The sequence below is a fragment of the Bemisia tabaci genome, unplaced genomic scaffold (assembly GCF_918797505.1).
Source record: "Bemisia tabaci unplaced genomic scaffold, PGI_BMITA_v3".
Taxonomy (NCBI): domain Eukaryota; kingdom Metazoa; phylum Arthropoda; class Insecta; order Hemiptera; family Aleyrodidae; genus Bemisia; species Bemisia tabaci.
In genome coordinates this window covers 4058-76146 of record NW_027311773.1, presented here as the reverse complement: position 1 = coordinate 76146, position 72089 = coordinate 4058, and the positions used below count along the sequence as shown (strand labels likewise).

The 72089-nt window shown below is 40.5% G+C and overlaps 1 protein-coding gene across 4 annotated transcripts; it reads right to left on the bottom strand.

Moving 5' to 3' along the window:
* Positions 1 to 19525: 19525 nt before the first annotated feature.
* Positions 19526 to 50780, bottom strand: LOC140225910 (cytosolic carboxypeptidase Nna1-like). Of its 4 annotated transcripts, none has more exons than XM_072305923.1 (3): positions 50328 to 50776; positions 24682 to 24851; positions 19526 to 19874 (listed from the first exon to the last, which is right to left on the bottom strand). In XM_072305923.1, the coding sequence occupies exons 1-3, from the start codon at positions 50376 to 50378 to the stop codon at positions 19634 to 19636; spliced, it is 462 nt and encodes a 153-aa protein (XP_072162024.1). In that variant the 5' UTR covers positions 50379 to 50776; the 3' UTR covers positions 19526 to 19633. The 4 variants fall into 4 exon arrangements, 1 of the variants encoding a protein (XP_072162024.1); XR_011900760.1 differs by lacking the exon at positions 19526 to 19874 and adding an exon at positions 23254 to 23503 and having other exon boundaries at positions 23538 to 24851; positions 50328 to 50780; XR_011900761.1 differs by lacking the exon at positions 19526 to 19874 and adding an exon at positions 23254 to 23503 and having other exon boundaries at positions 23548 to 24851; positions 50328 to 50780.
* Positions 50781 to 72089: the final 21309 nt, after the last annotated feature.

Here is a 72089-nt window from a genome sequence, read left to right as displayed (position 1 = left end):
GACGCGATAGTCAGCTTCGTGCCATTCGTCCGGTGCCAAGAGACGCTTTCCGAATCCGAGCACCTTACGTAAAGTGCCGGGTCTGCGGAAATCGATCCAGTACTTGGATTTGATGCTTACTTTAAGCGTAGCGTTGTTCGCTTTGAGTTTGATAGCTTCCGCTCCGCCACGTTCTCCCTGCAAGTATTCTTGTATACCCTCGATCTCGTAGGCTCCGATCGGGAAGGAAATTGCCGAGTAATTCTCTTCAGGGCTCTCGGAGTAGAAAAGCAGTCTGTTCGTTATGTCGATGTTCGGGATTGAATAATAAGTTACAAAACTAGTCAGACCGATCTCGCAAGGACCGAACAACTCGAGAGGTCTAGGCAGTACAAACTCGAGTACGTTGCTCCTCCCCGTCAACATGAACGTGTGACATCATTTCTGAGTTTCCATATTTGGTTTCGATAATACTATATATTCCTGGTTTGTACGAGCCATTCTAAACATCGTTTCCCGCAGACGCTCGAGTTGAAATTTTGTTCGCTATCATAATTGTATCCTATTATTGTCGACGTTGAGCTACCGCGTGAGCGTAAAATGTATCGCGTAATTTCAACGGGTGGTGGTAGATCACCGAAGCTGTCGTAGTACAATGCGTTACCGCTCTTTGAAATCCGGTATGCTGTCCAATGTGTACCGGGTCCATCGCTTCGGTCCAGATTGATGATACCACACTCGGGACGTTTGGGTTTCTTGGTCGTCAATTCATCGATCATGAACACACCGCGGAAATGCGGGATTCATAATTGTTCTGTCGCAGCGATCCTCAACTCAACATCCGTCATCGCTAGGCCCGGTAGCTCACGGATCAGTTTAAATTCTTTCGGTAAGGTCTCAAGTAAAGTCCGTAACCTTTACGGTACGGTCGCAAGTACAATCCTTCACCGAGGTGTACATTCTTCTTCGAAGATCCGTCGATGACCGTCTTGATCATTTTCGCTACCGGTGTGATTGTTCGCGCGGCCAGACCGATACACGTCAGGAGATTCTTGACTCCGGCACCCGTCCTCGGGATAGCCAAGATTCGCCCCTCCAGTTTCTTCTTCTTCTTCGTTTTCCACGCCCCGGCACCCATCTTTGGGAGAGCCAAGATTCGTTCGATCGACCGCTCCACCGGTTTCGTCTTCTTCTTCGACGCTCTCTTCTTCTTAGGTTTCGGTTTTTTCGCTGCCGCCGTCTTGTTTAGTCCCATTCCGAGTTTGGCTTTGAGTTTCATAGCGTTCGTTACGGCGTATGCTGCCGCTCTTTTACCCAACGATGAGTCGGACGCTTTCACACGTTCCCAAGCTCTGACCGCAAGTATGAGATCGGCTTTGTTCCTCTCGGTGGTGTCTTTGGTCTTACTGTAAGCGATGTCGTGGGACTTGCAAGCTTCGTCGAGCGGATTTTTACCCGGATCTCCGCGTTTCAATCGTTCTGCGAGGCGAGTGCCCGGTCCGCAGTACCTGTAGTCGCCCGGTAAGTGTAGTTCGAACGGTAGTGAATTTATCAACGAGTTTAACAGTCCACGTCCTCGATTGGTTTTGCTGCAAGTTGATAATCTTCTCGGTGACATACTCTGACGAAAATGTCCATACTATTTATACGGAGAAGTAAAAAAATAACTGTCCGATAAAATAGGGTACGAATACGATGCGACTCGTCAAGCAAAGAAAGTCATTGCGAGTCCCGAACCTCGACAAACGGAAGAAGCAAAATGAAAACCGACGACAACGATAACGACGACACAGTGAACTGTTACCGGATAGTATCCGTTGCATTGTCGCCGGACCGTCCAACTGCGGTAAAACAAACGTGATGGTTTGCTTGCTACAACATCCGAACGGATTGAAGTTCCGCAACGTGTACTTGTACTCCAAGACACTGTTCCAACCCAAGAACGAAGAACTGCGACAGATATTCGACGGAATCGATGGTCTCGGATACAACGTCTATTCGGACACGGCCGAGATTGTTCCACCAAACGATGCCGCATCTGAATCGGTCTTTATTTTCGATGATGTCACCTGTGACAAACAAAATGCGATGCGGGATTATTTTAGTATGGGAAGGCATAGCTCGGTCGATAGTTTCTACTTGTGTCAAACTTATTCTCGCATACCGAAACAATTGATTCGCGATAACGCTAACCTGCTCGTAGTTTTCAAACAGGACAATACAAACTTGCGACACATCTACGACGATCACGTCAACACAGATTTCACGTTTGAAGATTTGAGACATATGTATCTGCTCGGTGTGCTGGCAGGACAAGTACGGGTTTTTAGTCATCGATAAAGATAGTAATAAGAACGAGGGAAGGTACCTGAAAGGTTTCGATACCTATATTGTACAAGATGGATAACTTATCGTTGTCGACGATCGCTCAGAAATACGGTATCATCGATAAAATCCGTCAAGATGTCTGTTAAGTTTAATACTTGCTAAAAAACAGCTGTTGATAAAATTTTAGATCTAGAGAGGTTATGCTTTTCTTATGTTTTTTCTTGGTATATTCTTGGTGAATGGTCCTCAATAAATGTGTCGTTTCTTCTTAATTATTTCTATTTTTCTGAGATTCAACATTTGGTGACCTCGACGTGATTCAGAAGAAAGAAGTCAAGTTATGAGTTTTGTTTGAGTTTTTGTTGAAATTGCATTCCTGTATTGGTTGCAATCTGCGCGCTGGGTACCCAACCTTGAAAGACATTGGAATTGCCGTGTCTAAATTTTATTCGACCTGATCAGTCGACGTTTTGGTGGAACTTCAAGCTTCTCATCAAAACAAAGGAATATAATCGGTATTGATATTTAATCTTGCCGAATTAAAGTTCCATTCTCCTCGGTATCGATATTTAATCCTGCCGACTGAGAAATATAACCTCATTGGTATTGATATCTAATCTTGCCAATTGAGTCGTTTAATTTGTCAGTATTGATATATAATCTTACTGATTTCAAATTTGTACTTTTGGTGTCAGTGACAAAGCGGCATCGGTGCATTTGAGTTTGAGGTTGACTCAAGAAGTCAATAGTCAACAAACCGAAATCTAACAACCATCTTTTGAATTTGAATCTTTGCTGTATCAGCTGAGTGATTCAACACTCACCGACAATGGATGACTTACGGAAAAATGCACTTCTCGCAACAAAGAATCAACTGATATTTCAGCTCGATCGCTTTGCAACAGTCGTAAATAGTGATGCCCCCAATGTGCAGATCATTGAGGCTAGGTTTGAAGACTCAAAAGGATTCCTTAGCCAATTTATCCGAGTTGGATTTGAACTCCAACTGCTTAATCCTTCACTTCAAACTACATCAGACTTGGAAGAGTTTGAATCAAAATATTATGATACAATTACAAAGGCAAAAAGTGTCATGAAACGTAATCCTACAGAAGCCACCACCTCAGAGGGTTCAGAGAGTTCCAGTGCTCAAATACTGTCTCCACCAAACATCGGCAATTCTTTGAAACGCGTAGACTTGCCTGAATTCTCTGGAGGCTACATGCAGTGGCAGACTTTTAAGCAAATGTTTACGTCACTGGTACATAACACAAAAATACCAACTATATTAAAATTTACCCATTTAAAAAAATCAGTTACTGGTAAAGCAGCCGCTCTTATAAAACAGATTAATTTTTCTGAAGAAAATTATGAAGTGGCCTTAAAAGCGTTGTCAGATCGTTATGACAACAGGAAATTTTTGCAATATCAGCAAGTTAAAAACCTCTTAAATATGGATGATATTTTCCCTAACGGAAAACCAAGAAAACTAAATTCAAGCCATTTAGAAAGCATGTATAATAGGATCACCCAAACTTTGCATTCTTTGAAAGCATCAAATGTTCTCACTTGTTGTTGGGACCCTATCCTTGCCTACGTGGTAATTTCTAAATTTGATGAAGATACTTTGGCCGACTGGGAAAAAGTAGCGCACCCCATTGACCCTCCGACTCAAACCGAATTACTGGATTTTCTCAAGAGACGTCAAAGAATCATTGAATCTGTTGAAGAAAAAAAATGTCATGAATCAAATGAAAGCCAGAGAAGTTCTACGTTGGCAAATCAGCGGCATACATCATTTAACTCCAGAAAGAGGAATGCTGCTTCCTTTGCATTTTGGGAGCAAGAATCAGCATCTAAAGTAGCGAAAACCACTTCTAAAAATTATAAGAAATGTGACTATTGTAATGAAAACCATAAAATTTGGTCCTGCTTAAAATTCAAAAAACTATCTTTGCCAGACAAAATTACCGTGGTAAAGACAGAAAAATTATGCATTTTATGTCTACGAGATCACTCTGGTGAATGTACGAGCAATTTCAAATGTAGATTGTGTAATGAAAAACACAGTTCTCTGCTTCATGGCTACAAAGAGGCTACAAAAACTAAACCAAACAGTTCATCGCAATCTTCGTCCTCAAATATATGACTAGCAACAGTTCAAGTTTACGTCTTATGCAATAATAAAAAGCTTAAATGTAAAGCATTGCTAGATTCGGCCTCACAGTTAAATTTTTTATCTGCCACTTTTTCTAAATCTCTAAAAATACCCGCTGAAGCTCAAAAATGTGAAATAAAAGGAATTGGAAGTGCTTATTCATATGAAAAAAAGACGGTTGACATTGTTCCCTTGTCTTCGTCAAAACAATTGAAAATTTCATGTCATATTATTGATAGTTTACCAATTACAATTCCTCCTAGTGAAGAATTTGTGAGTGAAAAGATCAATGCCCGTTTAAAAAAATTAAAACTCGCTGATCCAACATTCCATGAGGGTGGCACCGTTGATATGATTCTGGGAGCTTCAATATTTTGGCCTGCTCTCTTACAAAATCAAATTTCGGCAGATTCTTACTTTCCAACATTACAAGAAACCATATTTGGATGGATAGTAGGAGGATGTTGCACTGAAAATCTAGAAGTTAGTCCAATAGTACCAACTTTGACTTTCACCGCATTTGAGAAACAATCTGTAATTGATGCTAATCTACAGAAATTTTGGGAAATAGAAGATGGCGACTTTCAAGAAAGTCGATCTGAAGTGTCCAGTTGCGAAAAAATATTCTGTGAAACTTTGAGAGACGCCGAAGATGGAAAGTTTATAGTGCAACTACCTTTGAAAGAACATCCAATTGTTTTGGGCAATTCCAAAAGTATAGCGTTGAAGAAACTGTTTGACCTTGAAAGAAAATTGGACCAAAATGAAAAGTTTAGAACCTTGTACTCTGACTTCATGCGAGAGTACATTTCCTTAAACCATATGAGTCTAGTGCCCGAAGGAGAAGAGGATACAAACCCAGCGTATTACATCCCTCATTTAGGTGTGCTTCGAGAGGGTAGTTTAACTACTAAGTTAAGGGTAGTGTTTAACGCTTCTTCCAAAACATCGCCAAACAACAAATCATTGAATGATATTCTACATGTGGGCCCCACAATCCAAGACACCCTTTTTGAAATTTTACTGAGATTTCGGGAGTACCCTGTTGCACTGACTGCGGATATCACAAAAATGTATCGCCAAATATGGATCGACGAAGCACAACGTGACTTACAAAGAATTTTGTGGAGAGAAAAACGGTCTGATCCGGTGAAAATTTATCGACTGAATACTGTCACATACGGCACTGGACCCGCTCCCTTCCTAGCAATAAGATCGCTAAATGAAGCTGCCTTACAACAGAAACACAGATATGCAGCTGCTTCAAAAAGTATTCTGAGTTCATTTTATGTAGATGATTATCTAGGAGGAGCAGAAACAATAAAGGAGGCAATCCAACTAAAGAATGATGTAGAGGAAATTTTGCTTCGAAGAGGTTTTCCGCTTAGAAAATGGGCCTCAAATGAGAAAAACGTATTCCAAAACACTAGTAATCGCACAGAGCCATTTTATTTCAATGAAGAGACTGATGTTAAGGTTCTGGGCATCGGATGGATCCCAAAAACGGATCAATTCTTTTTCAAAACGGTCAATTCTCCTACTCCCAAGAACGGCTATTCAAAAAGAACGATATTATCAGAAACGTCAAAACTTTTTGATCCTTTAGGGCTAGTTAGCCCTGTAGTAATTCGTGCAAAGTTTATCATGCAAAAAGTATGGCTACAAAAATTAAAATGGGATGAGAAAGCACCTACTGAGATTCAAAGTGAATGGGAAACGCTGAGATCGGATTTTCAAGAGCTACAAAATCTAAAGATAAGCCGTCATCTTTTGATATTTCGAAATGATGAGACAATAACATTTCACGGATTTTCTGACGCATCTATGAAAGGTTTTGGAGCTTGCGTTTATGTTTCGGTCACGAATAAATCAAAAAGAGTCACAAAACTAGTTTGCGCTAAATCAAGAGTTGCGCCTCTTAGAACGAAACAGACTTTACCACGTCTAGAATTGGCCGCCACACTACTTTTGTCCAAGTTGATGGTAAAAGTAACTTCCGCCTTGCAGATAGAACCCGCATCCACATTTATGTGGTCTGATTCTGCCATTGCTTTACATTGGATTAGCAATGCACCTAACAAGTGGCAAGCTTTCGTTGCTAACAGAGTAGATAAAATTCAGTCACTCACGGAAACTTTGAAAGCAACCTGGCGTCACGTATCCACTAAGAATAATCCGGCCGATCTGATCACCAGAGGAGCGTCAGCTAAACACTTATCAAATTCAAGTCTGTGGTGGCAAGGCCCAGAGTATCTCAATTCAAGAGAAAATATGTGGCCAAAAACGAATGTTGAACTTCCATCTTTGCTAGATGTTCCAGAAATTAGGAAAGAGATTAAAATAATGTTCGGAGCAATAGTTCAAACTTCATCGGACCTGCATTATTTGTTACATAGATTTTCGTCGCTGAACGAAATATTGCGCATTATTGGTTTTATGTTCAGATTTGTGCATAATATCCGCGCACGTCTCGCTAATAAGCCGTCAGAAATAAAAAGTGGAAATATTTCTTCGCGGGAGATGGACGGAGCAACAAAAATTTGCGTAAAGATTATTCAACAAGAATCATTCCCCGAGGAAATTGCACACTTATCAAGGAAAGACGGTATTCTACAAAGTTCCAGTAGTATCAAGACATTGCACCCATTTTTGGATGGTGAGAAGTTGTTACGAGTTGGTGGAAGACTTCAAAATTCGACACTAAGCTATGAGGAAAAACACCCGCTATTACTACCTACAAAACACAGATTCACCGAGTTATTATTCTGGCAGGAACATAGGCGACTTATGCACGCTCCTCCGCAGATGTTGTTATCAATGATTCGGCAGCGGTTTTGGCCCCTCAATGGTCCAATCTCGGCCAAGAAATTAGTATACTCTTGCTTAAAGTGTAGAAGAGCGCAACCAAAACCGTGCGCACAGTTAATGGCCCCTTTGCCAGCATCTAGAGTGACTGTAAATGCACCTTTTCAAATAATCGGTATTGACTTTACCGCACCTTTACTAGTTCGAACCAGTAACCGCAAAAACGCTCATAAAAAGAAAGTTTACGTTGCTCTTTTCATTTGCTTCGTGTCAAAAGCAGTCCATTTAGAAATTATTGAAAGTTTGACAACACAAGAATTCCTTCAGACATTAGAAAGATTTTCTGCCAGAAGAGGCTTACCGACTGCAATTTTTTCTGATAATGCTAAGACATTTGTGGGAGCCAAAAGTGAACTAATCACCCTGTTTAAGGATCCAAAAGTGCAAGAGTACTTATCTCAAAATGGCATTGATTGGAATTTTAATCCTCCCAATTCTCCACATCATGGCGGGTTGTGGGAAAGCGCCATTCGAAGCTTCAAGTCTACCCTGCAAAAAGTGAATCGTTCTCGAGTGTTTCAAGCTCATGAGTTAAACAATCTTGTGGTGAAAATCGAAGGTGCATTGAATTCTCGACCGTTAACTCCGTTGTCGTCTTCTCCCGACGACTATGAAGCATTGACTCCAGGTCATTTTCTAATTGGCAGAGCAATTATGTCATTTCCCACGAAATTTGATTCCCACAAGTTCAAATCATCAAACGTTTTGAAAACATACAAAAGCTTCCAGCAGGACTTGTCTCATTTCTGGCGTCGCTGGTCAAGAGAGTACCTCCAAAGTCTGCAGTATTGTGCCAAATGGCATACGAGCAATCGTCATATTCAAGTTGGAAGCTTGGTTGTTGTCAAAAATAGAAATTCACCTGCACTTTATTGGAATTTGGGAAGAATCATCAAAACATATCCTGGTACTGATGGACACGTTAGGGTTGCAAAAGTGAAGACTCCGACTTCTGTACTTATTCGAGCCGTGACAGAACTTTGTCCATTACCTGTTCTGATCAAATAGATCAGCCGGGGGCAGGATGTTAAGTTTAATACTTGCTAAAAAACAGCTGTTGATAAAATTTTAGATCTAGAGAGGTTATGCTTTTCTTATGTTTTTTCTTGGTATATTCTTGGTGAATGGTCCTCAATAAAAGTGTCGTTTCTTCTTAATTATTTCTATTTTTCTGAGATTCAACATTTGGTGACCAAAAAAAAACGTCAATTCCCACGAAATTTGATTCCCACAAGTTCAAATCATCAAACGTTTTGAAAACATACAAAAGCTTCCAGCAGGACTTGTCTCATTTCTGGCGTCGCTGGTCAAGAGAGTACCTCCAAAGTCTGCAGTATCGTGCCAAATGGCATACGAGCAATCGTCATATTCAAGTTGGAAGCTTGGTTGTTGTCAAAAATAGAAATTCACCTGCACTTTATTGGAATTTGGGAAGAATCATCAAAACATATCCTGGTACTGATGGACACGTTAGGGTTGCAAAAGTGAAGACTCCGACTTCTGTACTTATTCGAGCCGTGACAGAACTTTGTCCATTACCTGTTCTGATCAAATAGATCAGCCGGGGGCAGGATGTTAAGTTTAATACTTGCTAAAAAACAGCTGTTGATAAAATTTTAGATCTAGAGAGGTTATGCTTTTCTTATGTTTTTTCTTGGTATATTCTTGGTGAATGGTCCTCAATAAAAGTGTCGTTTCTTCTTAATTATTTCTATTTTTCTGAGATTCAACAATGTCAAACGGAAGTTAAATACCATTCGCACCGGAGAGGCGAACGCTCAGGTGACGTTGAAGAGAGTTTTCAAACCGTTGACAGATCCGCTCGCAGCGTTGCAGAAAACTGTCTCGTCATCAACATCCTCACTTGTTGCTGCTCCTCAGGAAAAGAAAACCAAGATCGAACCTTCAAAATCGGAAACGAAAGATAAAACAATGTTTGTTGATAGTTTATTTGCTTCGTTCGGATCACTGAAAAATATGAACAATGATGATGATGATGATAACGACTCAAACGAGGAGGAGGATGATTATGATGATGATGATGATGATGATGATGATGATGAATCGTTTCAAGACGCAACGGATAAAGAACAAACAACTGGTCGCACGGAAGACGACGACGTCGATTCTCGAGACACAATCACTGCCCCGAACGTACAATTCTACTTGGACTATCTAGAAAAACATCCGAAACAATCCGCTCCCGCGGAAGCTATGAATTCGACACAGGTTTGTTTGGAGAAAATGGAAGAATACAAAAGTATCGCGCAACGACTCGAGACGAAATTATCACGACTGGAAAATAGGATCAGTCAACTAGAGGTTGTGAATCGAATCAAAGGAAAATAGTGTTGAGATGAGTCACACGGACGGTTTTGGCCGATCGAAATTCCGCCGCGGTCCAAAAGGTGACGGATTCTCACTGGATTCCGCCGGAAATTATATCGGATCGAACAAACGGATTCGTCAAGTGCAAGATCCCGAAAGCGATTACGATGCGGTGAACAAACAATGGTCCGAACGGAAGTGGAAGGAAGCTATGAAATTAGGTCAACACTGTCTGGAGCGTATCCACCAACTTCAACAATCTTACAATCGTCTGGTTAAAATAGTAGCATCGAAACAGCATTTGAATCGAGAGAGCGGACGACGAAGACGACGACGTTGACGGTAATTATAATGTCGGCAGAAAAACGTGGGATCGTCGAGGAGCTACATAAACCTGCACGACGAAACTATCCGCGTCGTAAAGTACGGATTCTCGGATTGTTCGATTTATGGCAAGCCGATCTCGTCGAGACTCGAGATGCAACCGTACGCCTCGGTCAACAAAGGATACAGATATCTCCTCACCGTCATCGACGCGTGCTCGAAAAAGGCGTTGGCCGAACCGCTCAAATCGAAAACGGCCACGGATGTCACTTATGCTCTGCAACGCGTTCTCAAAGCAGCCGGAAAGTCACCGAAACATTTACAAGTCGACATGGGCTCGGAATTCTACAACTCCAAATGTCAAGCATTGATGAAGACAAGACGTGACGACAAGATTAATATGTACAGCTCGTACTCGACAACCAAAGCCTCTATTGTGGAGGAATTCAACCAAACGCTCAAAACGAAGATGTGGAAAGAGTTCAGTGCGCAAGGATCGTACAAGTGGGTAGATCTATTACCGAAACTCATCCGTGAATATAACGGGAGCGTTCATCGCACCATCGGGATGAAACCAATCGATGTCACCGAAACGGATGTACCGATGATCCTGCAAAAGCTTCGTGGGCCGCCGCTGAGTAAAATCGAAAAGAGACGTCTGGCCAGACGAAAACTGAATGTCGGTGATCACGTCCGGATCTCGAGACTCAAAGCCATGTTCGAGGAAGGATACACACCGAATTGGAGCACGGAAATTTTCAAGATTGTCAGCGTCAATTTGACCGTTCCGATCACGTACGATCTGAAGGACGCGCACGATACGATTATCAAAGGAAAATTCTACCACGAAGAACTCCAACCCACCAACTATAAGGATACGTTCCTGGTGGAGAAAATTCTGCGTCGCAAGAAAAACCAGGCCTTTGTCAAATGGTTGGGTCTGGACGCGAGTCACAACAGTTGGATCGATAGTAAGGATTTCGTATAAATAGTATGCAACGCGAACTGTTTTAAAATGTAACTGTAACTTTTTTTTTTTTTTTTTTTTTTTTTTTTTTTTTTTTTTATCCGGGACATTCCCCAGTAGCTGTAACTGTAAATACCCCCAAAAAAATTTTGATTCATCAATCTGAGCATTGCAATACCAAATCCCAGTCGCTCATCGCAAAACACAAGGTTCCCGTACGCATTTCCAAGCGCACACTACTAAAAAATGAAAATTACCGAATCAGACCCTAATCTCCAGTCTCCGATACCAGCCCCATACTGTAAAATACGGTTTTTCGAAGCCGAAAATTCTACAAGTCAGAAATCTCGGAAACGAAAAGTCGTATTAAAATTCGGTCAGTACAGTTTTCCGATCTTCGAAAGTGGAAAAGAATCGCATCGATCCGCAACGGATCGGACGAGGGTGATTTTCCGAAAATTTTTCAAATCCCGGATCAGACCCTAATTTACAGTATCCGATACCAGGCCCATACTGTTAGAAACGGTCTTCCGAAACCGAAAATGTTTACAAGTCCGAAAATCCGAATTTTTTTGTATAATCTGGCAACATTGTATTGAAAAATTAACTAATTTCTCGCCCCATCTGCAACACTGTAAAATGCGATGTTGCAAAATTTCACCTATAAATAAATCATTTAATTAAGTGCACCGTCCGGCAACGCTGCTGCGCCATCTTGAAAAATACACCATTGTAGAAACCGCAGATTCAAGGGGCTACATTACACCATTGCATAACCCCATTATTGAAGGGGCAACATGCAATACTTTTACTTTTACAACGTTGCCATATTGAATAATAATTACCATACAACGCTGTATTTTAATTCGTATTTTTTTGCACCATCATGCAACGCTGTTGGATTTCTTACCTGGTCAAGTCGCAATTTTCATGCTACTTGCTATTGGTCTCCCTGTGCAGACGTGTGATTTTATGGGAGAGCCATGGGTAATGGTTCCTAATTGCAAAATGTAATCCCATTCATTCAAAAGTGGCGGACTTCATTTGGTAAAATAACAGTTTTCTTTCAAAAATGAGATGATATAAACCCAAAAAACCCAAAAACTTGGGTAAAGAAACTCCGGGCAAGTCACCATCCTCTTGCCAAGAACTTCCAAAAGCTCTTCTTCGTTCTCCTCTTCATTGGAAAAAGAAAATATCACACTTCGACAGTTTCCATTTCTGTCATATAGTACCCAAAGCGGACCAAAGAACGGAACTCTTAGTCGTTTACACATTTACCTACTTAACAAAATCTCCAGGAGGTCACAGACAGGCTGGCAGCCCCTCATCGGACAAAAACGCACACCGTACCATTTTTTCCTTGTAGGTATGTGCCTCCAAAGTACATGAAATGACTCCTTGAGGGGCGGGCAAGTTTGATTGAAATTCACGTTGTCTTCTGAAAATGAGCTATAATTTTTGCCTTGAAGAAGAAGAAAATCGAGTTATCATTTTCTTCCATACACGGTAGGTATGCCTATGAGAGGCACCAGGAACGCCCTCCAAAATTATTGATGCAACCCGCACGACTCCGAGATTTTCCCCACGCAATAATCCCCTTCAAAAATGAATGATGCAACAAGCGCGTCCTGTATGACCGCGAAAGCTCCTCAGATGAGTAGTCTTTTGGTCTGGTCAGAAAAATATTCAAACTTTATTTTCCGTCTTCTCTTCTGATTTCCCGCATTGACGGAGGCGAAATTTTTTGGAAAGCATGACGCGCCCGGCCCAATGCTCCCACTGCAGTGAGGATCATGAGGACCCTCAAGGAGTCATTTCATGTACTTTGGAGGCACATACCTACAAGGAAAAAATGGTACGGTGTGCGTTTTGGTCCGATGAGGGGCTGCCAGCCTGTCTGTGACCTCCTGGAGATTTTGTTAAGTAGGTAAATGTGTAAACGACTAAGAGTTCCGTTCTTTGGTCCGCTTGGGGTACTATATGACAGAAATGGAAACTGTCGAAGTGTGATATTTTCTTTTTCCACTGAAGAGGAGAACGAAGAAGAGCTTTTGGAAGTTTTTGGCAAGAGGATGGTGACTTGCCCGGAGTTTCTTTACCCATGTTTTTGGGTTTTTTGGGTTTATCGGTCACAGGAACCTTGAGCACGGTCTATGGTAAAATTTTCAGGGCAAAGGTCGAAGAGGTTTGGAGCGGCCAGGAAGCCGAAGAACAGGCTGGTTTTAGAGCCGGTAGGTCTACCGTCGACCATTTGTTTACCATTACCCAGGTCATCGAGAAGAAAAGGGCGGTCAGCCAGGAGCTGCACTTGGTATTTGTACAGAAAGCTTATGACAGCGTGCCGATGATGAAGCTTTGGGAAGCCTTGGAAAAAAGGGGTTTTAGCAAAGGACTTGTGGGGGCAATTAAATCCTTTTTATAACGGGAGGATAGCAAGAGTTAAAACTCGTGGAGCGTTGTCCGGAGGTTTCTTCGTCACGAAAGGGCTAAAACAAGGCTGTTGTTCGTCACCAACACTATTTAAGGTATACCTAAAGCACGTGTTAAGGGAATGGAAAAAGAAGGTTGCGGGAATGGGCGCTCCACTCCTTGATGGGCAGACCCTTTATACTCTATGCTTTGCCGATGATCAGATCGTAGTAGCTCAAGATGAAGAAGATGCAGTATCGGAAATGGGGCATGGATGTTAGTGTGTCCAAGACACAGAAGCTGGTCGTAAGAGCAGCGCATCAACGGCAAAGCATAGAGCTTGAGCATGGACGGCGCATCGAAGAGTGTGACGAGTATAAGTATCTCGGTGTCTGGTTAGATCAGGATGAGCAATTAAGGACAAGATCATCCAGGGCAGGAGAGCCATCGCGATGCTGAACGGGATGCTCTCGGATCAGAGCATCTCAAAGGCAAACAAGCACCGGATATATGACGCCATCGATAAAAGTATCGTGCTCTATGGTAGTGAAGTGTGGCCTTTGACGAAAGGAACGGAGGAAATGTTGAGGGCAACTGAAATGGATTTTTGGCGGCGATCTGGCGGCATTTCGAGACGGGACCGTGTTCGTAATGAGAGAATTCGCCAGGTGATGAAGGTTGAAAAAGATATCGTGCACGACGTCATGTCCAAGCAGTTATGCTGGTATGGACATGTGCAAAGAATGTCGGAGGAGAGGTTGCCCAAGCAAGTTTTGGATTGGGTACCACCTGAGAAGAGGCGACGGGGACGTCCCGTAAAGGGTTGGCGGCAGGGCGTTGACGAAGAGATGTCGCGGTGTCAGTTGCCATATATATATATATATAAATCGGCGTCGCAAAATAAATTCCATGCAGTAGAGGGTTAAATATCGACGGTGTAAATCGGCAATCACATAACTCGGTTTGCGACGTCGCAGACGACCTGTCATCCTATATTTTTGAAACGGAAAACTATTCAGCGGCTTTAAAACTACCGTGATTTTTCTTCTCCTTGCGAGGAAAATTCTGCAAAATTTTCAGGGAATGATGTCAATATGTTCTCCCGTGAGGAAATAATACAGAGGCAGAGATTTTCAGACACCGTAAACGAGGTACCTATGTGATTGCAGACATACCCTAGTGGAAGTCAGCCTTGTGCAGGTCCGTGCGGCGGAAGGCTAGGTCCGTGCAAGTCCCCGTCACCTCCCGTGAGCCCGTGCAGAGGGAAGCGAAACAAAGGCATAATTTCGGGAATCCCATCCTTCGCAGATGGCTGCACAAGGTGACGGGGACTTGCACGGACCTAGCCTTCCGCCGCACGGACCTGCACAAGGCTGACTTCCACTAGGGTACGCCGTCAATATATACTTTCTAAATACGTACGTGTAATGATGATAGTGTGACCAGTAACGCCGAAGAAACGAGTATTATGTACTTCGGATATTGTATTTATCTTCCAATTGAGAGAGTTACGCAACGCTGGCACTAAAACGCTCATAGGTATCCTTTCCATAAAGCGGAAATGTGGAATGGGAGGATGCAAACGTTGGCCAAAATCTATTAAGCAATTTAGTTAAGTTTTTGACCTTACCAATACGTTTTTCCCCTAAGGGATTTGCAAACCTACTGATCTGGTCGTATAAAGTGATCCAATCTACCCGCCGGGATTCGCCTTCAAGAAAGTTACAATCCGTTTTTATACAATAGAACTAGTCTTAAAGCATGGAAAAGAACTCGTAAAAATTGTGAAACTCGTAATTTTTACGAGTTTGAATTTTGCAACTGCAAAAAGGCGTAAATGGTTAGAGTTGGAGAGTTTTACGTAAAAAGGAGAAGTATCGTTTGGGGCCTTTTCTGGCCCCACCTGGATTTTGCTGAATGTTTCATATTTTCAAAGTACTACTCCTAGATAGATTCTTTGCCAAATAGTTTACCAAACTGAGTCCATGCTAAGACGCAGCAACGCCTCAAACCCAAAATCCTGGCATCGAAAATAGTTATTTTCGTCGACTTTTCCGACTGTTATCACTCTTCTTGCAGATGATTCCTCTATATTTGTTTGCGTACTTTCCGTTTCTGGCCTTTAAAAAGGCCTCAAATAAATTCTAAGGGGCCTTACGGTCTTTTGTTGCCATTTATGGCCAATTTTGAGGGGTTTTTTCAATTTTGCACGCGCAAAACTCAATTTATACTAAACCACGTATTCGTTTTTGAGAAGAACGCAAAAAAATGAATAAGGAATGTTCAGTGAAACTTTTTTCAACATTGCCAAATTTTTTAGAAAAAACGTTCCAAAGGGCCAAAAATGGCCAAAATTTGATAAAGTGCCACGCCTAAGGTTCAAGAAAGTGGAGTACAACTTTTATATTGACGTACGTAACAGCTCTTACCCATATATACCATATCATAGCTGTACCTGGATCATTATAGCTATACCTGGATTCCCACGATGTGAAAATTTACCGGGATGTCGTTTAGCGACCTTTTTCTACTTGAAGGTAGCTCTTTTGAAAGTTTTTCGACCTCAGTCACCCTCCATGGGTGTGTTCTATAAGTATTTCTCTACATAACTTTCATTTCTGGCCATAAAAATGGCTTCCTGTGAATTTAAAAAGGCGTATAACGGTTCATTGTTGCCAATTTTTACCAATTTTTATGGTTTTCCTTTCAAGTTTCCACATGTAAAACTTAATTTAGTGTAAAAAGCGTCGGCTACTCGAAAGAGACAATAGCTCCGGATCCCGGGGAGCGGCCACCGGGACCCGATTACTCACGCTTCATTAACTATTCCACCGTCACGCTAGGATTCGTCCAATTTTAAAAAAAAATTGTTTCGCGTGTACTTAGCAATTTTTCCTTACTCTCCGTTAAAAGACGAATTTAAAGAGGTCTCATTCATAAAAATCGGCCGAATAGAGGAGAAGTTACAGTATTCGAAATCCGAAGAAATCAACGAAACTTCTCCAGACAAAAAATAAAATGAAGGAGAAAAAAGAAATGTATGAATTACAATTAAATATAATTGACCTCAGAATTTGACAAGCAATTCAATTATATAACGGAGAAAAAATTGGGAGAAATTACAAAAAATTCTCCTCTTGCAAGGGGCTTCCTTGTAAGAATTTTGACCTGAAGACAAGGTTTGAATAGCGGCAGTACTCCATACAATACATGGTGTGCCTGAACGAACATTTTTTTTTGTCAAAATCGAAAATTCTTCATATTTTTTTTATCTACAGTGTCTCTTGAGTCGTTTAAGCTAAAAAAATTCCGTCAAGATTCTGGAACGTAAAGGCGCTTTAAAATTATTCTGGGGGCTTTAACCGAAAGTAAATCCCGTTATATTATTAAAAAGAAACTGACTCCATAGTTTAATGCCTTAGTTTCTTGAATACGATTAGTGTAAGCACTCAAACATTTATAACACCAATTTTCGCCATGGGGTGATTTCCTGAAAGCCGATAATATCACGAATTTCTCATGGAGAGCCTTTCAAAAATGGCTTGCTTTTTGGGCAGCCGATTCGGTCATGAAACCGGGATTTAAATGGAAGCTGATAATAACACAAAGCTCTGAGAAAAATTTTGAGATGAGTATAGGAACGGTTTGTAAATAACGAGGAGAGGCGGGCAAAACGACTAAAATTTGATCTACTTTTTGCCATTATTCTGTTGAATGGATGTTGCCGCGGACCGCTAACTTTGTCCACGCATGGTTTCTGTTCAGCATATCGACGTAAGTATTTTAACAGGTAGAATCCAATATTCACGTCAGGGAGTCGACACATTTCGATTTTTCTCGATTTTATACGGAAAATGTACGGTTTTTTGGGATTGAAATTAATATTGTTTCATAAAAAAAAAATGCACCCAAAATGAATATAGCATATTGATTTTTACATATTTGCATTCACGAAATTGGTTGGTAAATTCAACGAGTGGTGCATCGACCTTGTATATCAAGTTTCTACAATTTCTTACGGCAAATCGGTAGATTTTCGGGATGTAGATCGCTTACTCTCAATTCATGAATGAATAAAGCATGGATATGGTTGAACTTCTTTGCACGGAAAGACGTTTAAAATAACAAAATCAAGACATATTTAATGCAATTGCATTTATATCGAGTTCAATAATATACTCAACGGGATTTATACTACCGGTGATTTGGGTATTTCAGCCCCAAAGTACCTTTAAATCGACTTTATCTTTCAGGAGTTCGACAGAATTCTTCCTTTCTTCGCTTAAATTATTTTGTAGCATTTTTCTTCAAGAATCTGATAAGGTTTGCTTGGGGCAGATCAAAAAACTTAAACTTGTTTGAATGACTTTTTACATTCACAATACACGGTCTCGTCAAAGTGCGTCGTTGACCTCGCAGTGTTGGATCGTATGAATTTTCTTGTTGTGCTACTTGCCTATTTTGAAATCTCTGTAAATGAAAACTAAAGGGGTTGATATGTGCGAGTTAATGACGCGCCTTATCAACACATTGTGTTGGAGTTCACTGCTTGTTTTGCGTTCTTCTCAAAAACGAATAAGGGGTTTAGTTTAAATTGAGTTCTGCGCGTTTAAAATTGAAAAAAACCCCTCAAAATGGGCCATAAATGGCAACAATAGACCGTAAGGCCCCTTAAAATTTATTTGAGGCCTTTTTAAAGGCCAGAAACGGAAAGTACGCAAACAAATATAGAGGAATCATCTGCGAGAAAAGTGATAACAGTCGAAATAGTCGACGAAAATAACTATTTTCGATGCCAGGATTTTGGGTTTGAGGCGTTGCTGCGTCTTAGCATGGACTCAGTTTGGTAAATTGTTTGGCAAAGAATCTATCTAGAAGTAGTACTTTGAAAATATGAAATATTCAGCAAAATCCAGGTGGGGCCAGAAAAGGCCCGAAACGATACTCCTCCTTTTTTAAACACAGGCTTTTGAATAAATTAGGGGAGCAAACTAAATTTGTTACGTATCCTTACAGTAAGAAGTACTATAGATACGAGGTCTGTTAGATTAGAAACCGGATTTTGGTAATTAGCCTACAATGCGTACGAATTACGTTTGCTTGAGCTTTCCTGATAGCAGGAAATATATTTAAGAACGCTAAGTTCACAAATTAGAAAAACCCTAAGTAGTTTCGATGGTATGTGGCTTGAAGTGTCGAGGCAACCTCACGGGTGTTTGCGATTTTTATGTTTGATCAACTCTCGAGAGACTCTTTTTTTTTCGGTCTTACACTACATTTTTCAACCCACAAGGATGATTGGAGTTTCGTCTCCATACATATATCGTAGCCGTACACTCAAGTATTGTCACCAAAATTTATCCTATCCAAAAATGTAGGATCATTGTTGGAACGTTTAAGCAGCTGAAGGGAAATTGACGTCTGGTTGGATTTTTGTTCATCGGACAACAATCAAGGGGCAAGTGTACCTGAAACTCGATGCATGTCTACATATTCTATCAAAATTGTATGCACAGATCCTTCAGAAATGTTACACTGTTCGACAAGTTGAAAACGACCATTTTCGAGCACTTTTGCCCGTACTCCTTCCACGTGACAAAATGTCAGTTGCCGTTGATGATCGTTTCCCATGCTCCTCATCTTCGACGAACTCCTGACCAGTTTTGAATCGTTCAACCTACTCAAAACGGTGGGAACAACTCATACAATGATCTCGGTAAACTTTACTTGGCATACCAAAAGTTTCGGTACAAGGTATACCTACTGAGTTTAAAACAAAATTTAATATTGAATCTTTGCTCTATCAGTGATCGCATGATGAAAATCGCAAAACGCACCTGACTTACTTGTATTCAAGATGACACAGAATAAACATTGATCAAAATAAACAAAATCTGTGAACATAGCGTTCTTAAATATATTTCCAGCTATCAGAAAAGCTCAAGAAAACCTAATTTGGACGCATTGTGGACTAGTTATGACCAGAATCCGGTTTATAATCCAACAGACCTCGTACTTCCTTGGTAGTTCCTTTTTGGTGTACCTTCCGACTAAATAGTTTGTTTCGAAATTCTTTTCATCTTTTTCTAAAAAATCATTCGTTGTAAATTACAAGACAAATATTTCCTACTTTTTCAGATACCTATGCATCATAAAAAGATGACACAAATTTTTGGCGGATTGGTACGAGTGATTGGTTTCCCTCTGGAGTATTTTACGTATACTAAATTAAAGTAAGTTTGTCATTTATTGTCGATGTATCTATTTTAATATCAGGCTATACTCTCTCGTTTAGTGGCTGACATTGAGAATAGTGCAAGTTTTCCAGCGAGTGGCACAGTTTGAATGATTACCTTGTCAGCTGCATTTTTATGTAACATCAAGGGAAAGACTTGCTCGTAGAGTCGTTTTTCAGGGTAACGTTTATTTTCACAGCCGTAAATGAACACATTATGTTTTCTTGAATGGGCATGGAGATCACAATACATTACGATTCCACACTCTTCCATCAGTCTAAAAAACCAGCGGAATGAATATAAGTAAATGTTGACGTTAAGCTGTGTAGATAATCTAAATGCAAGTTCAAAACAATTTAACAAACATCTATCTTCTCGCGTCTCTGGTTCTTTTCATTTTACTCATATAAAAGTAGTTATTTGTGAACGGAACTTTACTTTTGTAGGTATGTAAAGAATGACGCCTAAAAAGATATTCTGCGAATTCCTGGTTCCTCGAAAGCGAGAATTATTCGTTACTCTCGACTTCTTCTTTAACAAATATAATATTATACTGAAAACAGCAGTTTGCGGAGAAATTGTTCCCTCTTTACATATAAAATCCATTTGCTGAGAGTAATTTTACGAGAGTTAATACAGGGTGCGGCAAAAGTCCCGGGACGGCTGTTCATTTTTTAAACGGCTACACGTAGAAAAACGAATTTTGGGGGATGTTCTTAGGTCCAAGTAAGCTACTTTTTGGCACTCCCCAAAATTTGTTTGGGGGGCCCCCCTAAGGGAGGGCGGAAGGCAACTTTTTTTTTTTCAAAGTGGCAACCCCCCACTTGTGACCCATCGTTGGAAAGGAGGATAAAAGAAGAAAATTTTTGGCGCTAGTCCCAGGTCGCCATCTTGATTTTTCACAAAATGGTGGCCGAAAATGGCTGAAAAATGGGTATCTCGGCTATTTATCGATGGAATCGCATACAACTTGGTATCCGGGGGTTTTTTTTGGGACGAAGAACGAATCTGCCTTCAGTTTTTCTAAATAACCAATATGGCAGCCTACAAAATGGCGGAAAAATTGTTAGCTCGGCTATTTATCAATGGAATTGCATAAGACTTGGTATCTGGGCGTTCATTGGGACGAGAAAAACAAATTCGGTATTGGTTTTGCAAAATTCTCACACTATTCTGAAATGGCGGCCAAAAATGTCATGAAATTATGGGTACGTTCGTAACCTACCCATTGATTACCGTGGAATTAAGGAGAAAACAGAAGTTTGTTGTAACTGACACATTTTGGTGGAATTTGATACTGGGAGTATTTCCGGACCAAAAACAAGGGAGTACCGGTTTTCTAAAATCTTTAAAACCCTTTTTTTTTTTAAAAAAAAAAAAATCTTTAAGATCCTAATGATAAACTTCTTCATCCGAAATAGTTTGTTTTGCGAGAAAATGTGATGATTCTTACACGAAAAAAAGCCGGGAGATATCAGAATTCGACGAACAGTAGATCCATCAATCCTACAAAGTTGAGGTGCTTTCCCATGGGGAGGGGGGGGGCTGTTCTGTTGACGATGATTTGGCCATTGTACATTATGTTTCCTATTTTCCAAGCAGTGCAAGCCGCTGCTGGAAGGGTTCTGCAGGTGTAATAAGACTTTCCAAAACATCTAACTGATTTTGAAAACAAACTGATAACGTAATGTCAATTAATAGATCGGTGTTTTCGCCTCAGTCCTACACGTTTTCTTCCCTACTGAAGGTTAAGTAAGCGGAATTTCACTCGGCATCCCCTCCCCCCCCCCCCCCCCGATTTCGTGGTGCGGTTTTTTTATTAGAAGTTTTCTCGTCAAAATGTTTGCTATTTGTTATGGCGAAAAAAAAATTAAGTGAAAAGGAGAGCAAGGTGCGAATAAGTCATCGGTTACAACAAACTTCTGTTTTCTCCTTAATTCCACGGTAATCAATGGGTAGGTTACGAACGTACCCATAATTTCATGACATTTTTGGCCGCCATTTTAGAATATTGTGAGAATTTTGCAAAACTAATACCGAATTCGTTTTTCTCGTCCCAATGAACGCCCAGATACCAAGTCTTATGCAATTCCATTGATAAATAGCCGAGCTAACAATTTTTCCGCCATTTTGTAGGCTGCCATATTGGTTATTTAGAAAAACTGAAGGCAGATTCGTTTTTTCGTCCCAAAAAACCCCCGGATACTAAGTTGTATGCGATTCCATCGATAAATAGCCGAGATACCCATTTTTCAGCCATTTTCGGCCACCATTTTGTGAAAAATCAAGATGGCGACCTGGGACTAGCGCCAAAAATTTTCTTCTTTTATCCTCCTTTCCAACGATGGGTCACAAGTGGGGGGTTGCCACTTTGAAAAAAAAAAGTTGCCCCCTGCCCTCCCCTAGGGGGCCCCCAAAAAAATTTTGGGGAGTGCCAAAATATAGCTTACTTTGACCCAAGAACATCCCCCAAAATTCGTTTTTCTACGTGTAGCCGTTTAAAAAATAAACAGCCGCCCCGGGACTTTTGCCGCACCCTGTATAAAGGACACCTTTCTCGTCTTAAGTGAGAAGTTGAACTCAGAGTCGTATATGAGGTACTGGGTCATCCCACGCCTAGGTAGTCCCGGGGGGTATTTTTTTCCCCCCTCCAAATGACCCAACAATATTTATTTTTGGACTCCTTAATACTCCTAGTTTTTGGAAATATATGGGGTTTACATCCGTTTTGTTTTTTTTCTCGCAATTTTCACGTGTTTTGTAACCCCATTGGTAAGCTTCATCCTACTGTAAAAAAAGTGACAGTTTGGTAGCAATATTTTCTGGTGTTCCCGCCAAAACCAAGTTTCAGGTTATGTTTGCAGTTGTCAAGAAGCTGACTCAATGTGCTCTTGCAAAATTTCAATTTGTAAAAGTAATTACTGTATATTATATGTAACTTTTAAAACTTAGTGTACTGACTGTCACACCCGTTACGCAAAACATGGGTTTTTTAATGTAACTATTTTAATTCATGTTATTTTGAGATGCTAATTTTTTCCGTACGTCTTCAAGTCAATTACAGCTTTGGAGTATTTTTTCCAAAATTTTATTTCAACAATTGATAGACAAAACTGCGTAACGGGTGTGACACGTTACGGGTGTGACCAATGAGAAGAGGCTTCAACTATGCAGATGTTGCCTCACTTCTCACCATTTTTTCTATGGTTATCACAAGAAATACGCTCATATGCACAATTAGAGGTATGTATACATATAATAAGAGAGAGATAGCCAACTTTTTTGCCATATTTCAGTATTTAAAGTGAATACACCTATCTCAAAAGGACTTCAAATAGAACTCGTTGAACTCTCTCCGATTGGATTGAAATATTTTCACTTTACTTTAGGCCTAGACCTACCGTACCAGGATTTTTTTTTTGGTTAATTTGGATCATGCGAGGTCCAGACCGCGGGGACGAGAGGGGAATCCTGGGCTACCCGAAGAAAAGCCCTGGGACGGTAGGTCTGGGCCACCCTGTAGAAAAATGTAGTTTTGGCATGTTCTACATTAAAATGTGTCAAATTGCTGATTGATTTACTGCTTAGGATTGCTTACAATAAGAGTATGAAAAGAAAAGTAAGTTTCTTAACTTTTAATTTCTCTCAGAAATGATGGACCTCAGGATTACGTAGCATGGTGTCAACGATCATGGTGTCAACAAACAGTTTTTCTAAGTTTTTGTTGACACCATGATCATCCAAAAATAAAAAATTCTGACCCTCATGAAAAATGATCACGGTGTCAACGATCACGACGTCAACGAAACTTAAAACTTGCCTCAATAACACCTTTTAAATCTCAAGTCTTGTTTTTCTTGTGTTATTCACTCTAACCTAACCTAACCTAACCTAACCTAACCTAACCTAACCAACCTAACCCAACCTAACCTAACCCAACCTAACCTAACCTAACCTAACCTTACCTGACCTAAACTAACCTAATCCAACTATACGTGACCCAGACCTCTCCTGTACACTTAATTTTTTAATTTTACTCACAAGGAAGATATTTTTCTGTTTGTTGACACCGTGATCGTTGACACCATGCTCAGGGCCCATTTTTGCGTTTTACTGACTGATCACGACGTCAACAATCGTTGACTCCATGATCAGATTTTTGGTTTGTTGACACCATGATCGTTGCCACCATGCAACGTTACCGACCTCAGAGAGACAATCTGTCACACCCGTTACGTCACACCCGTAACGCAAACGGTAGGTCTGGGCCACCTTGTAGAAAAATGTAGTTTTGGCATGTTCTACATTTAAATGCGTCAAATTGCTGATTGATTTACTGCTTAGGATTGCCTGCAATAAGAGTATGAGAAGAAAAGTAAGTTTTTTAACTTTTAAACTCTCTCAGAAATGATGGACCTCAGAGAGACAATCTCTCACACCCGTTACGTCACACCCGATACGCAAACTCTCCCATTTTTCAAGGAAAGTAAAAAAGATAATCGAAAACGGATCATCGGCAGATGAAGCAAAAACCCTTGGCTTCATCATATAATTTAATCAGATTTTTAAATTCATAAAATTCGCTGAGTTTCCGCTTTACACTCACTGAGGAAAAACTCACTTCCAAAATCGGTCACGCCCGTTACGCAGCCTTTTAATTTTTTCCTGAGGAATGGAACAAAGTAAAAACGATTTCTGATAAACTAAAATTATCTATAAAAAAAGTTCTTTCTGCTACTGCAGATAATTTTTTAATTAAACCCCAAGAAAGAGTTCAAATTCTTGTTTAAAGTTAAATTGTTGTCACACCCGTTACAATGGAATGACCCTACTACGAACAAAATCAGCAATTCTCGTATCAGAGTGTATTAATGTTCATTACATTACAATTCAAAATCTTGAGGCAAAGGGTCCATCTCGAAATCAATATTTTTCGTGGATAAGGTCAACGTAACAAATAATTTTGCCAGTTTTTAAAATTCCGCGGAGGAGCCCAAAATCACGATTGGTAGAACAGCTTTCCTTTATAAAATGAGAAGGCCAGCTCAGAAAATTTCTGTAGTTTGAACCTAGAATTTACTTACCTTCTAATCATTAATTTTGTGTGCCAGATAGAGGGATATGTCTCTCTGATGACGGTACGATACTGGCGATTCAAGTCTCTTCCTGTGAGTGAGCAACGATTGTTACCGACGATTACACCGTCTGGATTCAACATAGGTACTAGTTTGAAGATAAATTTGTCTCTGAGTTCCTGCAGCAAAATAGAGTAGATATTTTGACTATTTTATTTCGGAAAAGGTACAACTCTTGAAAATAAAAAATCATAATACCTCTAGAAAGCGAAAAAACTGAGTTTGCGTGGCCCATGAAACAGACTTTTTGCAATAAAACGTATTTTCCAATGTTTACGAGGTGACCAATTTTCGAAGCAATGCAGCAATTCAATTTTCACTGTACGTGGTTCTGAAATATTAATCAAAGCAGATTTCCTCTTAAGAATATCATCTTAAATTGACATGATGAAATTCGTAAGAAGAGACCTTGGGCTATTTTCTTTAAAAACGGCACCAATTTTTGAAACGGACCCAATTTCCGAAAGGCACCATTCTTTCGTAAAAATAAGCAAACTAGGCAATGCTGTCAATTATTGTCTTGAGGGGATTTAGATCTCATTAAACGCGATTACAATGGTTGGAACGATAGTTTATTCATAATGCTTCAAAGAACAGAACAACAAAACTTGAAGAGAAACATCATCGTTACACATGCCGTTAAAAAGAGGATAGAGAGAGTGGTTACTTTGGCGCCAGGGGGCAGCGCCTTGCGGTGGGTTTCATTCTGTACAATGTTGCTAGTTTGCACTCATAATATTTATGAATAACAACACCCGCTCTCAAACTGAGCTTAATACAATGTTGACAGTTTGCACTCATAATATTCATGAATAACAACACCCCCTCACAAACTGAGCTACATGCAAAAAAAAAAAAACGTATGAAACTAGTCCAAGACTCTTTACATATTTGTTATGTTTCACATGGGTTAAAATCTTGGTGAGGATATCTGCAACCATATCATTTGCGTTTCTTTACTCAATTTCGCAAACTTTATCGTAAACTAAATCTGTAATAAAATGATATCTGATATCAAAATGTTTAACGCGCCTATGTTTTTTTGTCCTTTCTATTACCTTGATACTGTTTTTACAAATAGGTAAATACCACAATTATCAGTTCTCATAGAAAATGAACTAGTTCCTACGTTACAAGCGCTAGATATTTAGGAGTTTATTTAGACTGTAGACTTACTTTTAACGATCATAAATTTTACCATATAATCAAATATTAAAACCTATATGGCAGTATGCTTCACAACTATGGGGTTGTGCAAGCAAATCTAATATAAATAAGGTAGAAAGATTCCAGTCGAAGGTTCTTCGAGAAATTAATGGAGTACCATGGTTCGTTAGGAACGAAGATAAAGGAGGGATTTGGAGGTACCCACGATTAGAGAAGTAATTGCTGAGACAACGAAGAGATATGAATGTCGTCTTGAAAAACATGTCAATGAAGAGGCTGTGAACCTCATAGATAGTACAATATTAGTGAAAAGATTAAAAAGGTGGGAGACCTTCGAACTCCCATCAAGATTTTTGCAAATAGTCTGTAAGGTATGAATGAGAGCGTGAATAGAGTGTGAAAGGAAGAATATGAAACAATTAAACTAAAAACCTTCATGTTTTAATATCTCTATAAATGAAGGCAGAGAATTTTACAATTCCTGTTTTTTTAGATTATCATAGTATTATCTAATGTTAGCCTGTAAAATTAGTTCTATTAGTCTATTTTTAATTGAAGCCATGTAGATAGATACAAGAAAATACTTGTAGTAGTTACATTATATTTAAATAAAATTCTTTCAAAAAAAAAAAAAAAATACCTTGTGAGAACTCTGATTATCATTGTAAATGGTTACACAATCTTTGACTAAACCTAGGTACATCCAAATATTTCAAAAGTTGTTTTCAATAGATAACTTCTTTGCCAGCTTCAGTAGCACTGTAATACTCTGCTTCTGTACTGGAAAGCGCAACAACTTTTTGCTTCTTAGATTATTCCCAATTAACTGTTGAGTTTCCAAACTTTGCAATGAAACCACTGAAAGATTTTCGGTCTACAGTAGAACTACCCCAGTCAGCATCAACAAAGAGTTCTAAATTAGCTTCACCTTTTTCAAACAGAAGCTTGTTTTGCGCAGTTCCAGCCAAATATCTGAGTACACGGTTCCCTGCTAAGAAATGTTCCTTATCTTAACAATTTAGAAATTTGCCTCATTTACTACAAATGAATGAGATGTCTGGCCGTGTGCTGACAGAGAGATACATAAGACCTCCGATCAATTCTCGGTAGGGAAGGTTAACATTACATTTATCTGCTTTGTCAAGTTTTAAAGAGGGTTATACAAAATCGGCGATTTTACCTTCCTCTTGGATTTTGCCCGGAGTTGGATATGTTGTTCCCTATCACAAGACACGCCTTTTTCCGGCGTTGGCAAGTTCACCCGAAATTTTTCCCGCGCGCTACAGCGTTGCCAAGTTGAAAACAGGCAAATTCCGTACGTGGCGTTAAAATTGAGCTATGAAGTTGCGGTTTTAACAAAAATTCTTTAAAAATTACGTACTTTTAGGAAATGACCATCAATGTAATGTCGCATTAATTTTAACATGCATTGTTGCCAATTTTTCGATTTTTTAATTCGACTAATTTTACAAATCCGCAAATACCCAAAAAAGCTATCTTCAAATTTGAATAAAAAGTTGTCTAATCGATAATTCGTTTGATTCCGCATCCATCGATATATTATAGCTCGCTGGGAAACTTTTGGTTCGCGAGATATCATCATTTTTGTAAACAGCTTTATGGAGCGACGACGCTTTTTTAGTCCGGGCGGATAGAAATTTTAGCCTCCGAAAACACAGGTCAGCATTAATTCCATGGTTTCCTATGTAATTTTTGGCGTTGAATCTGAATTTGACCATATCATAACAAAATTGTCACCAAGAAGTTGCCAAATTGGGCAAAAATGGCTTAAAATCGGCCTTTTTGGCGGATTATAGCCAGTGACTTGCCAGGAGTTTATCAGACGACAAAATTGGTTATTTCCACAGTTAAAACTCGTTGAACTTTCTACAAGCTGAGTCAAATTCTTCCTGCTCACGGCAAAATTAAACGCGCGACAAGCAGCAAACTGAAAACAAGACACCAAAATCGGCGCTTTTTGCGGTTTTTGTCCGAAGTTTCTTGTTTTCCGATTAAGAGAATGTTTCTAGACTAAACTAATGAACAACATGAGCAGAATTTAATAAAAATGAACAATTAAATAAAATCGAACGTATTCCGATGTTGCCAAGCTGAAACAAAATACTTGAATTTTCGCTGGTTTTTTCGATATTTGTCCTATATTCTTTGTTCACTTCTTATTTTTAAATTATTTAAATGTATCTCTCGTGCAAAATAATAAACTTTTGCAGAATAATTTAATTTTCAACTTAGATATGTCGCAGGCAATTAGCAATCGCCGGCAATTTGAAAGCCAGTGATAAATAAAAGTAGAAAAGCATAAAATTCAAAAACAAAATAATAAAATTAGAGCGCTGATTATGTTGCCTTTAATGTGAGTAAACACTTTTCCCACCGTAAAAACAGTAGAAATAGGAACTCTCAGAAGAGCGTGTAGTGAACTCTGTGACATTAGTTGGGTTGAGATCGGACAGGCAACTAAACTAACTTCGAGACAAAGCGTAGAGTATCACAAAAAATGAAGGCGCTCCAAGGCGAGTTGATGCTTTTGAAGACCATAATCCCTAAAAATCATACCATGTCGATTCGCATTATTGCGAGTTATCGAAACAACATGTGAACTGCTTGCAAATTGCCGGCGATTGCTAATTGCCTGCGACAGATATAAACTAATTACTAGGATTTTTATTCCAGAGAGGAAAAATTCATAAAACAGTGAGTTTTGTCGAATCATGTCAATAAATCACATTTTGAAACAATAATGGAAAACTTTCTGCTAAAAATTAATGAATAAAATGTACTCCTCAGAATGACTTCATTAAAACAAGACAAGACGCATTGCAATATTGCCAAAATTACGTAGAATCGTTGAATTTTGGCGGTATTTGACAGTTATTATTCATCGCCCTATATTCAGTATACAGTTTTATTTTATAATTCTGAGAAAATGGAGTTTAATAGAAAAAAGTAACAATACCAAAGTGAAGAAGCCGCCTAGGAAAGGGCAATAAGGGGCTTAAAAAGGAACAAAGGCGCTCCAAATTACTGAGGACCTGTGGGAGGACAAGGAACTATGGCAGTTAGGCGTTGCGGGGCGCGGGACCACTGTTAAAGCAGCTCCTGTCTATGTATGTAACTATACAATACAATAGTTTGTCGTTACACTCTGTGTAATTCAGAATTTCCTAAGAAATGTTCATTCAGTCGGAAAACAAGAAACTTCGGACAAAAACCGCAAAAAGCGCCGATTTTGGTGTCTTGTTTTCAGTTTGCTGCTTGTCGCGCGTTTAATTTTGCCGTGAGCAGGAAGAATTTGACTCAGCTTGTAGAAAGTTCAACGAGTTTTAACTGTGGAAATAACCAATTTTGTCGTCTGATAAACTCCTGGCAAGTCACTGGCTATAATCCGCCAAAAAGGCCGATTTTAAGCCATTTTTGCCCAATTTGGCAACTTCTTGGTGACAATTTTGTTATGATATGGTCAAATTCAGATTCAACGCCAAAAATTACATAGGAAACCATGGAATTAATGCTGACCTGTGTTTTCGGAGGCTAAAATTTCTATCCGCCCGGACTAAAAAAGCGTCGTCGCTCCATAAAGCTGTTTACAAAAATGATGATATCTCGCGAACCAAAAGTTTCCCAGCGAGCTATAATATATCGATGGATGCGGAATCAAACGAATTATCGATTAGACAACTTTTTATTCAAATTTGAAGATAGCTTTTTTGGGTATTTGCGGATTTGTAAAATTAGTCGAATTAAAAAATCGAAAAATTGGCAACAATGCATGTTAAAATTAATGCGACATTACATTGATGGTCATTTCCTAAAAGTACGTAATTTTTAGAGAATTTTTGTTAAAACCGCAACTTCATAGCTCAATTTTAACGCCACGTACGGAATTTGCCTGTTTTCAACTTGGCAACGCTGTAGCGCGCGGGAAAAATTTCGGGTGAACTTGCCAACGCCGGAAAAAGGCGTGTCTTGTGATAGGGAACAACATATCCAACTCCGGGCAAAATCCAAGAGGAAGGTAAAATCGCCGATTTTGTATAACCCTCTTTACTTCCATGGGCATTGTGGCAATGTTACAATTTTCCATGCCGAACTTAATTTACAGTTTTTTTACATAGTTAGCTTGATCAATTATCAGGATACCTTCAGCTCTATTTCTACAAACTCTCATACCTAAACAATTTTTGAGATCACCAAGATTTACATGAACATTTTCTTTCAAGGCTGCATACAATTTTTCTTTTTCGCATTTGCCTTTGCTGAGAACAAAAAAATCATCGACATAAACTGCTATAATAATTAAATTATCATCTATATGTATGTCTCATTTAAAGTAAACACAAGGTTCTTTAACATTCTGCTTAAAGTCTAATTTTATCAATTTCGTATGTAATCTTCGAGTCCATGATCTGCTAGCTTGCTTGAGGCCGTAAATGATTTTCTTTAATAGTAGGGTGAAAATGCCGACTTGAGCGCAAAAGTTTTTAACAAAATTGTGCAGAAAAAAATACGAATTAAATTACAGTATTGTATGGTGATTATTATTCAATATGGCAACGCTGTAAAAGTAAAAGTATTGCATGTTGCCCCTTCAATTAAGGGTTATGCAATAGCGTAATGTAGCCCCTTCAATATGCGGTTTATGCAACGGTGCATTCTTCAAGATGGCGGTTACAGCGTTGCCGGATGGTGCACGTAAGTAAATGATTTATTTATGGGTGGAATTTTGCAACATTGAATTTTACAGTGTTGCCGGAAGGTGCAAGAAATTAGTTAACTTTTCGATACAATGTTGTCAGATTGTGTCAAAAATTCGGATTTTTGGACTTGTAAAAATTTTCGGCTTCGAAAGACCGTATCTTACAGTATGGGTCTGGTATCGAATACTGGAGAGCAGGGTCTGATTCGGGAAATTGAAAATTTTTTCGGAAAATTACCGTCCTCCGATCCGCCGCGGACCGATGCGATTCTTTTCCATTATCGAAGATCGGAAAACCTTACGGACCGAATTTTGATACGAGTTTTAGTTCTCGAGATTTCGGACTTGTAAAATTTTGGCGGCATCCACGATTGACCATATCTTACAGTATGGGCCTGGTATCGGAGACTGGAGATTAGGGTCTGATTCGGGAATTTCAATGTTCAGTAGTGTGCGCTTGGAGATGCGTACGGGAACCTTGTGTTTTGCGATGGGCAACTGGGCTTGGATATTGCAATGTTCAGTTTGATGAATCAAACATTTTTATTTTTTTTTTTGAGGAAATTTACTGTTACAGTTTAAAAAAACATCCGCGTTTAGAAAACGCACGCGTTCCAGAAAACATCCGCGTTTAGAAAATGTCCGCGTTCCGGAAACGTCCGCGTTTAGAAAACGCAAACGTGAGGGTTGTCAACCACAAACATCGATCCCTTCTCCTTCTCCGAACTTTCAATCGACACTTATGTCATCGACTTTCGGATTGTTATTTTTACGGGCCATCCTGATGAAACGGAACTTGCAGTCGAATTATAGGTACTTGGAGTACAGGTACGGAACGGAGCAAATGAGCGCCAGTAAACTCAAGATGAATAGGAGAACGTCCGTCAAGGTAGAGGGTGCGCATTTGATTTCCGGACGGACAGGGCACATTGTGATGTTTGCTTCGGATGAGTTTTCCGCCACAGTTGTGGAATTCACTCCTACGACGGTTACGATGATAATGAAAGTGATGAGAATTATTTGATCGATCATGATTTCTTCCTTGCGATACTGAGAGGAGAATGCATACTATTTATACGAAATCCTTACTATCGATCCAACTGTTGTGACTCGCGTCCACACCCGTGTTCACTAGTCGAGTAGCAGTAATTCGGTTTGTATATACGGTGAAATGAGATTTTTGGTATACAAATGTGTTAGAGCCCACTTACAAAAACCACTCATAAGACACCGATAAAACGCGGGTTTGCCACGCAATTCATATTTGAGAGTTTTTAGAATCGCTTCTAACGTACGCACGCTAGGGTGCGGCATATCTAATGGCTTAAAAAAAAAGTTTGAAATTTTACGGTGCCTCATCGCCAATCAGTTCGAAATCATAAAAAAACATCCTAAAAAAATTTTTAGCCGAAAATTCGAAAATTTAGAGATCGCACTAACGGTCGAAAGTATCGATATTTTTCTGTTTTAGAAGAAATTCTAGAAAAATCGGGTGTTTAAACAATCATCGTGTTCTTCAAGTAGATGCCAACAATGTGGGGTCATCAAGGACCTCGTTGTATCACTAAACCACATAATAGAAGGGGTCGATAAGGGTTGAAAGAGGGGGGGGGGGGTAAACCTAAAGATTCGCTATTATTTTGGCACTCAAGCGCAACGGCAGCGTCAAGACCTGTAATGGTGCATGGAGCTAGCAGCATCCAGAATACGGGTCAATCAACCAATGGCATAGCATCTCATTGAAAAAAAGTATGTCACAACCCCCCCCCCCCCCCCTCGCTGATCCTTCTCATCGATAAGTTGATGAATGATATGGGGTGAAATAAATCACACGGAAGTTGAGATACTCATTTATTACGATAATATAAAACGAGGTCCCTTGGATTTACAGGAACTTTTTAGCAGGAGTTGGAAATGCCTTTCCATGTTCCATGACAATTTTCAACAAATATGGTTTTTGCTCTTCGTTTTTAGTGATGGTATTATTGAAAGTTTGAATAAGTGAAACTGCTCTTTCGGCATTGTCGTTCACAATTTTGAGATTTTTCACTACTTTGAGAGCTAGCTGGAAATCATGAAGCTTTGGCCATTTAGTCGGACTTTGTTTTAAAAACGTATATGGGATATTTAGAATTGTAAAGAAATTTAGACTGTTTTGTGTCACAAAAGATGATAAGTCCTTATTTTTTATACATTTTAGATCTTCAAAAATGATCTCTGCCCTTTTAGGTCGTTTTACTTTGTTCCTATTGTTAGCAGACCTATTGTTAAACACAGACTTCGCCATTGACGTTTTGACACTAACAGGCAATGTATTATCAAAAAATGCTAAGCTAACAAGCTCCTCTGACAAATACCAAAGGTGTCGACGGAATTTTAAGGCAGTATTTTTACTGATGGTGGAATTTACAGAATCAAAAGCTAATAGATTCTTTAAAAATAGTAGGTCGTCATAGGGAGTTGGCGTATATTGGCGGGAGTATATTGGCGCAAAAAAATCGAAAAAGCTCGTTCTCCGAGGATAATTGAATTTTCCGGGATAGTGAGGGGTGATAGGAAAAATCTAAGGTCATATTCGGGTTTAGCAAGTCAAAATACATGAGAATCGATATATCAAACATGGAAATCAATTTTAAACCGTATTTTTAACACATGAGTCCGGGAAAGGTTTTACTCAAAAGGCGCGGAAAAATCGGCATTATCGGAGAACTGGAGGGTGATAAACCAAAACCTATGTCATATTCGGATTTAGCAGCTTAATATACATGACAGAATCGCTTTACCACGGGTCCAGTATAATTTATCAACATGAATTGCAATTATGACAAAAATACGTCAAATTTGCTCATTTTCCCGGGAAAAAGTCGCTTTTCCGGAAAAGTGAGAGGTGATAAGAAAAAACAAAGGTCATTTTCGGACTCAGTAGATCAAGATACATTGAAATAGTACTATTTAGTACCCGGAAAAATTTTACCTACATGTTACAGAGGTCAACACTCGCAAAAACACCAAAAATGTCCATTTTTCCGGGTAAAATCGGCTTTTCCGGAAAATTTAAGGACGATGGACCAAAACGGAGGTCATATTCGGATTTATCGCCTAAAAATACATGAGAATTATCTGATCTCGACCGAGAGACACTTTTGTTATTATTTTTATACATGTCAAAATAGGGTGGAAAAAATCTTCAGTCTTAAAAGCGCCAGAAATCACATTTGAAGTTAAGTTTCACGGTCAGGATGTTAATGTTTTGTTAAACTAAGATGTAAAATGAAATCAGCGACCCAAAAAATATAAGATCCAACACTTTTTATAACGGTGCACTGCATTTTCGAATTAAGTTCCGTTAAATCCAGTCTGTAGACCATAGTGCGACGGCCTCGGTGCGGTGCCGTAAGAAAATCTTAAATTCAGGCCTGTTTGACCTGGGAAAGATGGTGATTTCGTGACAGCTGCTGTAATATTTCGCTAGATTAGGTAATAATTGACTTTTCAGAGTACAAATCTGCTTAGGTCAGTTAAGCACTATGTTTCTACAGGCTTAGTTAATCGGGAATAGTATACGGATTTATTCGAAAATTTGAGTTTCTTCGAATACATGAAGCGCGTTAGTGCGACCTCTAAATATTCGAATTTTAGGCTGAAATTTTTTTTGGGACGTTTTTCAATGATTTCGACCCGATTGGTGATGAGGCACCGTAACATTTCAAAAGTCACAAAATAAGCCGCACCCTAACGCACACACTCATAGTCACACACATGGCGCGCATGCTGTGATGAATCGGGTCCCTTCGTAAATATATTGACTCCACAAGTTGTTTGTTGAGCATTTTTTCCATCTAATAAGGTATTTGAAACAGACTCATGAACAAACAATCTTCAAAACTCAAAAACCTAATTGCACATTCGGATAATGGAAGAGTAAACATTTTATTTTAGGTTATGTACAGGTCAGTGTATGCTACTACTTTTACATTTAGAATATTTACTTTGATCCAAATTACGACTATACAATTTGTCCGAGCGAAACCGAATCTGGTGATTAAGAAGAACTACTATATTTACATAGATCTAAATTACGACTACACAGTTTGTCCGAGTGTAACCGAATCTGGTGATTAACAAATACTACTATATTTACTTTGATCTAAAATATGACTGCACACTTTGTCCGAGTGTAACCGAGTTTGGTGGTGAATGAATACTACTACTATACTTACTCTGAGGTAAATTATGACTTAGCAGTTTCTTTTCGCTCGGTATGAAAACTGCAGATTTGTCTCCGAGCGAAAGTTCGTCGGTCTCGGTTTTGATGACATAAGAAAACCTCGAGCTAAAATAGTATTCACTTGTTCACGATGAAATCTTTTCAATGAACAGAATCTAGCAAACGTAAAGATAGTATAGATTTTCTGTTGTGACAAACTCAGAAAACCCCGAGATTAAAATAAGATCAGTTGTTCGCTCTGAAATTTTCTCAGTGAACAGAATCTACCAAACGTAAAGATAGTGTAGATTTTTTGTGGTGACAAACTTAGAAAACCCCGAGCTTAAAATAGTATCAGTTGTTCACTCTGAAATCTTCTCAGTGAACAGAATCTAACAAACGTAAAGATAGTGTAGATTCCCTTTTCTGACCGACTTGGAAGACTTTGACCTTAAAATAGTATTTTTATCATGGCTGCTCACGAACAAACACAACAGAATGTTGAAACTTTCATCCAATGTGATATTTGTGATGAATTTCATAAACAAGGTGAAAAGCACGAACACTGCACGGAACAAATTAAGAAGGAGGAGGGTATCAACGATGAAACGCATATTAAACAGGAGCACAGCGCGCTCATCCATTGTGATCTTTGTGATGAGTTTTATGCGGAGGGAGAGAATCATGAGCAATCTCCCGAACATATTGAAAAGATGTCCACCATGAAGGACACCTCATCACCTACCGATGACAACAACGATGAGAATCAAGAATATTGTGACACGTGCAAGATCTCATACCATAAAAGAGAAAAACATGAAGAATCTGCAAGTCATATAAGAAATTTGTTTGAGACTACAGTACCGATTGTTCAAGTTGAGACTGCGTGTCAAAGTAGGTTGAAAACATATTTCATCACGAACCTCCAACCGAAGATTCTCATCATCGATGACTACCTACTATCAGCTAAAGACCTCGTTATTGGAAAAATTAAAGAAGAACTCACCGGCGAGGCATTGAAGGTAAATATACTAGTTTACGCTGAATACGAGAAAGCTGACGACAAGGACAAGGAAGGAATGCAGTTGAAAAAATTCAAGACTAAAAACGAAGCTGTTTTCGCGTCAATGGATCTGGACGAGTATTATGAAAAGTTCAGGGCCAAGATCAATAAAGAGTCATTCGATTTTCACATGAACGGATCCGGGTGGGTGCTGAAGAAGATACAAGGTATGGAGCTACGTGTCAACCGCTATTACGCGTTACATCGAGGAGGAACGTACGTTAAGCTTCCGTTTCGAACGAACAATGTTGTCAATGTAAATAACGGTGAATATAACGATTGTTTTTTCTTCGCAATGTTGGCAAAGTTCGTCCCGAAGGAAGAGAAGAATAAATATGATCCGGCTAAATATGTAGATATACTCCATCATTACGATTTCTCGGTCGTTCGATTCCCCACGAGCATAGATGACATTATCAAATTCGAGAAAAGGAACAACGTATCGGTTTCTGTATTTGGGCTCCATGAGAGTTTGGTGTCCAACAAGAAAAAGTATACAGTTTACCCAATTAAAGTTGCCGACCCGGAAAAAAAGGACCAGACCGACCTACTATGTCTCTCAACCCCCGTACCTTTCAGTTACCATTATTGCTGGATCATGAACTTTGAACAACTTGTGCGTAAACAGTTGACAAAACATAAAACTCGTATCTACATCTGTAAGAAATGCTTTACGCACAAGTACTCGATGGAGCAATTGAATCAACATAAAGTTCTTTGCTCTTTAGTTAGCAAAGACGCGTTCCTGGCTTCATTTCCCGACGAGCGATACCTCAAATTCAAAAATCACCATAAGGAAATAAAACATAATTACGCAATTTATGCAGACATTGAAGCCTACTTAGAAAAAACTCATGGTGACTCGGAGCATCCAGCTTCTGCGTATAGGCGACACATCTCAAATTCTTACGCTTACCTCCTCGTCACGGAGGATCCCGAATTTAAAATGACGGAACCGAAACTGTACCGTGGCGAGGAGGCACATATCAAATTTCTGGACGATATAATCACTCTGGTAGGAAGAATCAGTAAGAGTTACAATGGTAAAGAGGGAAAAATAATAATGACAAATGAGAATCGGGCCTCATTTGAAGCGGAAAATAGGTGTGGACATTGCGAGGTGGATTTTTCACAACCAGGTGTCGTAAAGGTAAGGGATCATGACCATCAAAAGAAAGCGGGAGGGAAAACAGGGTCCAATTATCGAAAGGTGCTATGTTCAAATTGCAATCTTATTTTCCGACATGAGAAATGTGTTAGAGTCGTCCTGCACAATGGTAGTAGGTATGATTTCCACGAGATAGTGCTGGCTCTGAACAAGTATCCTCATCGCGTCGACATAATACCACACACGGAGGAAAATTACATCAGCATGACGGTCCATCTGGGTAACAGGTTTTTGATCAAGTTCATCGACTCGTTCCGTTTCCTCCCCGCGTCGTTGGATAAACTGGTTCAGACGATCCCGCGCGAATCTTTCGTTCGCACGAGGAAGCTCACTCGCACAGACAATGAGTTCGACATGGTTTGTCGGAAAGCTCCGTTCCCGTACGATTACGTTGACAATCCGGCCAAGCTGAACGATCCGCGTCCACCACCGCGAGAGGCTTTCTTCAACACCCTGACTCAAACGGACATCTCCGAAGAGGAATACCAAAGGTTTCTCCAAGTTTGGCAAACTTTCAATTTCCGTAATCTCGGCGAGTATTCAGATTTCTTCTTGCGACTCGATGTGTGCCTCCTCAGCGATGTGTTCGAAGAGTTCCGACTCTTTGGGATGAAAAACAATGGTTTGGACTGTGCCAACTACTTAACGCTACCCGGTTTTGCTTTCAACGCCTTTTTAAAAATGACTATTGTGAAAATCCAACTCTTCAATGATATGGATATGGTATTCATGATTATGAGCTCGATCCGAGGTGGGATAACACAGGTGGTGAAACGGCACGCTCTCGCAAACAATCCTTTGATACCGGATCAGTTTGATCCTAAAAAACCAGTGAACTTTATACAATACTTGGATGTGACGGCACTTTACGCACACACCATGAGAAAGCATCTACCCTACGATAACTACACTTGGGTCCCGGAAGGAAAAGAATTGCTGACTCTGGCGAAAACTATAATCAACCATCCCGACGACGCTCCTTTCGGGTACATACTCGATGTAGATATTGAATATCCAGAACACCTCCACGACCTGCACAAGGACCTTCCGTTCTTGTGCAAGAACGAAATACCACCATCGGGAGCGGGGAAATCAACGAAACTATTGACGACTCTAGCTAATAAAAACAACTATGTTATCCGGTATGTAATGTTGAAGGAAGCGCTCGGTCAAGGATTAAAACTCCTGAGCGTCAACCGGGCCATCAAATTCCGTCAGGCTCCTTTCTTGGCACCCTTCATCGAGCTGAACGCCCGGTTGAGACGGGACGCTACGAATCCGTTCCACCAAACGCTCCTGAAACTGTGCAGCAACGCTTCCTACGGAAAATTTATCGAGAACCCGTTGAAGTGAAAGAATATTAAATTGGGCACAAACAGCAGACAGATATTGAAAGGCATCTCACGGGTCGGTTTCGTAGATCGCACGATTTTCGACGAAGAGTTGGTAGCAATCCATTTACGGAGAAAAGAGGTCGTCAAAGACGGACCAATGATTGTTGGTTTTTCAATCTTAGATCTGAGTAAAGTACACATGTATCAATTCCACTATAATCACATGCTTAAGAAGTACAATCCCGACCAAGTTCAACTTCTCTATATGGATACGGACTCGTTCATTTACGAGTTGACTACACCGAACGTCTACGATGATATGATGACAGATCTACACTTGTACGACACCTCCAACTTCCCAGAAGGTCATCTATGTCGCAGCGCGACAAACCGTAAAGTAATGGGTAGTTTTAAGGATGAAACGGGGGGAACACCCATTGCTGAGTTTGTCACGCTGCGACCCAAAATGTATGCATATCGTTTCAGCAACGGGGAAACAGAGAAAAGGGTAAAAGGAATATCAACAGCAGTGGTAAGATCGCTAAACTTTGTCAATTTTCTCACAGTATTAAAGGATCCTGAATCGAGAATGAGCGCCCCGATGCGTAGGATCGGGGCGCGGAGATATCAACTATACTCATTTGAAAGTACAAAAAAAACCCTCTCCGGCTTAGACGATAAACGTTGTATTTTAGAAGACGGTGTTAGCACTGTTCCTTGGGGTCATCGTGACATCGACGACGATCCTTGCATGGTGGATGAAAGTTGCGGAGCCGAGACCGAGTTGAGAAAAATCCTCGCTGTTAAACAACCTCGTATAAATAGTATAAATAAATCTGGAGAACCGTCAGTTAAGAAACCTCGAATTTGAAAATAGGAACAGTGTTCACTCCGTCCTCTAGAATATATCGTTTATCATCGAGTCCGGGTAGAGTTGAGAAAAAATCCTCGCCGTTAAACAACCTCGTATAAATAGTTTAAATAATTCTGGAGAACCTTCAGTTAAGAAACCTCGAATTTGAAAATAGTAAAAGTCTAACTAACGGAACGAATAAATGATGGCTTGTCTCGATGTACAAGGTTTTTGGAGCCAAGGAAATTTCATCGTTAAAGAGTTTGGTCTTGTGGATATGAAGTGTACTGTAACTGAACTCTACTTATTCAAACCTCCGTTCCCGAGCAGCATGTTGAGCGCTAAAGACGTTGTGACAAACTACTGGTTATCACGCAATTATCATCACTTGGAATGGGAAAGCGGGTTTCTCGATTACGATGAATTCACTTCAAAAATGAATCGCATCGGGAACCGCTACGATGAACTTTATGTTAAAGGTGAACAAAAACGAAATTTCATCAGTCGTTTCGTGCCGGAAAAATGTATCGTTGTAAATTTGGATACTGAAGATTGTCCGTCCTTGCGACTATTGGCTCGTTGGTCGACAGCATATACGTGTCCTTTAGTAAATCCATTCTGCGCTATGTCGAACGCATTCCGATTGTGTATGTGGATGTCGGAATCTTTTTATCGTGATTATTTCAAAGATTAAATCATGCAAGAGCAGGAGAAGATTATAGTGTCAGACGAACAAAGGAATCACCCCGATAATAATAAAGGAGTAGTAGATGAAAAGTCAGACTGAACGAACCGAAATATAGCAGACAGATTAAGTGAAATCATCCGTGCTTAATATAGCAGACAAATTGTCGAATCAACCCGACTTAATACCTATATATATAGCACAGGAAAAGTGGAATCATTCGCAGACGAATTATCGAACCGAAATATAGCAGTGAAAATTGAAATCATCCGTGCTTAATATAGCAGACAACTTGTTTCACTCGAAATATATAGCGCACGAAAATTGGAATCGTCCGTACCTTGAAAGAACTGACGGCATGGAAGTTTTCAACAATTCAATCTTGATCGTCAACGCTAAAGAGCTGACTGTAAACGCCCGCTACAAGATGAACAAACTCATCAAAATACCAACCAAGTACGGGATCACCGTTGCCGCTGATATCATCTTCGAGAATCATCATCGTCTCCTCTTCCTACCTTTGCACATTACGAACCGTTTGACGGACGATGCAATTCAGGATATCAACGCTGGATCCTTCGATCTCATCTACGAAGGTCCGATCGGAAGAACATATAAATTCGTACTCGTTCCAAACGTTGCAACATGATTTATAGTGTACGTATTATTGTATTCTTTTGTAAATGATGTAATGGTTGAAAAAAAAATAACAAGTTTGTAAAAAAAAAATAAACATGTTATTTTTTTTTTTTTTAAATTTTTGCTTAAGATCAATCCAATTGCATCACGGTTCCGTGCAGTAGTTCGTACGAATACTTCACAGGTGTGATCAGAATCACCTGGGCTGTGGTGTTGGCCGGGAAATTCTCTTTTACCGCAACGGTCAACGTGATATCTACCGGAGCTGTTTTTAGATCTTCACCTTGAACGCATTTGATGACAAAAATCGCGCGATCTTTAAAATGTTCATACAACATAGCTGGCTCGCAGAGTTTCTCACCTTTCCAGTAGTCTCTCATAAAATCGGTGTAGTTCAGATAGGCGTGATGATAATCCATACTCGAGAAATCGTAGATCGTATCAACTTGAGGAAACCGACGCTCGCCGATTTGAACGCTGACCGAGCGCACATTTACATGGTCGAAACGAGAGGAATCCTTCAGGTGATTGTCCCTTCGATCCGTTTGAAATACCAACACCACGAATTCGGGCTTGTGCCTGCTGGTTGTTCTTACGCTCCATTTGAACGTCTTGGTCGGAAAAATCCCCGGGATGTCGTGCGATTCCCAATTCATGTATCCGGAACTCATCTTATCGTTCTTCTTCATCTTGAGCAAGATTTGTTTTTCCGGTTCCAACGTGAATTTGACGACGGGAATCTCCCAATAGATTTCGATTATTTTAAATTTGATGGTGTAACCGTCCGCGGTCGCCGCGTCGGTGATATAATATGCGTTCTTATCCGTACCACTGCGCACTAGGATCAACTCTTGCGAGCATCTGACTAGAACGTCTTTGAAATATACTGCGAATCCGCTGAGTGTAGACAACGGTACGATTGCGGAGAAAGTTTGATTCGCCGTTGTGTATTCCCATTCGGTCCATGAATGAGCGATGTCACAAAACCCGGCAGTTGCGAGTCCCGCGGTTTCCGCTCTAGTGTATGTGAGATAAGTTTTCACGGTCGATGTCACTCCGACACACTGCATGCTATCGACTTCCGTCCCGTTCACTTTGTACTGCATACGGTCGAACTTGTACTGGATATAATTGTTAGCCAACTTGAATGGAGGTTTTGTAGCATCTGCGGCGGCTCCAGGATTTTTCTCGAGTTTCACTTCTACACACATGAAGATTCTCGAATCTTGAGGCACGGTGATCAGACCGCTGGTATCGGGAATGAGCCGGATCGAATCGTTGTTTCCACGCCGTTCGTCGACCGGACCGAAACGGATATATTCGTATTCGATGATCGCTTGTCGCCAAGCTTCCATTTTGTTCTTATTTCGGATTTTTCACCACGAATCCGAGTTGTGTGAGAGCTCTCTTGGAATATTCGCTCAAAGTTTTCTTCTGCTGCTGCTGCTGCTGCTGCTGTTGCTATTGACAACTAGTCCGTGGAATATCAATACTATTATATGCGAGAGAATTTAGGAACGTATCGTTGTTGTTGTCGTCGTTCTGGATCCTTCGTTTACCCATAGGTTAGCGGTCTCACGTGCAGTCGAACTGTCACTTCTTCACCACCGAAATTGATCGCTCTTCCTTGTTGGTCTACTATATTAACGAGCAAACGTTGGATCTTATCACCCAAGACGGGGTAGTAATGAATCGTCGACGGTTGCTCTACCATTTTGAATCCTGGTTCGATATCGGGAGCAAACGCATAAATGTGATGTCCGCGCACCCCGTTCACGTATCCACCGTCGGCGATGCTGCATTCGATGCATATCATGTTTACGGGCGAGATGTTGACGCGATAGTCAGCTTCGTGCCATTCGTCCGGTGCCAAGAGACGCTTTCCGAATCCGAGCACCTTACGTAAAGTGCCGGGTCTGCGGAAATCGATCCAGTACTTGGATTTGATGCTTACTTTAAGCGTAGCGTTGTTCGCTTTGAGTTTGATAGCTTCCGCTCCGCCAAGTTCTCCCTGCAAGTATTCTTGTATACCCTCGATCTCGTAGGCTCCGATCGGGAAGGAAATTGTCGAGTAATTCTCTTCAGGGCTCTCGGAGTAGAAAAGCAGTCTGTTCGTTATGTCGATGTTCGGGATGGAATATTAAGTTACAAAACCCGCCAGACGGATCTCGCAAGGTCCGAACAACTCGAGAGGTCTGGGCAGTGCAAACTCGAGAACGTTGCTCCTCCCCGTCAACATGAACGAGTGACATCTTTCCTGAGTTTCCATATTTGGGTTTCGAGAATACTATATATTCCTGGTTTGTACGAGCCATTCTAAACATCGTTTCCCGCAGACGCTCGAGTTGAAATTTTGTTCGCTATCATAATTGTATCCTATCGTCGTCGTTGTTGTCGTTGAGCTACCGCGTGAGCGTAAAATGTATCGCGTAATTTCAACGGGTGGTGGTAAATCACCGAAGCTGTCGTAGTACATAGCGTTGCCGCTCTTTGAAATCCGGTATGCTGTCCAATGTGCACCGGCTCCATCGCTTCGGTCCAGATTGATGATACCACACTCGGTGCGTTTGGGTTTCTTGGTCGCCACGGCCACGGATGTCACTTATGCTCTGCAACGCGTTCTCAAAGCAGCCGGAAAGTCACCGAAACATTTACAAGTCGACATGGGCTCGGAATTCTACAACTCCAAATGTCAAGCATTGATGAAGACAAGACGTGACGACAAGATTAATATGTACAGCTCGTACTCGACAACCAAAGCCTCTATTGTGGAGGAATTCAACCGAACGCTCAAAACGAAGATGTGGAAAGAGTTCAGTGCGCAAGGATCGTACAAGTGGGTAGATCTATTACCGAAACTCATCCGTGAATATAACGGGAGCGTTCATCGCACCATCGGGATGAAACCAATCGATGTCACCGAAACGGATGTACCGATGATCCTACAAAAGCTTCGTGGGCCGCCGCTGAGTAAAATCGAAAAGAGACGTCTGGCGAGACGAAAACTGAATGTCGGTGATCACGTCCGGATCTCGAGACTCAAAGCCATGTTCGAGAAAGGATACACACCGAATTGGAGCACGGAAATTTTCAAGATTGTCAGCGTCAATTTGACCGTTCCGATCACGTACGATCTGAAGGACGCGCACGATACGATTATCAAAGGAAAATTCTACCACGAAGAACTCCAACCCACCAACTATAAGGATACGTTCCTGGTGGAGAAAATTCTGCGTCGCAAGAAAAACCAGGCCTTTGTCAAATGGTTGGGTCTGGACGCGAGTCACAACAGTTGGATCGATAGTAAGGATTTCGTATAAATAGTATGCAACGCGAACTCTTTTAAACTGTAACTGTAAATACCCAAAAAATTTTTGATTTATCAATCTGAATATTGCAATATCCAATCCCAGTCGCTCATCGCAAAACATAAGGTTCCCGTACGCATTTCCAAGCGCTAAAAAATGAAAATTACCGAATCAGACCCTAATCTCCAGTCTCCGGTACCAGCCCCATACTGTAAAATACGGTCTTTCGAAACCGAAAATTTTTACAAGTCCGAAATCTCGAAAACGAAAAATCGTATCGAAATTCGGTCAGTACAGTTTTCCGATCTTCGATAATGGAACAGAATTGCATCGATCCGCAACAGATCGGAGGAGGGTGATTTTCCGAAACTTTTTCAATTTCCCGAATCAGACCCTAATCTACAGTATCCGATACCAGGCCCATACTATTCGATACGGTCTTCCGAAACCGAAAATTTTTACAAGTCCGAAAATCCGAATTTTTGCACAATCTGGCAATACTGTATCGAAAAATTAACTAATTTCTCGCCCCATCATGCAGCACTGTAAAATGCGATGTTGCAAAATTTCACCAATAAATAAATCATTTAATTAAGTGCACCGTCCGGCAACGCTGTTGCGCCATCTTGAAAAATACACCATTGCAGAAACCGCAGATTGAAGGGGCTACATTACACCATTGCATAACCCCATTATTGAAGGGGCAACATGCAATACTTTTACTTTACAGCGTTGCCATATTGAACAATAATCCTTATACAACACTGTAATTTAATTCGTATTTTTCTGCACCATCATGCAACGCTGTACGATTTTTATTGGATTTTTTACCTGATCAAGTCCCCATATTCTCCCTTCTCATTTTTCCCCCACCTATATTCAATTTTCTTCTAAAATTTAGCTAATTTTTCTTTCTTCAACACAATTAAAAAAAAATTATGAAAGAATATCAATTCTGCATCCCTTAAGTACAAATCCTGAAAATTTCAATCCATTTCATGCAAAAAGAAGTGAAATACAGACAATTGAGTGGGACTGTAGCATTAACTTTGCCCTTTCCTAACCTAGGCTGTGGGTGCACACTCTGCCGGCCCTAATCTAGGGCTGAACAGGTTAAGGCAAAGAAGGCAGACCGTAATGTAAAGATAAAAGTGGACCAACTGGAAATCCAAGCTAAGGAACATGGTAAATACCTCGGTGTATGGCTGTCGGCGGGCTTGCATTTCAGAGAACATCTCAAAAGAAAATGCGAAAAAGTGAAATTGCGGAAGAGTGAAAAAGTGAAAAGGAAGATTATCGCTTCGGTGGCCATTTCCATACTCTCGTATGCAGCTCCGGTTTGGGCAGACATTGTCAGGACGAAGACTTATGCTGACTGGATGAGGAACACCTTCAGACCCATCAAGATTAAAGTGACAAGGGCCTACAGAACTGTGTCAGATGAGGCGCTAGACGTGCTAGCGAAAATCCCTCCCTTGGATTTACTTCTACTCGAACATAAGACCAGATTTGACACGCAAGATCCGAAGATGGCTGAAGAAATGATGTATGATGCCTGGAAAGATAGATGGTACCCGAACACGGGGAAAGGTGAATGGACTCGAAAACTGATCCCGGATCTTGATTTGTGGATGAGGAGTGAGTTTGCAGAAGTAAACTTCGCGACAACTCAGTTGCTGACTGGCCATGCCTTTTTTGCGGCTTATTTACATCGCTTTAAGAACAAATATTCTGATCAATGCACTCAATGTAGCCAACGTGATTCGGCGGAACACGCGATGTACAACTGTGGCAGATGGATTGCGGAAAGGCGGGAACTTGAGGGAGCCATTGGTTCCATCCCGCCTCCGGATGAGCTAATGGGTGTGCTACTGGAGAACAAAGGAAATTGGCTAGCATTTGAGCGGTTAGCGGCACGTTTTTTGTCAAACAAACGCAAAGATGGACAATGAGATGGATAATGGATAACGGATGCCTCTAGTGGGTCAGAAACCCTCGGGTCTCTGGCCCTGTTTACCGCAAGCTATCCAATTGGGGATATCGGGTTCGACGCACCCGCGGAGCTGAGTCATGTATAGGCTGCCCCCTTCTGGGGCCGCATAAGATCGGATGCCTCGTGGGCTGAGCGAGACGTAGCTGGTCTGCCCTCCCTGCCCTCCAGTTCTCGGCTCCAGAGCCCTGCCGTAGGGTTGTCGCAGGGTTTGGCGCAAGCTGGGCCTAGGCTCTCCTCCTACGCCCTTAACTCCGGGTACAATGATGGCTTCGGCAGATCGGCCCCGGGGGATGGGAGGACCCTCCCTTTAAGTGGGGGGCCTGAGGGGCGCCGGCTAAACCGGGGCCAGGGTCGGGGACTGCCGTTCGAAGAGTGCCTTAGGGACGTCCGACGGGAGGATAGAGCGTCCGATGGGCCACACTTGCACGGGGTGTGGCCTGGAGGGGTCGTTTAGTGGGTACGGAACACAGCGGCGTGCTTCACCCCCACATAACCGGGTTTCCCCATCTCGCAGCGGTCGGTCGGTTAGGGGTCGCTGCGGCGGCTCTTCACCAGCTGATGGTCGTTGCCGTCCCGGTATTCGGTGGGCCCCTTTCATGACGGGCGTCTTGACGACCCTCATGATGGGGGCACTGTAGCGAATTTTTCCCCTCATTACAAAAAAAAAAAAACAAAAAAAAACAAAAAAAAACGACTCAAGCGACACTATCGTTAAAAATATAAAAAAAATTTCGATTTGGATGTATAAAACATGTTTAACTCGTTGAGGCACACTGTGTATTGTATGGAGTACTGTTGCTATTCGACCATGTGTTCAGGTCAAAATTCTTACAAGGAAGCCCCTTGCAAGAGGCGAAGTTTTTGTAATTACTCCCATTTTTTCTCCGTTATATAATGGAATTGCTTGTCAAATTCTGAGGTCAATTTTATCTAAGTGTAATTTATACACTTATTTTTTTTCCCTTTCATTTTATTTTTTGTTTGGAGAATTCGAGGTTTTGTTGACTTCTTCAGATTTTGAATACTGTAACTTCTCTTGTATTCAGCCGATTTTTATGAACGAGACCTCTTTTAATTCGTGTTTTAACGGAGAGTAAGGAAAAAATTGCTAAGTACACGCGAAACAATTTTTTTTTTTTAAAATGGACGAATCCTAGCGTGACGGTGAAATGGTTAATGAAGCGTGAGTAATCGGGTCCCGGTGGCCGCTCCCCGGGATCCGAAGCTATTGTCTCTTTCGAGAAGCCGACGCTGGGGTCAGGCGCGCGGAGGAGAGAGGGGTAGGTAGATTTCCATATGTGCGCAAGTAGCTTCCTGTATGAGCCACGTTTAGCAAATGTTCTAATGAATATCGAGGCTCATCACAGATTGCACTTGCGGCTACTCTGGCTATCAGAGCAGTGATACCAAATTTTGAAAAGCATGACAGGGGTGTGGAGATCTGTCAAAGCAACGTTTTGAACAAAACGAAGGAGTGCAATCCCCATTCGAAGAGTGCCGAACTGGTCAGCCATCCTCGAATCAGTTCGCTTGCTTCTGCCTATATATGCTGTTTTAAATCAGCGCTGAGCATTCCTAGGCTTTTTTTAAAAAAACCAAGTAACGTAGACTCTTGGTATTCACTGCACATTAACTAGAAAGCCCCAGAATGAGAAACAACTTTAAATCATAATTATTGACGGATAAATAAACTTTTTACACGCTTTGGAAAATCTCAGAAGTTCGCGGTAGTCACTTTTCGGTAAGGAACTAAGGGACTCGGTTATTGTATCGAGTGGGGGGTCGAAACGATCGCAAAGGCGGTATACTACGTATACGCGCCAAAAATTGAATAAAATAGAAGAAATGAGATTTTAAACGACACCTCTATTTGCCCTTTATGACCAAACAAAACGTTAACTGTCGACTACTTCATCCACTACCACATCCAGCTAATTAGCGACATCCACCTTATGTTATCAATATGAATTACTTTTTTTAATATTTTTGGTAAAATTAATCAGACGTTTGCAATTAGTCTATATTTACAATATTAGTTCTATTAATATTGACTTTCTACTGGTGAAATTTAATTATATTCTACATGATATTCGAAATTTCTATAGTCTCCGTGTTAATAATTATTATAACATGAGGATACCAACCAGCGCGAGTAGAAGCCACGTTATTTAAAGTTATAAGAACAGTTCTAACCTCTTTACCATTCATTATTAGTATGATGAATAACAGAAACAATTTAAATTTCTGAAATATCCAATAGAAGTAAATAAATTACACTACTACTGCTGCATCCAGTAACTTTTTTTTACACGTAATTAGCCTATTTAAACCTTTGACCACTTACCTGCGTGATGGATCTTACAGAAATATCAACAATTGGTTGCGCGGAGTGATTAAAACCGATTTCGTGCAACCGACTTCATATCAGATAATATCATGCTGCCGTTGGAGTAGCATATATTATTAGCTAAAAATTGTTCAGGAGGCTGCTCAGGGGTCCTGTAGGTCTGACCCAACAAGTCCCAGCGTGGCACTCCTTATTGGCACTAGCAACGAAGGTTAATGTAAAGTTTTATTTTCAACATTTTCGGCGCGAGGACTTTCAGACGGCATAAATTGTCTTCAAACCTATTTACGGCTACATTTTATTCGTGAAAAATGATCAGCAGCTTGCAAAGAGTAAGATGACATCATTAGAAAAGGTCTCATGAAATTTTAAATTAGGCTAAAGAATGCACAAACATTGGTGCGTTTTTAGAGGAAATTTTAGATTGCCGACTTAGCGGACTTTAGAGGCCTCTACCATCAATATGGGGGATGACAATTTTATAACTATCATCAAATCCATATAATATAGTACTCATAAAACACATTTCCGGTCCTAAACATTCACAATCCCGGAATCGCCCATGTCCGACCTTTTACCCATATCGCCACACCGTGCGGCTATACAGGGCTATAGTAAATCATGTTGCTGGCTGTAGAAAAAGAATGAAATCATAAAGCCGGGCTATACGGAGCGATAAAAAATTATGGAGCTAGGTTATAGTCCCTATGGTCGGGCTATGCAGTTTATCGCACCTAGCTGTAGCTTCATCGCCATCGGCTATGAAAGGCTACAAGAAATTGTACAGCCGGCTATGGAAGCTATAGGAAATCTTGCAGCCGGCTGTAGGTGAATAGAACTTTGGGACAAAGATGCTACTGCCAAATTTTACCAAGGGCTCAAATAAGGTCGAAAATTCGGTTTGAAATTTGAAAGTCGTTTCCTCCGGGGAAGCTGAATGAGTGCAACAAGGACAACAATTTTTGACCTCGAGTTTGATGGTCTCAAACAACAGTCACCTGGGGCTGGCTTGATTGGGGACGGAGGGGGAATGGGGCTTTAGGGATGGTAAAGCGCAGGATTATCCCTCGTGGGATACTTGAAGTTAAAAAAAAAAAAAAAAAAAAAAAAAAAAAAAAAATTGCATGGAACCCGAAACCGTAAGCAAAAGAATCAAGGCTGACTGTGACGTAGGACCAAATGAGTCCATTAGGGCATCAAGGACACCAGGCCTAAAATCACGATTGATCTCGGAATGTGACGTAACATTAAAACGATCCATGAGACCTTCTTAAAGTTTTAGCAGATATATCTGAACACGTAGAAAAAATCCATGATTAACTGAGCGTTATTATAGTTTTCATCAAAATCAGAACCAACTTAAATTCCAACTTCTCGCATGTTTAAAAGAAAAACTGAAATTAATTTACATCAGAGTGACCGTCAAAAAATAAGTTCCTCATACTTTTACCACTTGACGAGTACAAATAACTTGCGTTACGAACGGTTGGGTTCACTGCCGAGTGTGATCTACTGATGAGGTCTAAAAAGGCCCAAACCGGTGTAGATCTCTCGACGTGACTCCAACTTAATATTCCTATGCAAACTGCCAGAGCTGAACACTCTCTCCCCTCAGTTTCGTACTGGTGCGCATTAGAGCTCAAAAATAATTTTGACTCTAATTTTAATTTTTGGAACTCCTTGGCTTTGATTTCCCCGCGAAATGGTGTGGACCCAGCACCATTTCTCCACCTTGTAACTTGCGTTATAGGTTTTATAAAATTCCCTCTCACTCTGAGGCGCGTTACCTATTTCGAAACTTGACAAGAAAAATTTAGCAAAATGGCACTTCTGCTGAGCAAATTATTCCATCTTATAGAACACTGAATCGGTAAATTAATTGAACCTTAGGTAAGGTACGTAAGTTCTTTGGTTTTTAGGCAAGAAAAGAGTTTGTGTGACAAACACAGGAGATTAGATGAGTTGGGTTTGGAAATCATTTATGCACCACCATGTTCTGCGTAAAATGTTCATGAAGATACATGCAGCGAAGTGTTCGATCTTTACCCAGTCTATAGGTAGTGATATATCTGGGACAATAAATTCTTCCAAAATTGATTTAATCAAATTAGTACCTTAGCTTGCTCTGAGTCTCCTGTTAAGTAATCCATAAATCCTTTCATCATCCAGGATGAAGGTGTTTCTCCAGGATGTACCCTCCCGGTGATTACAACCGCTTTCCTTTTCTGAAACGGGTAAAAACTTGGTTTTTATGATCTAGAGAGGCGTAGTAAAGAAAGAAAATGTAATGAAAAAGAAATGAATGTAATGGCACCAGATTCCGAAAGCTTAAGGATTTTGCCAACTTTGTAGATTAGAAATATTTGTCAGGAGCATCCCACAGTAAAAAAAAAATGGATTGAAGTCACTGTAAATTGAATTACCTTTCTTTTTCAGAGAATTTCATGAAAAAAAATCTGTTTAAGAGAGTTATGAGCAATTTAATGAGAAATTGTTGATTTCACCAATTTCCGAAAGGAGGACCCCTAATTCCGAAAGCTGAGACCCCAATTTCCGAAAGCTCTAATTTGATCACTCTTAACCTAAATTTATGTACACTCTCTCATATTTACTAATAGACTAAAAAAATCAAGGAAGTTTTGAAAAAATTAAGTGGATTAAATTTCCAATGGAAAAAAATTCATGGTAGGCAGTCTCCGTAGTCGCAAATGATACGTGGTTTTGCAGTTTGCCCACCGATATGTAGAATATCAGAATTGATGGAGTGGTGGAACATTGTGTCGAGTCGTACGTTATATGAGTACCTCTACCAACCGTCGCCGTCATGTCGTCATCGCGTTGCTGCGTGCGCTGGGTTATAGCACCTTGATGAACAGTAGAAGTAGTAGGTGTAGCAGTAAGGTGGTCTTAGCGGAATCGAGAAATCAACTGTCGGGGTATCGATTTTCATCTAACACCCCCCCCCCCCTACGCACGAGCTCTCTCGCAGAGGGTGTGGGTATTAGAATACTAGGGGGCTACGCCCCCTGGCCGCTACGCGGCCCTATTTTTACCCTCCTATCGGTGTTAGTTTTGTTTTTCCCCTAAAACATTACGATATGAGTCATACTTTACTTTTAGAATGAAATAATTTTTGGTTTTGATGAATAAAGAAACAAAATTTTTTTTGAAGTCTAAAGGACGCGTTTTGAAATGACTACTTGATGAAATATTGCAGTAAAAAAACGAACATTGATAATCAGGTAATAAGTAAGAAATTCGGGAGATGGGGATCGAACCCACATCACGATTTATGTGGACACTTCCGACGTCTTTGACGACTCGGCCACCGCTCGTCTTGTGGAAGCAAAAGCGAATCTTGTGTAGATAAGTGTAGAGCTGATGCGCAGGCTACACAGCTACTGCGCAACCTCCTCGACCACTGCGCATCCTCCCGCGCATAGCGGTAGCAGTCTCGGAGCATTCTGGAAATTCACTCACTTTTATTACGTGATTGTAAAAAAACCTGGGTCCTATTTCCAAAATCTAAATAGAGCGGGCTCATCTAGGGCCAATTACCCGTCGATTACCGCAAAAAACTTAGAAATCGGCCCGGTAGAACGCTCAAACGAACTATGACAAAAAATATAAATTTACATTGTTTAAATGGGAGAATTCGCAACTTTACCACTTAATATAAAAAAACCTAGGCCATATTGTGAAAATCTGAAAAAAGTTGGCTTATCTAGAGACAATTGCCCGTCGATAGCCGCAAAAATCATAAAAATCGGCTTTGTAGAACGCTGGAACTAAGCGTCACCAGTTTCGCAAAATTAGGAGGCTTGAGAGCTTATAGTATAGATTAGAATTCGATACTGTTCGGTTTAATCATATAGGGAAAAAGTAATTGATACGACTCGTATGACCTCCGCTATGATCTAAAGCTGTTTTTACCCGATAACTCGAAAACGGTGCATCCTACCTCCTGCCAGCGGGACTCTTCACATGCTTCCCCTCCAGGTTATGATGCCATGTCTACAACCCAAATCGTGCCACAAAACAGCATTTATTGACCAAAAAAATGCCGATAGGTGAGGTTGGGTTAGGTTTAGGTATAGTCCAGTCAAATTAGATCAAAAATCACGGATTAGGGGGAAAAATTCCCATACAAGCGATTGTTGGCTAAAGTTGCTTGTTAGGGTCTAGAGAGACACAGGCTAAAAGTCCCCATTGATACCCGATGTGCTTAGCCCCCCAGCCGCCCCCAAAGCCCCCCAAAAAGGCTAAAAAATCGGTTTTTCGGCTATATCTCGAGGACGGTTGGAGATAGCGAGTTGCGTATCATTTGGAAAATGTTCCTCATCAAATTCTGCAAAAAAAAGTTTCTTATGCTTTTTCTTCCCCAGGCACTCCTTGACCCTCAAAATGGCCGCCGCGTATGGGCGTCATAGCGCGCTTCCTCACTGTACGGTACACATAGGTAGGTACGCCTCTATAGACCGCGCGGCCGCGTCGCTGAGTGTCTCAACCTTCTCACCCTGTCACCCTCTATACATAGCTGAAATTTGCATGATATGCAATTATTATGTACTCTTACCTTGTTTGTTATGCAAAATTCTGTTTTCAGTCAGTAAACTTTGATGCTTCAGCAATAGCCTGAGGGCGATTAACAGCCAGAAAGGAAGGACACGTATTTTGATGACACTGTGATCCTAATTATTGCCCGACGTATTTGTGTGAGGTCGATTCACGGATTTCGAATACATCAAGAATTTTAAAAAATAAATCTACCTCAGAACTTGCCGGACTTAGAATCTTAGAAACAATTTCTAGAAAAAATTTGGCGAAATCAAATTATCACTTAAAATGACAGTCCGAAATTTATACACAGACACGGGTAACACATACTCCATGAAAATGACATTACATGTGATCCATCGCGGTTATTTCAAGGCATCTCCATGTTTATGACGTTGCAAGAAGGCCTTGAGAATTGTTCTAAGTATGAATTATCTGCGTACCCTCAGTCCCAGTTTGATACCAATTGAATAATGAAAACGAAAAAAGCCTCTTTATGCGCCATTTTTGAGCCGAAACTAGAAAAAAAGGCCCCAAGTAACAGCAAATATATTCTTGATGGTGGATTTCTATTACACCGCGCAGTCTGGCCCCAGGGAGCAGAAAAGTTTGGAGATTACAGAAAATTACGTAACCTATGTCCTTCGGAATTTTCGTAGAAATCACCTCATTATTTTAGACGGTTATTCGAGTAACACACCGTCAACAAAAATGTAGAGAGATCCTAAAGGTACGGTAAATCAATGTACATGGAAATTGCTTCTAATGAAGAAACAAAAGTAACTTTAATCCAGGAAAAATTTTTATCTAATGAAATGACGAAAACAAAACAAGACTGATAGAAATTCCAAAAAAAAATTCAGGAACATCGGTCTTCAAAATGAAATTCCAGATAAAGATGCACACCCACAGATTGTTTAAACGGCCTTGATCTTATCTTTGGAGTCAACCAAAAATTGTGTGATTTGTTGGAGAAGACGTCGATTTTTTAATAATTTTAAGTACGTTGTCTCCAGAAAGTAAGGAAATATTTTTTCTAAAACCTTATTGACAAAACTTTGAAGCAAAAATTTACTGTTTTAAAAGCCTAGACGCCCGTCCGAAACTAAAAGATTATATGCTATTTTTACATGCATTTTCCGGGTGTGATACTAACTCGGCAATTTTTGGAAAGGGCAAGATGGCACTCTGCACTTTCAGGAAAAAATGAAGACATTTAAGATTTTGCGGGTCATTTTAGGATAAAGGCTCAACATTCAATTCCATGTCTGAGTCCGGTAGCAAAATTCTCTTAAGTCTATGTGGTGCAAAGAAACAAAATGATTCATTAGAAGTTGCAATTAGAAACTAGGTCTCTGCGACAGGTGATCAGATCGGAGAGCCTTCATGCGTTCTCCAGGCCAAAATGAACAAGTTAGATTTGCTAGAGATTTTGCTAGTTCAATACATGCTGGCCTAAAGCAAGCCGCAACCTTGTTCAGTAGAATTTCAGTACTTAGATTTTCTGAGCCTGCAGATTTAGTTATTCTGAAGCCCCTAAGGCAGAGCTGTTTCCCCAGTATTGTTTTTAGCTTATTTTTCCTGATAATTGGTCATGCACATGGACCTAACTTAGCCTTAGGCCTGCGTCCGTCTGACCAGGCAGTTCGTACTTTGTACTCAGTGCCTTCCATGATCACATAAAGCATGTTTTTCCTAATTGTTATTCTGTTCCAAATCATTGTGTCAAACCCCCATAAGTTTCCTCCGAGCCTTCTGCTCTATCTGCATTTTGAGTTTACCGAGGTCTCATTCCTGTTTCTTGGTACTAAATAAATCTGATCTTTCAACAGGGTTTTACCTATAGGATCCAATGTGGATTTAGACTGCTATCCTGTGTGATATCCTGCTATCATGTGCTGATTTAGATTGCTGATTTAGATCGTTGATTTTCGTACATCCTGTTTGTCTGAACAAAACCCTTGGACCGGTTTCACCACCAGTATCATCTTTAGTCTCACCACCAGCTGAGTTTATTCATTGTTCTGTCCAACTTTTGTCAGTTTGTAGTCGAAGTTTGTGTCCTTCTGACACCTTTTAGTCCTATCGGACCTCACCCGATTTGTTTAGACCGAACTCACTCTGAGTAGTCTAAGTAGCATCTGAATCAGCCCAAATTTCTGTGATAATTTATTTAATGCCCAAAGGTCTGTGATTCTGTGATTTGTGATTCCGTGATTTGTGACTCTGTGATAGCTATCGAGGCCACCGAGCCTTCCTCAATAAAGTTTGTCTGTATCCAAGTTTGTCGTTGATCTTATATTGCCTGCAATACCTAAATTTATTTCTGTAGTATATTTTCTTTGGGTCCGTTGCCTCTATCTCAGCTCTATTCACGCTTCCCACCATCTTGTTTTTTTTGAGAGATATGCATCGGCTCGTAATGGTAGCAGAGCGATCAACTTTAATTAAATCTTAATGTCACAGATAACGATAGCAGAGCGACAAACTAATTTTCTGACCTAATTTTTCTGAATTAACCATTCTGATAATGGTATTAGAGAGACAATCTTTTTGATTCCTTTTGAGCAGATTTAATGTTTTGAATTTAATGTTCTGATTGCTGAATGGCAATATTGAATTAACTTGTTGTACCTGTTTTAATTTTATTTATGTCTATGTTTGTGTTAACTTTTGTAAATGTTTCAGGCTTTTAGGTTACGAAAGGAGTATTGCTCATTGTAAGTTTTAATTTTAAGCCCTAATTTTAAGTTGCACAGCATCAAGCAGTTAATGGTACTGAACTCCCCTTAGGTTGTTTTATTGTCTTTCTGTGCTTGTTTGTATGCTGTGTATGTGTGTGTTTGCTTTTTCCTTGAAAATTTCTTTGGTATTTTTGTCGCTGCTGTGATTGGGTTTCAAAGATGAGTTATCTTCGCTATCCTGATCTTCTTCTTATTCATCATTTAAAGTATGAGCTTCGTGTTCGCCAGCTGGGTGAAGATGGCGACGCTCACCATTTGCGCACCGAGCTTCGCGCTGCTGTGGACTTGGGCATTAGCCCAAACCCAACAGTTATTAGATCTTTCGATCCTGAGCAGGAATTGATCGAGGTTCAAGGAGATGTTATTCGCCTTTCTGGAGAAATCTCTAATTTTGAATTTAGTCTCCTCTCCAACCATGAGAGAGATATTATTGCTCAGTTAGAGCACAACATCGCTCGACTGAACAATTTGAACTGTTTATCTTTATCTGGCGACATTGCTGACAGATGTCAGGGTCAATTGCAATCAACCCAGAATATTTTATTTGACTTCAACTCCAAAATCGAAGAGTTTCGAACAGCAGCCGCTGCTGCAGCTTCGACCCTTGTCTCGTCTGTCGACTCTTCAGTCGCCACTTCTATTGTCTCGTCAGTCCCTCCGGCTTCTTTCATTGCCAGCCCTGGTTTATCACACACTGTGACTTGCACCCCACCAACTCCTATTTCATCAATGGCAATGCCTGTGACCGGTGCAACTCCATCTTTCGGTTTTTCCCAACTTCGTCCTAGAGCTACTTCTCTAACAACCATAGCATCTTTTAGGCCCCGGAGCTCATCTACCTTCTCCTTTGCCCCACCGAAGTTTACTCCACCGCCACCTGTTTCTTCAAGTTTACTGGTGTCGCCTATTGCTTCGCAGGCTATTCAAGCACCAGTTATGTCAACTCAAGCCTTCGGCTCTCGATTTCAAACCCTAGGCAACTATGCTCTGTCGAATACTGCCCAAGTTTCAGGTTTGCCTCCAGTTTCTTCTGCACAGTTGTTTCCTCCTATTACTCCAACCCAGCAGTTGCCAAATCATCTTTCTATCCCTTCTACCAGCTTGCCTCCACCGGTCTCATCTGCGCCCTTGTTCTCATCAATTCTACCCCAGCAGCAGTCTGCCCCTTCTGCGAACTTGTTTTCTCCTGTGATACCTTATCAACCTGCACATTCTGCACCGTTGTTTTCATCTATGGCACCTCAGCAACCTCCTGCAAATTCAGCGTTTGCTTCAATGCCACTTGTAGACTATGCCCCAGATGCCTCTTACCCTCATATTTTCTCTGAGAACCCTCTTTACCAAACTGATCCTCCAGCGAGCTGGAATCTTCCTAGCAGAATGCAGTCAACATGGACTCGCAATTCCAAAGTCTATGGTAAAATGAGAAATCCCATGGATAACCTTTTAAAAACCTTAAAGGAAACAGATGGTCTGAATTCTGAAAAACTGGTGGAATTTTTGTCCCAAGTTCTTCAAATTCAGGACAAAACTGGCTGCAAAGATTCTGATCTCCTAGAGGGAATACTCGCTTACACGAGTCCACCTTTATCTCAATGTATTACTTCTACTCTTTCTTCAAATGGTTCTTTTGATTACTTCCACCAATTAGCCCTCGGCCTTTTGCCTCCGTGTGTCGGGCGCCACCTAAAAACCCACCTAGTTGACCGATTCCAAAAGGACTCTGAAACCTTCAATGCCTTTGTTCATGATATTTATTTGAAAGCCCGAGTGATGAGAGATGCAAGACCCGAAAAAGTGCTAGTGGACATTATAGTTTCTAATATCCATCCAACCACAAGCTGTCATTTCGTCTTCCAAGAGAGACCTTCTACCTTTGCTGATCTCATTAAATTAAGCCTGGTGGCACAGGATCGTACTTTTGCTGACTCACAGCGAAAAGTGCAACAGACAGCGACCCCTACCACTTCTTCGCCTTCTACTTCAAGCGCGCCCAACAAAGGTATGCGCCCATTTGTTAATGCTGTAAATCCCTCAGTGTCTACTACCTTTCCCCCGAATACGGCAACTCCTCCACCCCCTGTTGCCCCTGTTTCTGACAAACCGCAAGGTGCTAAGAAGGATTATAATTGCTACACTTGCGGAACCAAAGGTCATATTTCTCGTTTCTGTCCCAACCGAGCGGCCCCAAAAAACTAGATTTACACCGGGTTTTACGGAGTGGAGACCAGGTGTTCAGTGTTGCTGAAGAAAACATCGATTTGTACCAAGTGTCAGCAACTCCTCGCACTCCCTTACCTTTCATTAAGACTACTTGTGGAAACTTGGAAGTTTCTAGTCTTGTCGATTCAGGAGCCTCTCGTTCATTAATTTCTGGTGAGCTTTTCAAGCTTCTATCTAAAAATCGTTGTGTTAAAAGTGTCGAAGAATATAAAATGGATTGTTATACAGCTGCAGCTGCCCCAATGGAAATCTCCAAAAAGATTGTCCTTCATTTTAAAATTCACAACTATTCTTGGGATTTTTCTTTCCTTGTAGCTCCTACCTTGTCTTGCGACATGATTTTAGGTATCGATTTCCTTTGTCATACTGGATTAGTTCTGGATTCTAAGCGCGGCCAAATTCATTTTGACTTTTTCAAAAAGAAGAGAATTCTGCCCCTTACTTGCTTCAAACCAGTTTCACCTGTTGCTGAAGAGCCAGAACTTGACGATGAATACTGGAATCTTATCGGCGATTTTTCTGATTTTATCTCTGCCATCACTGATTGGTACCAAGGAGTCCAAGAGGATGAGCTCTCATCTATCGACCTGTCCCATCTCACCCTTGAGCAAAGAGTAAAAGTAATGGAAATTTTAAAGAAGTATGTTAATGTGTTAACAGCTAAATTAGGTTGCACTAATCTTCTAGAGTACGATATCATAATGACAAGCACCACGCCTGTCAGAAGATGTCCTTACAGTTTGTCACCTCCAAAAATGGAACACATAAGGAATCTTATCAATAAGCTTTTAGATCTAGGCGTCATTCGTCCCAGCAAAAGCAGCTATTCTTCGCCAGCTTTTCTAGTCCCTAAGGGAGGTGACTATCGGATGGTTATTGATTATCGCGCTCTGAATAAGCAAGTTGACATTGAAGCTGTTCCCTTGCCTGATATTAACACAGCATTTTCTTGGTTCGGCAAAGCCAAATGGTTTTGCGTTCTTGACTTGAATTCTGCATACCATCAAATCCCACTCACGGAACGTTCCAAACCTTTCACAGCTTTTACTCTACCTTTTGGTCTATACGAATGGAATCGCATTCCTTTCGGTCTTGCTACTGGAGCCCAAGTTTTAACGCGCCTCGGTAATCTCATGTTTGATGATATGCGTTTCAAAAGTTTGGTCAATTTCCTAGACGACTACGTTCTCTTTGCTGAAACTTTTGAAGAACTGATGGCTGTGCTCGATGAAGTTCTTCGTCGTTTTGCTGATGCCGGCATTACTCTAAATCCCAAGAAACTAAAAATTGCTGTACAAGAATTTGGTTATCTTGGCTATCTCTTCTCTAAAGGATGTATTAAAATCGATCCTGACCGTACTCTCGCCATTAGGCGTTTTGACCCGCCTCGTGACCCTAAAGGCATTGCCCGTTTTCTTGGTATGGTAAATTTTTATTCCAAATTCATCCCTGATTTTGCTGCTCGCGCCCTGCCCTTAAATCAGCTACGTCGTAAAGGAGCCAAATTTATTTGGGGCCCTGAACAAGAGGAAGCCTTCCGTGATTTAAAGAGAGCCATCATGGAGCCCCCAGTCCTTCAGACTGCAGATTTTGAGAAAGAATTCATTGTCCAGAGCGATGGATCTGGAGCAGCTTTAGGTGCTGTACTTCTACAACTTGTAGAGGAAGATCGACTTCCAATTTCTTTTGCTTCTCGCACCCTAACCGAACAAGAGGTTAAATTCTCAACCTATGAGATTGAATGTTTAGCAGTGCTCTTTGCACTTGAAAAATTCCGTTTTTATTTAGAACACAAAGAATTTCTTCTGGAATGTGACAACGAAGCTCTGACTTGGCTTCTTGCACATCCAAGACAATTAGGTCGCCTTGCCCGTTGGGTAGTTAGAATTTCAGCCTTTAAATTTAAAGTTAAACACATTAAAGGAACAACCAATGTTACTGCTGATGCCCTTTCTCGAATGTTTTACCCGGAAGATACCGAAGCCTACCAAGAGCCCTTAATTGTTAATTTTGTTGACCTCCTGCAACTTGCAAACCTAATTAATGTCGTTAAGATCGATTTGCCAGCCTTCCCTGTGGCTTTCACCGACATTTTAAAACATCAAATTGAAGACCCAAATCTTGGTCCCAAAATTATTAATTTGCGAAATGGAAAGTCTGTCCCACGTTTTTCTCTTAATAAAGGTGTCTTATGCTGTTTAGAAGCTCGCACCAAACAACCTAAAGTCGTACTTCCACAATCATTAATACCTTTGGTCTTTAAGTATTATCATGATTCCCCCATCGGTGGTCACCTTGGTTGTTATAAAACAGTCCAGAAAATTAGAGAATATTTCACCTTTCCAAACCTCCGGCAAGACATCGAGAAAAGAGTCAAGTCTTGTGAAATTTGTGCCCTATCTAAACCCGCACAAAACACCCATTTCGGCAAATTAGCCTCTCAAATCCCAGAAAGACCGATGGAAAAAATCCATATTGATTATATGGGACCGCTAGTTAGATCAAAATCTGGCAACAGATTTATTTTAGTTTGCATCGACATTTTCTCTCGCTTTATTTGGCTCGCACCAACCCGTGATGCAACTGCCCAGAATTCGGTTAAGGAATTGCAGCGCATTTTTCAATCTGTAGGTTTTCCAAAATTTATTACCTCTGACAACGCCAAGTATTTTAGAGCAGGCGTATTTCACCACTTCTGTGTAAATTTTAATATCCAACATATCTACACTGCTGCTTACCACCCCCAAGCTAATAATTCCGAAAGAGTTAATCGCAATTTGAAAAGTGCCCTAATTGCCTATCATTCTAATGCTCAAACAACATGGGACCAGAATTTACCTTGGATACAACTTGCTCTAAACACCGCTAAGCATGAGGCCCATGGCTGTACTCCCTTTGAGCTATTCTTTTCTTTCAAACCAAATCATCCCTTGTCTCTATCCTGGTCTCTTAATGAGTTATTACCTGACGACCCATCCAAGGTAGTTGATGTTTTGAAAAAAGCCAAAGCCAAAATGTTTCAATCCCATGAGCGCAAGCGAGAAAGATACGATGCAACTAGAACTCAACATCCCTTCGCGGTAAACGATCTTGTTCTAGTCAAAACCCATCCCCAAAGTAAGAAGATCAAGCAATTCATGGCCAAACTTGCTCAACGCTGGTACGGCCCTTTGAGGATCTCTGAATTTAGAACCCCAGTCACTGCAGCACTTGTCGACCCAAAGACCGGAAAATTTGAACGAATAGCTCATGTCAGCCAGTTGAAGGTTTTTCATGCAGCCTAAGTTTCTTGGAGGATTCTCGTCTCAAATTTGTCTTGGTTCTGTTTCTCGGAGAAAGCAAACTTTCCAAGGTTTACGTCAGGTGGGAGCAATTTCCGTTTGAGGCTGTCTGCCCGGGATTGTGGAAATTGCTGTCACCCCGAAAACCAAGGATTTTTCTTGTGTAGATGTGTGTCTTGTGTTTTTATGTTCTGTGCGAAAATTTTAGAATCAGGTTTCCAGGTGTCTCGTTTAAATCTTTTAAGGTTCTGCTCAGTGTTATGTGATTTTGTAATTTATGGTTTAAGAAAACAGGTCTTGCTCAGAGTTAGGTGATTTTCTAATTTTCTGGTTTAAAATTTTTGCTGTCAAAGGAATTTTTTTTTTTGAAAAGTTTTAAAGCAGCAGAAATATCTTGTCAAGTCAGCTTACATCTGTTTGGACCATAACCCAGAGGTCCGTGGATCGATCTGTTTTGAAGTTTTCAATGCATTTCAGTCTTAATCTTTCAGAGACTAAATTTTAAACCAGAAAAATTTTTTTTAAAGATGTTAATGTAAATTGTGTGTTGAAGTGTCTGGACAACACATCTCCTCTCATCGAAATGTCTTTCCTTTTGTTGTGTATAAATTGTGATTTTGTGGTCTTTTGTGGGGTTCATTGCTTATTTCCTTATGTAGTTAATGATGGGAATGACAGGCTTACACCTGGCCATCATTAACTAGTGGTTGGTCTGCCTCCCGATTTTGACTTCTCTTGAAGGTAGTTTGTTTGCGGCAAACTCCCTGGGGTTCTTGACCGCAAATCAGTCCCCAAAATCACCTGATTTTGTCTTTAGTTTAGATTTTGCTTAATTTTAGTTGTTTAAGTTTGTCTGTGATATTAGTTAACTAGGAAATTAGGGATAGGTTCCTGAATTTGAATTTAGCTTGGGCTTACTACCCTTTTGCTGTCCTGAACTTTTCTCTTTCTCTTCCTTGGCTAATTTTCGAATGAAGTCCTGCAATCTATGTAGCTTCACTCATGATCAGTCAAGCTTCGGACTTGTTTGAGGTCTACAGTTTATGTTACTCAAGCAACGGAAGGAATTTTAAGTTTGTCACCTGACACCTCTTAGTATTTTTCTTTTCCCATTTTCTTTCTCTTCCTTGGCGAATTTTCGAATGAAGTCCTGCAATCTATGTAGCTTCACTCATGATCAGTCAAGCTTCGGACTTGTTTGAGGTCTACAGTTTATGTTACTCAAGCAATGGAAGGAATTTTAAGTTCGTCACCTGACACCTATAAAATTTTAGAATTCTCTTCTCTTCTCAGGGAATCTGAATTCGATTTCTATCTTTTTCTTCCTTGACTGGCACCAGACTGAGGTCCCATAATTTATGTTGCTTCTCTCTTTGTCTTTCAAGCTTCAGACTTGTTTGAGGTCTACAGTTTATGTTACTCAAGCAATAGAAGGAATTTTTAGTTTGTCTACTGACACCTCCTAATTTTTGCTTTACTTGAAATTTTGAGTTTGATTCTCGAAATTTTGTGACGAGTAATTTTGAGATGAAGTTCTAATTCTTCTAGAATTTGGGAATTTCATCTTTGATTTTGAAGTCTCACTTTGAATTTTGAAATGAAACTTGAATTTTGAGTTTTCACCTGGAATTTCGAAGATTCAAACCTTAGCAAGGTTTTGAATTTCAGAAAGATTTTTGAAACGTTAATTTTCGCGAATTTGTCCTTAATTTCTGAGTAATTTGCGTTTATAGAGCTACTTCCTGTTCGAGGTAAAGCTCAAAAATTTATTTCTTGATCTCGTGTCCCCTCGATAATTTCTTAGGGTGTTGTGATTTTGGTAAGACCAACCACTATAATCTTCGGCGTTGGGCTGTCCTTGTGACTCGAATCTAGCTCATTTGCCATTAGGTCGCAGACCTAGGCCCTTGTGGTTTTACCGGATTGAGAGTAGGCTCTCGTTAGTTTTAAGTTATTAGTTGAGGTCGCGACAGGGGGCTTCGCTTTCCTTCGTGGATACAACTGGCTGGTACCTACTAGTCGCGGCTGCCCCTTTTTCCTTTTGTCTTGAGTGTTATTTTCTTGTGTCGATTTCTTTGATGACTTAGAAGAGCTCTCTTAGAATGTATCGCCCTTCGAGGCAGAACTGATACAACTCAGCGGAGGCTCTGTCTTTGCATCAGACAAATCAGTGTGTTCTTTTGATAAGCTTTCGATGGGAGGGGGAGTGATGTGCCATCCTATAAAGTCCTATCTAATAGTAAACTAATTCGCGGGCTATTTTTAAACTTTTACTTTGCTGCAATTGGTCCGAGTTCCCAGGATCTGGTAAGTTGCAAGAATCAGAATCAGCATTGGTGCGCTCTCTCGCGGCTAACGCCGGAACCCTAGTTTTCTCTTTCACTTTTCCCCTCCAGGAGCGCTGTAGTTTCTTTCCGGTTGTCTGATTCGCCTTGAACTTCTCAGATCCTAGCGACTCCGGGAGCCATTTTGTCTGTTATTGTCCGATTCATTCGAGTGCAAAGTCCCAAGTCCGGTGCGTGTGCACCTAGCTTTTTGCGTGACCAGGCCTCGGCCTGGCCACTTTTCTCTCTCACCTCTGTTTGTCGGCCGACCGAGAGTTTTTGGTGCCAAGTTTTATCATCACCTTTCTTCAACATCTGAGCATCTCCTGTAACCTGGAAGCCTGGGACCTGTGCTAGCCGCATCTTGCTAAAACCGCAGTTTCCGAACCCCATTTTGGGTAAGTTTGACTTGTGAATCTTGACCTTATCTTGAGCTTTTAGGCTTTCTAGCCTCGTGGCGATTCTGCCCAAGTCATACCTAAATCAAGTGACCTACCAAAGTCTATGATCTCTTTGAACCTCAAATTAAGGATATCATTTTCAGTTCTTTCCCAGCACAAGAATGTTGGTTTTTCTAGCAAATCTAACTTGTTCATTTTGGCCTGGAGAACGCATGAAGGCTCTCCGATCTGATCACCTGTCGCAGAGACCTAGTTTCTGGTGCTGGTTACCGAACTTCTCGGCAACCTCAGAAACTGGTTCTTTCTCCTGTTACATAGACTTTAGACCTAGTTGTCACTCTCACTCAGAGAAAGAGATGTTTCCATGTTTTCTCTCGGCCAAACTGTCAAGCTCCTATTTTTGAGATGCGCTGCGAGCATTATCCAGGTGTGCTAAGCACTATGTTTTCTGATGTTCTATGTTTACTTGATCTCTATTTGACAGATGAGACTGTATGAGCCCTGAGTGCTCCTTGTTTTATTATGGTCGTGTATTTTTCTCATTTGCAGGATTATTCTGTTATTTCTAGTCTTATCTCTGAGCCTTTCCTGGCCTAGTTCAATACATGCTGGCCTAAAGCAAGCCGCAACCTTGTTCAGTAGAATTTCAGTACTTAGATTTTCTGAGCCTGCAGATTTAGTTATTCTGAAGCCCCTAAGGCAGAGCTGTTTCCCCAGTATTGTTTTTAGCTTATTTTTCCTGATAATTGGTCATGCACATGGACCTAACTTAGCCTTAGGCCTGCGTCCGTCTGACCAGGCAGTTCGTACTTTGTACTCAGTGCCTTCCATGATCACATAAAGCATGTTTTTCCTAATTGTTATTCTGTTCCAAATCATTGTGTCAAACCCCCATAAGTTTCCTCCGAGCCTTCTGCTCTATCTGCATTTTGAGTTTACCGAGGTCTCATTCCTGTTTCTTGGTACTAAATAAATCTGATCTTTCAACAGGGTTTTACCTATAGGATCCAATGTGGATTTAGACTGCTATCCTGTGTGATATCCTGCTATCATGTGCTGATTTAGATTGCTGATTTAGATCGTTGATTTTCGTACATCCTGTTTGTCTGAACAAAACCCTTGGACCGGTTTCACCACCAGTATCATCTTTAGTCTCACCACCAGCTGAGTTTATTCATTGTTCTGTCCAACTTTTGTCAGTTTGTAGTCGAAGTTTGTGTCCTTCTGACACCTTTTAGTCCTATCGGACCTCACCCGATTTGTTTAGACCGAACTCACTCTGAGTAGTCTAAGTAGCATCTGAATCAGCCCAAATTTCTGTGATAATTTATTTAATGCCCAAAGGTCTGTGATTCTGTGATTTGTGATTCCGTGATTTGTGACTCTGTGATAGCTATCGAGGCCACCGAGCCTTCCTCAATAAAGTTTGTCTGTATCCAAGTTTGTCGTTGATCTTATATTGCCTGCAATACCTAAATTTATTTCTGTAGTATATTTTCTTTGGGTCCGTTGCCTCTATCTCAGCTCTATTCACGCTTCCCACCATCTTGTTTTTTTTGAGAGATATGCATCGGCTCACTCTATGCATTTGAAAATTATGCAACTACTTCCTTGATGGGTGCAGCTAACTCAACAAGAGAGACCGGATAAAGCGAAGATTCGGGGAAAAGCGATCGGTTTGGGTTGACAGAAATTTCTTAAATCTACTCCATCAACAGAAAGTAGAATTTGAGAACTATCTCCCACCCCCCAAACCTTATCCCTGCTGCTGTCAATACTTTGAACATTCTATTTAAAATCTTGCCCCCAAACTTTTCCCAAAAACATAAAAAATTAAAACATAAATGAAATGAGTGGAAAACGACGATTCAAAAAAGTTAGAAAGTCCCCGAATTCGACCTCCTCTCACAGCGTATTGGATAGTTCGAATCCAGAAAATTACCTCCAACAACTTAAAGAATCAAAAATTTGCAAAAAATCAGAATTATTTTGAGTTCTATTGAAATAAATTCCTTCATAACAACAGTAGACAAGACAACGAAATGAAAGATGTTTTGTAAATATTGTGTCGTATAAAGAGAACTATCTGTCAACCCGAACGACTCGTTTTCCAGCGACTCGTCGCTTTATCCGGCCTATCTTGTTGAGTTAGCTGCACCCATCAAGGAAGTAGTTGCATAATTTTCAAATGCATAGAGTACCTACAGAAGAACCGTAATGACCAATTCTAAACGAAATAAAAATCCAGACCTTGAGGTTGTATAACGCGATTTGGATTTTGACGAATTTTAAATCGTGAAGCTGGCAACGCTGCAACTTTAAATTGTTCAAATATGCTTAATCTTATCGAAAACTCTCAAATTGCACATTTTTCGTGAAATTTTGGAGGAAATCACACCTCGAAACCTTCATTTTATCATCAAATTCGATATTTTTAAGTCCGCAACTTGGCAACGCTGCCGCGGGGGCAACAGATTTTGTATGGGTATGAAAATTTCAGAAAAGTCACATCTTATACCAGGTTAATACATACTAAAAGTTCAAATCGGTCACGGCAAGGATGAGAGAGAAGAGGTTTAATTTGCCGCCCCGTGTCCAGTGTGCTATTTTACCCTTAAAAAACCACAAAAATTCAATAATTTTTCAAAAATCTCAAACACTCCATTTCGAAATTGGCCAAAAACCCATCAGGCAGTAGCCTACTACATCCTACGATTTGAACTTTTGAATTTGAATGGAAATCACACTTCGAAACCTTCATTTTATCATCAAATTCGATATTTTGGAGTCCGCAAATTGGCAACGCTGCCGCGGGGGCAAAAAATTGTGAATGGGCATGAAAATTTCAGAAAAGTCACATCTTATACTAGGTGAAAACATACTAAAAATTCAGATCGGCCAGTGCAAGGATGAGGGAGAGGGGGTTTAATTTGTCGCCCTGAGGCCAATTTTGCTATTTTACCCCTAAAAAACCACAAAAATACGATTATTTTTCGAGGAGCTCCGACAACCTATTTCGAAATTGCCCAAAAACCAATCAGGGAGTACCCCACTACAACCTCCAACTTGAATTTTTGATGTAAGTACATTCAAGTCGCATTTAAAGTGAGTTCAAGCGCACCGTGGCTGACTATAATACGTAGCGCGTGTGCTTATAAATACGAAAATCAACTTAATATCGGAATTATTGGGCCAAAATAGTAAGATTATACGCTCTACCACCTTAACGAGTGATCAAAGCCCTAGAACACCTTACATGAATCGACGCATAATGGATTCCCATTATGCCTTTTTGTAATTAGAACCTTCAAAAGTTTCTTTGTAAAAAGTTGTTTGCTTTGCAAAATTTTGAAGGATCGGGAGCATCGATGTATCGATCAATCGAATTCTTCTAACTTGATCTCTCATGAAATATCGATCAATCGATAGTAATCGATTTCAATTCGACCAATGACTGGTTCCATGCCGGTCCGTCGTCGTTTCTCTTTGTTGTTTCGTTCCTCGTTCGTTTTGTTCAAAAACAAAAAGTCAACAAAAATGTGTGGCGATAAGTAAAAGATAAATGCCGATGTAAGCTTGCTTCGAAGTGATTATGGATGAATTTAAAATTTATTAACGAGGTCAACTGAATAATCTGCTGCAGACGGACCAAATTACCCTAAATGATGAATCAAAGAGAAACAAAGTAGAATACTTCTCATGAAAATTTTCAAGGTAAGTTGTAAACATATATCTTAGAAGAACCCTTATTTATTTCATCAGTTATTCTTATCTCGCTAGGTACTTACTAAGTATTTATCCCTAAATTAATTCGAATATCATTGCCATGTGATATTGTCTATTGGGTACCTTCGAAGTTCCTGATTTGCAAGATACCTACAGCTTCGGCGGTAAATGTCGATCGGAAGATCATAGCCAACTGTACCTATTCAGCCCAATGTATTGAAATTGGAATTGAGGAGATCAGAAATACATTCTATGTGCACATCTTTCAATCTAATTTGGTTCATCAAACCATTTAGATACACCCAGCCATGGTTGCATCATGTAGGTATTCTGTTTTAGTGATTATATTTTTTATATTTCAGATACAGATTGAAAGTTAAAGCATTTTCGTATGTCTTGCTTGATTTTTTCAGCCCAAAAGGAAGTGTGACTTGGTGTAAACTCATCTTTTCATAGGAAAATTCTTGACTTCTACTTGAAAGTTGCGTTGAGTGAGGTAATGAGTAGGTATTTAAATCATTCTTTACTACTGATGGTGAAACTTCAATAACTTGGAGCTCCACTGATGTTTCTCAACATTTACTATCTTCCTTTATCTATTGAATGTATTTATGCTAAATGGAACTATGTGCAAGTGGAAAGATAGGGTGTGCTCGTGGAGGCTGAATAGGAAACAATTGGACGTATTTCTATCAAACGGAACTATGTGCATTATAAAGTGAGCCCTGTTGTGCATGTATTCTTATGGGTATCAGGGCTCATGCCTTCATGCACATAGTTCCGTTTGATAGAAATACGTCCAATTTAAAAGTGGACATAGTTCCTTTTGAGAAAATGGAAAAGCGGGATTTGACATTAAATCAACAGGAACTGACCGCTAACTTTGTGAGCCGTTGACATGTGACAAGAGTGTTGTGGACAGGGCTCATGAGTGAAAGTGCCCCAAGAACAAGCGACAAGCTTGTCCAGCTCGGTTGTCACCGCTGACGGCACTGGCACTTAAAATTCCCATTCATTCTTATGGCCCTCAACTAACGAGCACACCCCATCTTTCCATTTGCACATCCCTAGTAGCACAAAGACGTAAAATTTACCAAAAAAAAATTCGTAAAATAGACCAAAAATGAAATGCCGATGTAGTCTTTTTTACAAGAATAATTCGTAAAGAGTACAAGATTTTTTACGTAAAAAGATCGAGTTTCTTTACATAAAAAGTTATGCGCAAAATAACTCTTGCTTCCTAAAATTGATTAAAATGATAAATCGTATCAAGATGTTTTTATCTATAAGTACTTATAAATCGAACTTTCGGCAATTCTGCCGGAAGGCTGCAGGCTGCACTGGTAGAATTACCGGGACCGCAAACCTCGGCTCCAGCTCAGGGACTGAAATTCTCGGGGTACGCCGTTTAATGTTTTACCATAGAGAATTGGAGTTGGCGGGAGGCTAAGTCGGTCTCTGAAGGGGGGTCGTCATCGGCATACGCGTCTTCAAAATCAAGGATAGTGAGAATGAAAGTGCGATAACCTCTTGCATGGAATTTTCACAGGAATGAAAACAATTTGTACACCCGAGGCCAATTTTCCTATATCCGGCCACAGGATCCGCATCAGCACTTCTTGCATTTGCTCGACATTTTTTTAAGGAGGTTGTTGGGCGCCGGTTTTTGCATAGTGATCGGTGACAAGCCATTATTTCTTGGTAGCCAGCTCCATTCCATTGGATCTAGTTCCACACCCTTCCAGACTTGAACTTGCTGGAAAATTCTCAAAGAGTGATTTTGGGCGGCTTCCTCGGAGGGAGGTAACGAAGCCAAGTTTTGTTTCGATTGGAATGCCGTTTTTACAAAGCATTTACATCGAAAATTATTCTGTGAGGTTTCTTCTGGGGTTTTACAGCCACAGAGCAAGCAGAAATGTATTTCCTGCAGCTGCAGTTATTTCTTCACGTTAGGATTTTGAAACACCGCAGCGTTTTTTTCCGCCAAATCAGGCTGGTTTTTAACGATTGAAATGAATTTAAACTTATGGCTCGTCTAATTATAGATGGCAGAGGTTATATCTCACTCGCTGAAAGCATGAAGAAACAGTATGCTGTCTGCGGCTGATTCAACTGTGATGTAGAAAATATGAGTAATTAAGTGAATTTGGGCAAAAAGCAACCTAAAATAATTAATTTCCGCAATTTTATTTAGTTCCCGCCCTACATTTGAATTTCAAACTTGTCCCGATTTCGCCGCCAATCCTCTAGCCAATAGAAGAGGTGATTGAAAAGATGCTTAATTTTTTGCTTTTGGCGCTCCGTCTTTATGTCTTTGATCCAGACTCACAAAATCCTCTGCCACTCTAATTGACAACTGTTTCACTAATGTTCCCGTAAAACTGTCATTCCTCATGACTTCGGCCTCTCCGATCATTATGGTCAAATTGTTACCCTTAACTGCAAAAAAATTAGCAAATCGAGACAAAGTCCCTCCTTTTTTCTATCGCTTATGGTCGACAAAGAGTAAAATTAACCTAGGCATCTTACTAGTGTATCTATTTTTTATCTTAACCAACCTCTCTGGAAATCTTGCATCAAAATTTGAAAATTTGAATAATCAGATATATAGTGCCATTGAAAAATGCTGCCCACTAAAGCCAGGCAAAAGAAATAAGAGGAATAAGGATATTCGCGGTGACAAAAAAGTAAACGACCCTTTCGAGGAAAAAAAAAAAATTTTTTTTCATCTACACTACATACAAACACGCAACATTGAATTTAAAAAAGCAAGCAAAAAAAGAGAAAAAAAAACTGTTAAAAGAGCTTTATCGGCGAAAAACGAAATAAGAACGATGATGAAATAAGGAGCCGAAGAAACAGAGGAAGAACAACATGGAGTATTATAAATGAGGAGACGAGAGCTAAACAACAGTCCTGGATCAAATCTATCGAGATCCATGGCATAGAAAAAACTGATCCTGGTGAAATTGCGAATGAGTTCGATACGTACTTTGCCAATTCGGCTACAAACGGCCCCCCTACCTACTGTAAACAGCTCTGAAGCCCCTAATATACTTAGCTAGGGGGCTACGCCCCCTGGCCGCTACGCGGCCCAACCCCCTGAAGGCGCTCTGCGCCATCAATGGGCCGCTTCGCGGCCCTATATTTACCCTCCTATCAGTGTTAGTTTTATTTTTCCCCTAAAAAATTACGATATGAGGTATATTTTAATTTTAAACTTTACTTAAAATTACTTTAATATTAAAAGGACGCGTTTTGGAATGACTGCTTGATGAAATTTTGCAGTAAAACAATGAACAATGACAGTCAGGTAATAATACAGATTTCGTAAATCGGGGATCGAACCCACACAAACAGGTGCTAGCTGACGCAATCGACGTCTTAGACGACTCGGCCACCGCTCAACGTAATGTTGATGGCGCGAATCTTGTGTAGATAAGTGTAGAGCTGATGCGCAGGCTACACAGCTCTTGCGCAACCTCCTCGACCAGGCTGCGCATCCTCCCGCGCATAGCGGTAGCAGTACCGGAGCATTCTGTAAACTCACTCACTTTTATAACGTGATTTTGAAAAAACCTGGGTCCTTTTTCCAAAATCTGATTACAGCGGGCTCATCTAGGGCCTATTACCTGTCGATTTACGCAAAAATCATGGAAATCGGCCCGGTAGAACGCTCAAACGAACTATGACAAAAAGTATAAATTTACATTGTTTAAATGGGAGAATTCGCAACTTTACCACGTAATATAAAAAAACCTGGGCCATATTTTGAAGATCTGAAAAGAGTTGGCTTATCTAGAGACAATTGCCCCGATAGGCGCAAAAATCATGAAAATCGGCCCGGTAGAAGGCTGGAACTAAGCGTTACCAGTTGCGCAGAATTAGGAGGTCTTAGAGCTTATAGTATAGATAGATGCTATCCTTATGTTTCATTTTGCTTTGAGTTTCATCAGATTAGTATTGATGAACTCCAAGCAGTTATCAATAAGCTAGAACCCAGTAAATATGACAGAAATGGCAACATACCAACTTTTGTTTTTAAGGCGACTACCTCCATCTATTGGGCCAACCTCTGCTAACCTTAATAAATTCCTGTAGAAGGGAAGGAACGTTTCCTGACTTTATGAAAGTTGGTACTTTAACGCCACTTTAGAAGAAGAAAGGAGCCAGAAAGTTACTGAAAAACTGGATTTCATTTTGCAATAAGGAACCACAATCTCTGGCTTTCCCAAAAAAGCACAAATCTGTATAGGAAAACCAACGGCAGGTACACGGAAAAAAAAGGTTGTCTCGTGCAGCCATGAAGATGGTCGATTCGACCATCTTCGAAAGCTGAAAACCGCGCCAACCAAATTGTTGGCTAGATCGACAACCAGCAGGTAGTGACGCTGCCTTCATGCCGCGCGGCTGGGTCAGCCCTGCGGAGATGGTTAGATCAACCCGAGCGCTCGGCCGCAGCGCTCAGCAATTATGTCAAAGTGACCCATTTTGAGGGCTACCATGCCCGCTTAGTTTTGCCAAAATGGACAGCGGTCATTGCTACAATTTTTCGGGGCTTTTAATGGAAAATAGGGGGCCAGGAGCCCCATAAAATAAATATCTGAGAACGCTAAATTG

Excerpts from the sequence above, each read along its gene's own strand:
- LOC140225910 (XM_072305923.1), bottom strand. The coding sequence starts at position 50,378 with ATGATGAAAGGATTTATGGATTACTTAACAGGAGACTCAGAGCAAGCT. Across the intron at positions 24,852-50,327 it reads GAGACTCAGAGCAAGCTAAG|GAACTCAGAGACAAATTTAT; the intron begins GTACTAATTTGA and ends ATTTTGCTGCAG. Across the intron at positions 19,875-24,681 it reads ACAAAATTAATGATTAGAAG|ACTGATGGAAGAGTGTGGAA; the intron begins GTAAGTAAATTC and ends CTGGTTTTTTAG.